This window comes from Podarcis pityusensis, assembly GCF_964106645.2.
Source record: "Podarcis pityusensis genome assembly, chromosome: 6".
Lineage (NCBI taxonomy): Eukaryota > Metazoa > Chordata > Lepidosauria > Squamata > Lacertidae > Podarcis > Podarcis pityusensis.
Genome location: NC_138030.1, coordinates 16448638 through 16509585, shown reverse-complemented (window position 1 = coordinate 16509585; position 60948 = coordinate 16448638). Strand labels below are relative to the sequence as shown.

At 44.4% G+C, this 60948-nt stretch overlaps 1 protein-coding gene and 1 long non-coding RNA gene across 3 annotated transcripts in view; one reads left to right on the top strand and one right to left on the bottom strand.

Moving 5' to 3' along the window:
- The first annotated feature begins 10702 nt into the window (after positions 1-10702).
- Positions 10703-15779, top strand: LOC308480298. The gene is made up of 2 exons (XR_013988008.1): positions 10703-11308; positions 13885-15779. It is a non-coding gene; the product is annotated as an uncharacterized lncRNA (long non-coding RNA).
- Positions 15780-48496: 32717 nt separating this feature from the next.
- Positions 48497-60948, bottom strand: part of CYP24A1 (cytochrome P450 family 24 subfamily A member 1) — a 17006-nt gene continuing 4554 nt past the window's right edge. For both annotated transcript variants that reach the window (XM_081011306.1, XM_081011305.1), the window contains exons 4-12: positions 60737-60833; positions 59275-59366; positions 57860-57971; positions 56210-56355; positions 54506-54672; positions 53689-53767; positions 52166-52357; positions 51128-51240; positions 48497-50268 (exon numbers count right to left, since the gene is read on the bottom strand). In XM_081011306.1, the coding sequence (XP_080867432.1) occupies positions 51130-51240; positions 52166-52357; positions 53689-53767; positions 54506-54672; positions 56210-56355; positions 57860-57971; positions 59275-59366; positions 60737-60833 (996 nt within the window). In that variant the 3' untranslated portion in view covers positions 48497-50268; positions 51128-51129. The remainder of the gene's footprint in view (positions 50269-51127; positions 51241-52165; positions 52358-53688; positions 53768-54505; positions 54673-56209; positions 56356-57859; positions 57972-59274; positions 59367-60736; positions 60834-60948) is intronic.

The window sequence follows — 60948 nt, the reverse complement described above, 5'->3', positions numbered from 1 at the left end:
TGGGGTGTGTGTGTGCATTTGGGGAGGGGTCACTTCTTCTGAACACAGCTGACTCACAGACACTCCATCACTCCCTCTGCACCATGGGCTGTCCACACCCACAGCGTCCCCTGCCCTGCCCCTCTCCCTGCTGAAATAAGGATTGAAAGGAGCCTTCCATTGGCTCCAATAAAAGGCTTTCCCAAGCCTAATAGTTATACAAGGTGGCCAGTGGGGAAAAGAGACCATCTTCCTGGAGATTACAGCTGGAGAGGAAAAGTCAAGTCCCCCCTCCCCAGCTGTACTCTCCCAGAAGCCTACTTCAAAATAGGCTTACAAAATTGAAAAGCCAGTGTGCACAGGTGTGTGCAGTTGTTTGCAGTATATGCACAATGCCCACAATTGTTGGTATCCCTTTTGGGGCCCATGGGAAGGTGGTGGGCTCCCCTTCATTGGAGTTTGTTTAAAACTGAAAACCCTGTGAGATTAGGCAGAGTGGCCCAAGGTGCTTCCTGACTGAATCTTTAAACCTGAGTCTCCCACATATTAACACAACACTTGAACCACTACACGACACTGCCTCTCTGTGCATTCAGGTTATTAAAGCCCTACGGGTTATAAAGGCTCCCCAGTATGAATGAGAGGATTGTAGCCTTTACAACAGGAGTGGAGACCAGATGAACTTATGAAGCTGCCTTGGAGAGAGTCAGATCATTGGTCTATCTAGTTCAGTATTGTTGGCACTGGCAGGCAGTGACTCCAGGGTTTCAGGTAGGAGACTTTATCAGTCCTTCCTGGAGATGTTGGGATTGAACCTGCAACCTTCTCTGTGGAAAGCAGATGCTTTCCTACTGAGCTATGAATCATCCAAACCTTATGTCCTCCAGATGTTGTGGATTCCAACTCCCATCAGCTCTAGCCAACATGGCAAATGGTGAGGGATAATGGGAGTTGCAGCCTATCAATGTCTGAAGGCTCCTCATCCCTGCTTGGCAATAAAGGCAGCTGGTAGTGCTGACCAGAACTTCTGCTGTCCTCTGAATATCAAAATCTGGAGGCACAACTGGGTGGCGCTGTGGTCTAAACCACAGAGCCTAGGGCTTGCTGATCAGAAGGTTGGCAGTTCGAATCCCCACGACGGGGTGAGCTCCCGTTGCTCGGTCCCTGCTCCTGCCAACCTAGCAGTTTGAAAGCATGTCAAAGTGCAAGTAGAAAAATAGGTACTGCTCCGGCGGGAAGGTAAACGGTGTTTCTGTGTGCTGCTCTGGCCACATGACCCAGAAACTGTCTGTGGACAAATGCCGGCTCCCTCGGCCAATAAAGCGAGATGAGCACCGCAACCCCAGAGTCATCTGTGGCTGGACCTAACAGTCAGGACTCCCTTTACCTTTATTTGCATGCCTTACTCGTGGTTGTCTCAGGATCACCTGGTTGGTCACTGCTGAAAACAAATTATTGGCATGAGATGGATCCTTTGTTCAGTTAGTTAATTTATTATGTCTTTATATTCATGCAATTTCCTTAGCTTCAGGTTGCCCCCCAAAGTGGGATAAATTACAACTGGCTTTGTTAATCCAACAATCAGATCGTGTTCCCATAAGCACCTGAAGGGTGTGTGCTTCTAAAAAGGAACAACGGGCTCAAGTGACAATTACTAATACTGTTTCAATGTTGTGGGACTTACTCAGTGTTTACTTAGCAAGCCTTCTGTTTGCTTCCCTGCTTATCTATCATCTGCTTGTTCCACTACTGGAGGAAACTTAAGATCTGGTTCATCAGGGCTGTAATCCTGTGCGGTGCCATTGTCTCACATGTGAACAAGTGAAACACCATTATCATTTCGTAATCTTGTGGCGCATTTACAGCATTACACTTCATTGTGGTGACAGTAAGAGGTGCTCTGTAATTGCTTCCAAACAGCTGACAGTGGCGTCAAAATGGCCCACATGATCTGAGCCAACTGCTGATTGAAACATCTGCATGTTATGTGGACAAGCAAAAGGGAAATTCTCCATGGTGGAAATAATAATATTCTGCTTATTCACTAAAATGTATTCTAATTGGCTTTGTGTAAGTAGAATGTGACTTCTGGGGATGCTTACACATTGTCAGTATTTTGCAGGAAGGATAGAAGCTCATGCTGGAACTTTAGGCTTGTGCATTAGCCCTAGTGCAACAAACTGACTTATAAAAAGGCAAAAAATAAAATAAAATGGTAGTTTGGAAAGTGATACATCGAAAAGTGTGGGATGAACAAACACCTAATAGGAAGCTGTGCAAACACCCTGCAAGCAAATCAGGATGAATGTTCATTGTCATGTAACTGCCCCATAAACAAATCAGAATGAATGCTCAATGAAGTCTAACCATTGTATAAAGCAAGGAAGGATAAATGGTTAATAAACAAATAATCTGAAGGAGGCCTGGGTCTACCATCAAGGTGTGTTTGTGGGGTGGAAAGTATGACAGAAGGAACAAGCTCTCCCAACCACCCCTTTCCAATGGTTAGTTTATTTTGTTGTTGTTGCTGCTGCTGCTGCTGTCCTGCCATTCTTCCAAGGACCTCAAGGTGGTGCAATTCAGCATCATCATCACCATCATCATCATCTCTGTGTGACAAATAGGTCTCTCCCTCCCCACGATCTTATTCTCCTACCTGTGAATTGAGGGACTCTTGGCTCTAAATGAGAAAGTGGCAATTTAATAGATTGGGAAATACTTTAGGTCCACATTCCTGGAATGGAACACATGGCATGGTTGTTGGAGTGTCAGTCCAGGACCTGGGAGATGAAGGTTAAAGTCCTCACTCAGCCATGATGCTCACAAATATCACCTTGGATCAATCCCTGTCTTCTAGCCTAGCCTGCCTCACAAAGAGGTGGAATACCTTGTCATGGCCCCTTGACACCCTTGGTGGAAAGGTGGGATATAAATGTAATAATACCTAAAAGTACACAAGCAGTTGGATAGTTAATCTAGACTTGAGAAGAGATATAAAAGATGTTATGGATGTGTCCTGCCCTGGTTTGCTTCCCCCACTTCTGCTCTTCCTACCAAGGGGCACCAGCTTGCGAGGGTGATTGGGGGCGGGGCTCAATGTTGCGTGCATGATGTCCCAACATCACCCGTGTGATGTCTGGAAGAGCTGGTTGTCGAGCGAAGCATGGTGTGCCTCCAGCGGCTGGTTCCTCCTCCATAACGCCACCTCCAGCAGGAGGTTGCTTCAACCCTCCTTCCCCTCTGTGCCAGCAGCAGCAGGAGGAGACAGCCACTGAAGGCACGCCATGCTCAACTCCACACTACCCCCAAAATATAGAGGCCTCCAAAAGGGTCTGCCCCCTAGGATCCGGCACCCGAGTTTCTACCCAATACATTCCCTTGCCTACTTGCTCCTGTCTCAGTGTCTGGGAGAGAAATTATTTTGAAGTCCTGGAGAAACACTGCCAGTCAGTGCAGACAATACTAAGCAGGATGGACTGTTGATCTGACTCGGTAAAAGGCAGTTCCCTATTCCCTGTCATCCTTCATGGCTGGGTGGGGATTTGCGTGATAATTTCCCTAAATAATAATAATAATAATAATAATAATAATAATAATAATTTATTTATACCCCGCCCATCTGGCTGAGTTTCCCCAGCCACTCTGGGTGGCTCCCAATCAGGTGTTAAAAACAATACAGCATTAAATATTAAAAACTTCCCTGAACAGGGCTGCCTTCAGATGTCTTTTAAAGCTAGGATAACTGCTTATTTCCTTCACATCTGAAGGGTGGTGTTCCACAGGGTGGGTGCCACTACCGAGAAGGCCCTCTGTCTGGTTCCCTGTAACCTCACTTCTCGCAATGAGGGAACCGCCAGAAGGCCCTCGGCGCTGGACCTCAGTGTCCGGGCTGGATGATGGGGGTGGAGAGGCTCCTTCAGGTATACAGGACCGAGGCCATTTAGGGCTTTAAAGGTCAGCACCAACACTTTGAATTGTGCTCGGAAACATACTGGGAGCCAATGCAGATCTCTCAGAACCGGTGTTATGTGGTCCCGGTGGCCACTCCCAGTCACTAGTCTAGCTGCCGCATTCTGGATTAATTGCAGTTTCTGGGTTACCTTCAAAGGTAGCCCCACATAGAGCGCATTGTAGTAGTCCAAGTGGGAGATAACTAGAGCATGCACCACTCTGGCAAGACAGTCTGCGGGCAGGTAGGGTCTTAGCCTGCGTACCAGGTGGAGCTGGTAGACAGCCGCCCTGGACACAGAATTAACCTGCGCCTCCATGGACAGCTGTGAGTCCAAAATGACTCCCAGGGTGCGCACCTGGTCCTTCAGGGGCACAGTTGCCCCATTAAGGACCAGGGAATCCCCCACACCCGCCTGCCCCCTGTCCCCCAAAAACAGTACTTCTGTCTTGTCAGGATTCAACCTCAATCTGTTAGCCACCATCCATCCTCCAACCGCCTCCAGGCACTCACTACCTTTAAGTGGTGCCCTGCAAATTTGCCTTGTGAGAAGGCCTCCTCTCTCTGGATCTTGGTAAGGTTTTTCCCTTGAGAGGCTCTTAATAAAGTGATAGGAAATAAATGCACCTCTAATATTTGTGTTTTTAACTAGGGAATAATGTTTAAGAAGAATGACAAAACTGAAAGCAGCTATTTCTTCACGTAGGAGCCTTCCAGAGAAGAGAGAAGGTTACTGTGTCAGAAAGCAAAACTAAAACAGAAAGCCATTGTGAGGATGCCCGGGAGGTGGGTGGGGCAGGCATTTGGGAAGCACAATCGCTCCCCTTGTGCGAGCTGCTTTGCGTTCCCACCAAATATGCCCCATTGATTGCAATACCATGCTAAATATTTTGCTCCATTAATGCAAGTTGCTGCAAAGTGGAGACAACCGTTCCCCTCCTCTCGTCAAAGCAGTTGTAGCGTTTTAAGCGAGGCTGTTATCTTCGACATCTTTCCCCCCTCTTCCTCTCTTTCAGAGTAAAGCATGAGGAGCTCAGCTGACTCAACAAATGGCTTATTCATGTCTAGACTGATCTCTTTCATGTCACTTTGCTGATGGTGGTGGTGTCTGTATTTTGCTGCAGTGCCAGCTCAGAAGCTGCTACTACCAGGCTAGTCCAGTAATCAAACAGAAAACATTTCTTGCAAGGATCAGCCTGGGGCTTTTTTAATACCACAGCAAGCACTGATACAGTACACCAGCAGGAGGATCTGCTTCTAGACTGCCACCAGTTTTGCTCTAGGGATTCGAGCACAAACCGGAAATCGAGGTTTGTGCAATTAAAGGGGATTAAAGTGCTCTGTCACACCACTGCAACAAATCCACTTTAAAAACAACCGCAGACTTTTTGTGCTTAAGAAAGTGACACATAAATCCATTGAAAAGTGTGGGACGCTCAAATGATTAACGGGAAGATGAATAAACATCTCATAAGCAAATCAGGATGAATGCCCATTGACATAGAATTTGCATGCAAACAGATCTTGCCTGCTCACAGACCTGTCACAGGGCGCTTCCAAACTGGTGGCATTTTTGAGTGGGATTCATTCACATACTGGTAAATTCAGGTTGCATCATTCTAGCTGGGAGGTTTTAAGTAGCCAACCTGCTTCCCAAATAAAGACCGGAATTTTTGCAATAAGGAAAGTGATGGGGAAATGCACTGGATGTTGGGATTCATTCTGCATAGAAACAGTAAACATGCTTGTACCTTTAAGAACAGTTTCTGTAAGCTCTGGGCTGATTGGATACAGCTGGCCATGACTACAAAAGGAGAAAAGCTGCAGTTTGAACTCTGCTTGCAGGAAAAACACCCACAAGCTTTGCTGTTTGTTGTTTTAAAATAAAGTCCTTTATTTAATTTGGTTTTACACTGGTCTCATGGTGTCACAGTCTCTGTCATCTACCACCAGTGGAAAATCCCCCTCTAACACTGGAAACTGGGGGATGACACTTGCTTTGACACAAGGTAATCTAACCTACCTGCAAAGAAATCAGGATGAATGCTCACAGATATCAATCAGTTTTCTGTGAATTGATATTTGTTCCGATTCAGTGGTAACCCACAAGTTTTCCTAGGGAAAGCAGCAGGACAAAAGGAAAACTTATCAGACCCACACCTAGGAATCTTCGGACAAATGAAAGAAATCACTGACAGAGCAGAAGTGTGGATGAGCCCTAGCTGCCCACCCTCCATTACTGTCTGCTTCAGACTTATGGTCCCTCGTTTTCCATTGTGCCTAGCTATTCAGGTTGCCAGCTGGCCAGAAAAAAATGGCTTGGCCTGCTTTGGGGGTAAGATACCAGCTAGAGATACCAGCCTGGAATTATCATCAGGCCCAGTGTCAGCACATGCCATAGGGGCTGTCATGGGCCAGGAGATGGTTTCACTTGCTGAACAGCAGCCTGAAGCGGGAGAAGGTAGAATGACTCCACCTGCAACTGATCAACCTTCAAGGGAGAAGGCCCTGATGGGAACCAGCTGGCACTGATGAGAACTAGCTGACTGCAGCCTTCTTAAACAGAGCTCTCAGCAGCAGTCACAATGCTCGCTGCTCTCAGCTCTCCATTTGGACTCTTGGCTGTGTGATCATTGGACTCCCTGACCTCTGGTTTGTCTGACTACATGGGTTGCTGTTTGTCCAACCCTTGGAATGGACCTGACTTCATATTCTGCCTCTGCCTCCAGGCAAGTATAGACTCTTCTATTTCCTTGGCCTCACACTCCACTGAGCTCTACACACTTGCTCAGCAATGGGACTACAAGAGTGGGGCATAGTGGGGCTTGACAGGGCCTATCTTGGCTGTCACCTGCCACTACAATGGACTAGAGAGGGCCTGTTGGTGGTACCACCAGTGGCTGCTGTGTGATTGATGTTGAACTGTGACAAAGCCTTCTAGGTGGTGGTTCCCGTTTGTGGGATGCCCTCTCTGGTGATGTGTATCTGTTTCCAGCATTATTAACTCTCAGGAGGAACTCAACACACATTGGTGGCTGAAATAACTTGTTTCCTTGAAAATATTTACAAAATATTTTTAGATGATAATGTTTTCAATTCCATTGGGAGGTAGGGCAGCATAGAACTTTTATAACAGCACTAACAATATTCCTGCAAGTGAGTTAGTGAGGGAGAGGGCATCCAATATGAGGAGAAAGTCAAGTGAATGTAGAGCTCTCTGGAAGGACATTAAGTTCAGAGGCTATTACCTTATTGCACCACTGCAGAGGTTGTATAAGGTCAAGGTAAAGGGACCCCTGACCATTAGGTCCAGTCGTGACCGACTCTGGGGTTGCGGCACTCATCTCGCTTTATTGGCCAAGGGAGCCGGCATACAGCTTCCGGGTCATGTGGCCAGCATGACTGAGACGCTTCTGGCGAACCAGAGCAGCTCATGGAAACACTGTTTTCCTTCCCGCTGGAGCGGTACCTATTTATCTACTTGCACTTTGATATGCTTTCAAACTGCTAAGTGGGCAGGAGCAGGGACCGAGCAACGGGAGCTCACTCCATCACGGGGATTCGTATACTAGTCTGCTAAAGTCCTAGGTCAGGAGCAATGAAAACACACTCTGGGTTAATTTTAGAAAATGCACTTCCAGGTTTGCTCTGTATAGTAAACCTGCAATGCTCACAGATTCAAACCTCCCTCCACGTATTTCAGTCAGACTCTGCTCCTTTCTCCCTCAAACAGCATACAAGGAATGCAAACTGGGGCTGGTCCTCTGCTTCCGTGGGGCCCCAATGAACCAGAAGACTCAAGGAGGATGCTGCCAATTTCATTCTGCAATGAACTTGGAGTCACCTTGCCAAAGATGTTCCAAATATTACACGGCTCCGTAACATTTAGGGCAAATAAAACAAGACCATCCACAATAAAATGGTTGCTGCCAGTGAGAGGTGCCATTTTTTGTGGTAGCTGCTATTTCTCTTTTCTTGCCCCACAATGCCAGGGATAGATGATTTTCCTGGGGAGCAGGTTTTCCTGGGGAAAGTGGGCAAATGAAAAACCTCTCCGACCCATGCCTAGAAATCACAGAACAAATGCATAGGTAGTGACAAAAAGAAGTATGGAAACGCCCTACGTACAGGCAACTCCCATTTTGCATACATTCAAAGCACGCATGACTGTTTCGGACCCAAAAGAGGGCAGAATGGGGGTGTGACAGGCTTGTGTACATTCAGTCAACATGCATGATGACCTGGAACTCAAGCCCTGTGAAAATAGTACTCGGCCCATCATGAAAAACATGGGCAAAATACTTTGCTAATCTTCCATCAATGCTTACCATACCTGTTCATTTGCGTGACTGACCCATTAGGCCAACAAAATCACATTTTATTTCACTTGCTTTCTATTTCCTATGTATTTGTTACCAGCCCATGCCCACAGCCTAGGTAACATGCTTGCTATCCCTGATACGGTCAACAGATGACAGCATTGAATTATTTTAAAGGCAGGCCGTTAAATATATTCCCAATCTGCCCGGAAAACTATCAGGCCATGAAGTGAAGTGGGAAAAGGTGCTTAGAAAACAGATTTTCTGACAGCCTCTCTGTTCCACCATAGGACTAATCTCTTTTGAGGAAATAATCCCTCATTCACACAAATACACACAATACATGTACACCTGACCCTGGGTTTTCTGTAAAACATTTTTGCAGTTTTTTGGCAACTCACATTTAACACCACCACTCCCCGCCCCGATTTAATTTTCTGGATCGGGTTTGTGGAGTTTGGGGCAATGTCTTATTAAAAAGTGTGTTTTTAAAGTTTAGAGGGGAAAGTGTGGGAGGACAAAATAGTGCTTGGTGTAGAAAAAGTAGATGAAATGTTATTTTTTTAATGCATCTCTCACAAGACTTGAACCCAGAATCGCCCAATGAAAATGGAACTGTGGAAGACTCAGGGCCATGTGGGAGGGCACAATATCTGTTCTTCCTCGTGACTGGTCTCTGGAGAGTGCAGGTGACTCCTCTACTACAAACATACTGTTATGAGTTTGGTGGTCAGACTGCTCCATGTTAAGAGTTTCAGACTCCCTTGTGTTATGAGTTTCTGGGTGCCAGACACTGAACCCCTGGATTCAGCAGATGTTAAAATATAAGGCAATCCAGTTTCCTGGTGAAATCACCTGGGTGATGGGCCACTACGAGAACAAAAGGAAGGTGATGAGCTATTAGGAAAGCCAAAGAAAAGGGCAAATGGCAGGCGTGCCTCTCTCAGCTCAGTGTGAGTTAGAAGACAAAGGCCAAGTTTCAACTGGAGTCTTTAGGGTTGGCTGGGATGTGACCTGGAGGAAAATGGTTGCAGCCTAGTAAAGGCGATGAGCTGGAGAAAGGGTCAGAGCACAGTGGCTGATTTTTGTTTTGGATCCAAGACTGTGCCTATGGGAGAGGCAAGACCCTCTTGGGGTGTTAATGCTGTGAACACCTCCATTGTAGGCCCAGGTTGTATATATGTGTAAATAAACCATATATCCTAGAGATTCCACAGTCTCTATCGAGCCTCATTTCCAAAAGGAAACACAAACCCTGGAATCTCACACCACACCGAGATTGGGGGTGGCATGCAACAATACCCTGCCACTCTGAGCCAAAAGGAAGGAGCTTAACCTTGAAAACTAATAATGCCAGTAAATGCTGAACTTCAGGCCACCATACCAACTCCATCACAGAAGTCACATGGACCCTCTGTGAACATGCCCAACTGTCCTCAAGCAATAGGAAGGGGGCTCTAGGTTGTGGGCATTGGTGATGTAGGTTGGAAAGGTTCCTAAGAGTAGGACATTTGGCCCATTTAAAACTGTGCCCTACTGCCTCAGAGCATTTGGAAATGGTCTTCTGCTTTCTGGACAGCCCACAAACCAATCAGGATGGGATGCTGGCTGAGAGAGAAGGACAAGATGGTACCACCACCACCTTCCCCTTCTGCACTTGAGAGGAGCAGCGGAATAGCTTAGTGGGCAAGCTGTGCATGCACATCTCTGCTCTCCATCACCTTGTCACCACCTCCCATCCCTCAGCATCTGCTGCCTGAGGTGGTCGTCTCACTCTGCCTAGTGGTTGGGACAGCTCTGAGGACAGCTGAATGTACTGACTATGAAAAATTGTGTGTCTGAAGAAGTGTGTACAAAGGATTATACCAAGAACAAACTTAGTTGGTCTCTAAGGTGCTACTGGACAATTTTTATTTTTATATATATTATGAAAAATACTGTTTTTGTGCAAGAAGACATCTCTCCAAACTCTGGGGGGGAGAGAACATGGAGATTCCTGGTGCACTGCCCTTTTGAGACATATGGAACAAGCCAGCTCTCCTCCAATAGTGGGGCCTCTCCTCACCTTTCTTTCCTGCTGTGGGGAGGAGAAACTTTCTATTTCAAACTAACCAGAGTTCCTGATGACAGCCAGACTTGAAGAATTGTGGTTTGAGAACCAGCCAGGATCTCAAACCACAGCTTGATTCTGACTTGTTCTAACACAGTTTAAACAAAACCACGGTTTTCTAAATTTGTACATCGCGGTGAACTGTGGTTAGCTTAAAACTGAAAACAGAAGGCATTGACTCATCCTTGTGGGCATGGAAGATGGAGAACCAGCATGTGAAATCCTGAGGCTCCTTCATGTAGCTGAAGGGAGAGGGAAGGATTGCTTTCTATATGCTTTCTATACCTTGTACCTTGTACCTAAGAAGGCTCTTCTATATTCTCTGTACTTTGGATCTAAGTAAATTTCTGAGCTAATTTGACTTCTGCAAAAGAGGCCCCTCGCTTTAGGAATGTAAGATAAGAAAGGCACATATGAAGGAGACTGTAAGCTAGAAATAACCAGAGGCCCCTCGCTTTCTTACTTTAGGAATGCAAGATAAGAAAGACACATACGAGACGAGGGAGACGGGAGGAGGGAGACGGGAGGAGGGAGAGAGCTTTCTCAAGGTATAAGAAAGTTTGCAGAGGCGTATTTCGGGGCAGCCAGTCTTCCAGAAATTATTCTGCTGGCTGTCTCTGTGCACAGAGAATAAACTGCTTTCCTCCAAAGAAAGATCTTTCCTGGTGCTTTCTTTTGCTCTCTCTCTGGATCTGAGGACGCGGGCCAACGATTCCCTGGCATGGACTAGGCTCAGCCTACATCTTGGTTCCCTGACCGGGAATCTGCCCCACCTCAGAGGGCTGGGGAGAGCCAGGCTCGACCTTGGTGGACAGCTCGGATCGGCAATTGCAGGCTCCACGCGCACCCTGCCAATTTGTGGGGGGAGCCAGCCACACCGCTCCAGAGCAAGGACCCAGGTCGAGGGAGGAAAGAGGACGGCGCCGAGGGGACAGGTCCGCAGCGGAAAAGGTAAGCCCGACGGAAAGGGCAGCCCGACGGAAAGGGCAGGAGGCTTGATCAACCTCCCCTGGTTGTGGCAGGGTGCCACAGGCAATAAGGTGCCACCAGGAATAAGGGGATTGGTTGTGCAGTAGAGTGCCAGCCACCAGGAATAAGGGGATTGGTTGCACAGTAGAGTGCAGCCAGGAAGGGAAAAAAAGGGGCGTGGCAGTGGTGTGCCACCGGTAAGGTTTGGTAAAAAAAAAAAAAAAAAAAAAGGGGGGGGGGGAACAGAGGAGAAAATTATTTTGGTGTGTTTTGTGTATTACATGTTGAAATTATTTTGGTGTGTTTTGTGTATTACATGTTGAAATTATTTTGGTGTGTTTTGTGTATTGCATGCTGAAATTATTTTGGTGTGTTTAGTGTGTTACATGTTGAAATTATATTGATGTGTTTTGTATGTTGTATGTTGCATGTCAGATACTCTAGTGACTGAATTGTCAAGTGTGGGCCAGGGCTTAGTGTCCCCCTTGGCCGAGCGATTGTAGGGCTGTAGTGTGTGTAGAGTGAGAGAATTTACAACCTGTTAGCAGCAGAGTATCTGAAAATGGGGTCTGGGGCAAGCCAATGTAGTCCTCTGGAATGCTTTTTAAACAACTGGAAAGCAGCCACAAAGCATGATGATTAGGGAATCAAATTGAGGCAACGGAGGATGAGAACATTATGTGAGGTTGACTGGCCCTCGCAACAAACTAACTGGCCCTCGGAGGGGAGTTTTGATTTGCAACTAATCAACCCACTGTATCAAAATATCTTGAACGTCCACCCAGACCAGATCCCCTACATTTCTACTTGGAAAACCAATGTAGAAAAGAACCCATCATGGTTGAAAGCCTGCCGAGGCGACGCCCCACAAAGTACAGTTTGTGCAGTTCGACCAACAGGGAAGTCAGAAAAGCCCCCAGTGATACCAGACCCAGAAGAAGAGGAGGGGGAAGTCATTAAACCACCTCCACCCTATGCTCCACCAACTGCCCCTCCCCTGGACCCAGGCCCCCAGGCACCGGGAGGAGTTGGCCCCCAGCCTGAACCCCCCAAGGCTGATGAATCAGAAGAGGAAGAAGAGGATGATGAGGAATTTGTAAAGGGATTGGTTGAGTTAGCAAGGAAGGTGAAGAGAAAGGTGTTGTTGATGATGATGATGATGAAGACTTCAGAAAAACTCTAGATAAAGAGATAAGATGGACTAGTAAGCAGTTTGACAGAGTGTTCCAGTATGTAGAACTGTTTAAAACAGAGCTGGATGTGGCTTCTTGGTTCTAGAAGCAGCACAATGCAAGGATGTGAACTGGCAGAAAGAAACAGAAGGGAAGGCTTTGAGAGCCGCATAGGACAGAACTGTTAAAAAAAGAGACAATTAAAACCCAAGGGATTTAAAACCCTAGAATTACAATTACTGACCATTGAGGAAATCCGCAAGAAAAATGCCCTCAGGGCAGCGGACAATACTGATGTTGCAATTGAGGCAGCTAATAGTTGCAATTGAGGCAGCTAAAACTCCACTTTGATGGCCCCACTCCACTGAGTGTACGACCCCCTGGAGTCATCCGATGCCCAGGACCACAGACCTCCAAGCACTTTAAATCAGAATCCTTCTTTCGAAGAGGACCTGGCCAAAATAATTAGGGGTTTGTCTTCAAACAGCCAGCAGCCAGAAAGCCAAAAACGCAATCCTGGAGCAAGCGAGGGTGTCCACGGGAGGGTCAGAAGACGCCTAGGGAAGAAGCCAGTGCGCCATCTGCAGGCAAGGGAGTCATTGGGAAATGGAATGCCCACAGGCCCCACTCCCCACAGGCTGGGAACAACAAGATTTCTCAAAAATTATTTCTTTTCATCTCTGTTCTTGCTCAAAAAGACTGTTGCAGCAAAAAAGCAATTGAACAGACTGTTTTTTTAAAAAAAAAAAAAAATCATGCAAGTCACAGGACATCAGCTCCCCCCCCCCTTTCTGCCAGGCGCTTGGAGGTAGCTTCAGAGCGTTATCTCTTGGCAGCTATTCCAAGGACACTGCTGCATTCAGCCAGTTACCCTGAACCTCACACTTTCTGGATTTACAGTTCAGCCACATAAACCCAGAAGGCCAAGAGTTACCCACCCCCCTGCCCCAAAGTATTAACCTGAAGAAGTGACTTTCTTAAAAGCAAGTGAATGCTTTCTGTGAACTTTGTCAAGTTTTTCTTTTTAAGGTGCAATTTTATTCTGAAAAAGGAGCCGCAGCATAACATAGGAATTGATATTTCGAGGAATTTGAAACTTTGCCAGAAGCAAGGAGCGCATTGTTCTTTCTACAGACACTGGCAAATGAACTGAAATTTGCAACATGGCTTAAAGCTCTGAAACCTAGAGCACACAAATGAGACTTTTAAAAATCTCAGCTGGCAAAATTTAACCCAAGGAACAGAACTGTTAACCCCTTGCGAAGTTTCCTGCCAAGCATACCCTTTTGAATTAATGTTTGCTAGGCCTATACCTTATGTGCAAATGTTACCTATCAATTTGTTCTGTGCAATCGCTGCCGTCTTTGTTATCTCTTCTCTTAACAGGTGAGCTTTTGCTGGAACGCCCTGTGCCTTGGTCGAGCCTCTGCATCCCTATGATGAGGACCCAGATTGGACCCAGACGCCCAGACATCGCTCCAGCCTTGTTGGAAGGGACCCAAGATGCCCAACGCCCACCAGACGACCCGACACCCACCAGACTACAGCCCTGCCTACGTCACTCCGGACGCTGACGTTTGGCACGGCTCCAGGATCCAGCATGGATTGAAAGAGAACATTTTCACATTTTCTTTTCTTTCCTTTCGCATAACTGAACTTTATTGAAGGTACCTGGGCCTGGTTTGCTTTACGCCACCCCTGCAGAGGAGGGTGTCTAGTGGGTCTTTTCTTTCAGCGTAATTACACCCCAGCCCACTCTCTAGCACTTACCTAAGCCCCTCCCCGTGCATACAATGGCTCAAATACGACTGTGGGTCCCCATGCTGGTATTTCTGCTGCCTTTGACCTTTGAAATGCCAATACCACTCACAGTGACCAGACAACTGCTGCAATCGTGGGGGGCCCACCACACATATAATAAGTGGATTCAGGTTGCTGAGATGGTTGCGTTCTCTGCAAATCGGACCAATTGTGCCGTCTGCACTCTGGCCCCTGTAGATGCTCTGGGAGGAATGCCACTCCTCCCTGTGCCTTGGAATGAATCCTTGGTTACAACTCCACTTGTTGCCTTCCAGCCTCTGGGCAACCATTCTTCTTTATGGAATCATTCCGTCCCTTTCCAGGTTCACAGGATCACTGGCTGCCTTTGTGTCAACAAATCAAATGACATAAGTGACGCTCAGACCTATGTGGGCACTTCCCACTGTGATCGTACCTTCCCAGCCCCGACTAACATGTTTGAGTCCGAGACAGGAACCTTTTCTGGTTCCAATTTGATTGCATGCCTGGCCCGCTTGCTGAGAGGCACCATATCTGCCCATGGTCAGGACGTTTACTGGGTGTGTGGCAGGAAGGCCTATCATGCCCTCCCAAGAGGATGGTATGGGGTCTGTTTTCCAGCCTACTTAATACCCCCCATGTGGATTCCTGACCAGATTGCCTCTGCACCCCGTAGAAGGAGGCGTTCGGCTGACCTGGCAACACTTGCAGGTGGCAGCTCCCAGAATTGGGGCAAAAATCAGTGGCCTCCGGAAAGGATACTGGCCCATTATGCTCCAGCCTCATGGAATCAGGGAGAGAAAATCTCTGGGGCAAGGGGGCCGATCTATAACTTGAACCGCGTAATCAGACTCCAGGCAGTGGTAGAGATTGTTGCTAACACGACAGCCACGGCCCTTAGGCTAATTGCTACGCAATTGGATGAGACATGCAATGCGTTTCTCTCAGTCCAATTAGCATTGGACTTTCTCCTGGCGCAACATGGAGGCTTTTGTGCAGCGTTAAATCTCACAGGTGGAGCATGTTGCTTCAACATTTCAGACTACGGCGAGGCTATCCGTGATCTGGCAGCAAGCATTGAAAAGGTAGCACATGTCCCTGTACAAACCTGGGAGGGCTGGGATATGTCTTGGTTGGACGGCATCTTCCCAGGTGGATGGATGGGGAGGATATTTATTATGGTGATAAGTCCAATAATGCTTCTATTGCTTTTCTGCTTCTGTATGCCCTGCTTGATGCAATGTATGCAAAATATGATGGAGAAGATGATGTCTCGCATGATGGGACCTCGTGTGCTTGCTTTCATGAGAGATTATAGACCCCTACCCCAGAACGAACCTAAGTATTAGGTTGTTCATAAGAAGAGGAGGGAGTGAAGGGAGAGGGAAGGATTGCTTTCTATATGCTTTCTATACCTTGTACCTTGTACCTAAGAAGGATCTTCTATATTCTCTGTACTTTGGATCTAAGTAAATTTCTGAGCTAATTTGACTTCTGCAAAAGAGGCCCCTCGCTTTAGGAATGTAAGATAAGAAAGGCACATATGAAGGAGACTGTAAGCTAGAAATAACCAGAGGCCCCTCGCTTTCTTACTTTAGGAATGCAAGATAAGAAAGACACATACGAGACGAGGGAGACGGGAGGAGGGAGACGGGAGGAGGGAGAGAGCTTTCTCAAGGTATAAGAAAGTTTGCAGAGGCGTATTTCGGGGCAGCCAGTCTTCCAGAAATTATTCTGCTGGCTGTCTCTGTGCACAGAGAATAAACTGCTTTCCTCCAAAGAAAGATCTTTCCTGGTGCTTTCTTTTGCTCTCTCTCTGGATCTGAGGACGCGGGCCAACGATTCCCTGGCATGGACTAGGCTCAGCCTACATAGCCAGTTCCCAGAGTGGTTGAACAACCAATCATTTTCCCCAGGAAACTCTGGGAAGGGGAACAGGGAGTCTAACAACTCTCAGCTCCCTTAACAAACCACAGTTCCCAGAATTCTTTGGGGAATACCATGATTGCTTTTAGTACTATAAGCTCTAAATGTGTGGTGCAGATGTGAATTGTTTTATTATATTTTATTACATTTGTTTGTAGTCTGTTCTACTGTTGTATATTTTTATTGATATAAACTGCTCTGGGGCCTACTGGTGAAGGGCTTATACAAAGCCCTTAAAACCTACTAGGAGTGTACTTTATGTCTATGAAAGTTCATGGTAAACAAACACGCCCAAAGCATCCATTTTAAGCAGTCAGGGAACCTGTAGCCCTCCCAATGTTGTGGGAGTCCAAGGCTGTGTACACATTACTGACTTAAAGCTCAGCTAGGTCATTCTTTCTCTCAGTTTGGATCAAAGCTAGTTTGGGAGGAAGATGCATCAAAACAAAGGATTTCAGAAGAAACTGAAGAATAGATATGGATTGTGACTAACTTCATGTGTGCCCCGCTTCTCAAACCAAGAGAGTGTACCGGATTCAGAACGAGAAGAAGAAGCAGCAGCTGCACATGCACCTTCCTTCTGCAAGCTTAGCTTTCCGAAGTCATGCCTGCATTTTGCTGGTTTGTCTAATGCCCAAAGCTTAATTGTGCAAGAAATAGTTTGGAAATGTAGAAACATTTACTCTCTCACTACAGGAAAATCCTGGGACCAGTTCCCACTCTTGCTTTCTGTAAACTCCTTCATTAGCAGCTTTATTTTCCCTTCCCAGCTTCTGTGCTGATCACAGTTCCTAGGAACTTGCAAATGTGAAGTGGAACAAGCCATGTCAAAGGGAGGAATTCCTTACAGATTTGTTACAGAAACATCAAAGTGTTTCAGATAAAGGTCAAATTCCTATGTATTGCTTTACTCAGCTAACTTAAGAGTAGAGAAAGTGAAACATCATTAAGGAGCTAATTGGGGGGGGGGAGCACTCCGTTGAGCAATATATGATCCTGATTTTCCTAATTAGTGGTTTTAGTTTAATAAGGAGATTGTTCACAAGAATCAGGGTTTACTGCTCCAATCCCCCAAGACATTTACCATCCCTGTTCTAATCAGGAACTCCACTTTTAGGCATACACCATTGGATCCAGAGTGTTAAAATAGAGTTTGGGAACCTGTGGCCCTCCTGGTGTTCCTAGACTTCAGCTCCCACCAGTCCCTTCCAGCATGGCCAGTGGTCAGGAACGATGAGGTAGAGTCCAGCAATATATGGAGACCCACAGATTCCCTGCCTCTGCCTGAAGAAACTGAACTGGCAGAAGAGATCCTAGGATGAATTTAGTCAAATGTTTGAGCAAACTTCTCTTGAAAAATGCCACAAAACCTGGGATATTTTACATGCATCATTGCAGACCCTCCAAGTGTCCCTATTTTCCAGGGACAGTCCTGGATTTACAGAAGTTGCCCCGGTTTCTGATTTGTTTCCGGAATGTCCCATTTTTTCTTCAGGCATCCCTATTTTCATTGGAGGGTATAGAATAGATCATCTCTATTTTCATCGGAGAAATGTTGTAGGGTATGCATCATATTCTTGTCTCATATTCCCCAAAAACTCTGCTTCCTCTGCCTTGCCACCCACCCTCTAACAAAGCAAATGCCGCTCCCTTGCAGCTGAAAACTAAAGATATATGACAACTTCTGCTTAAGTCTTCGGTCAGTACCATCGAGAGTGTCTTAACCTATAGTATATTATCGTGGTATGGGAGCAGCTCTGAAACGGATAAAAAAGCTTTACAGAGAATAATTAAAATTGCCCAGAATGTTATTGGGCTCCAACTACCAACCCTGGATGAGATCTTCACGTCTCGCACTTTGAAGAAGTCACACAATATCCTGAGAGATCCCACCCATCCTGCTCACAACTTCTTTGAACTGTTGCCTTCGGGCAGAAGATATAGGACAATGAAAACACGAACCACACGCCTTCTGAATAGTTTCTATCCAAGAGCTCTGATTGCACTAAATAATGATCTCAGGGCCAGTTGCAAGAAATAGCAAGCAGGGAGTAGGAAGGAATGAGACAGGTTTTTAGGTTATGTTATGCCTTTAATAGGTTATGTTACATTCTGGAGTATGATATGTTTTTATAGATTATGTCTGAATAGGATGAGAGTGTTGGAGATACGTGCAAATGTGTATGTGAACCCGGTCTTTGGGTGGGTGTTTGATTTTCGTTGTTGTGTATACTGTGTATATACGGACAATGACAATAAATTTATCTTAAATCTTAAATCTTAAATCTTAAATCTTAAATCTTAAATCCCACAAAATTAAGGGTGTGTTGAACATTAATGCATGAAACAAATCACCAACTTTTTCTATTCTTTTTTATTTGTAAGCATTAATTTGGAAAGGATCAGAAGACAATTTTCTATGGAAAATAAATGGCAAGAATCCCTCCTCTGCTCAGAACAGCAGCCCCCTAAGTCTATTGTTAATAGTTTTGGAGCTTTGTTACATGTCTAACACGTCAATTACACCTTAAGGAAAGGGCAGCATCGCTATTTGAAGCTCCTGCGGTTAAATATCCATCAAAGTCTCCTTCTATTAATAGAACACCAGCCACCGAGTACGCATTTTGTTTTCAGCTTACAGAATACATCCATTTATTTATTTTGTACATTTACCTTGAATGTATCCAACAATGGGCCTTTTAACCTTTCATCTCACTTCCTTCCCCCCACCAAAAGCATGTGGTCCCCCTTAATGAAATCTGAAATAGCTCCTATGGCAGGAAGGCGATGATGCCTCAACATAGTCTTTCCAAATGCATTTCTGTTGTAGCAATACCATTGACTTGTCACTGCGAGTTCATTTCTCTTAACTTCCATCAGCTAGTTAAACCACAAACAATGGAGCAAACTAATTTTATCCTGCCTGTATGAATTATCCATTTAAGCTTACTAGAGCATATGGTGTAGCCCTGAATAAAATGGTCCCCAATTGGTTTGGTTTGGTGGAGTTGGCTACCTATTTTATTTCTTGCTTTCCCACAGATTTATGAGGAAAGGGGGGAAAACCCCACATAAAACTCAGTACCCTTAATTGAAATTCAGCCAATGCCACAGGGGAGCTGTCTGGAATTAGTTCCAAACCACAAAATTTGCATACTTTCCTTCTTGGCATTATGATTCATCCTTACTCACCTATAAATTGGTTGCTAACACAGGATCCATACTTTGTGGCTAACAACATGTACTACTATAATGTGGAAAATCCTTCCCTCTGCCATATGTGAAGCAGGGAACATCAGTTGCTTTAGATGTTGCGTAAAGCTGTACCATGTTTTGCCTAGTCTTTCCTTGGTTCATAAGATTGGACCCTGTTTTATGTGTGCGGATCCTCTGACTCTCTGCTTTATTTTCTTGTATACTGTTGTTTTATTGGTTTTAGGTTGTATTTTTGTATTAAAGGATATTATTTTTATATTGTACGTAATGTACATCGTATCTTTGCTTACTATGACTGTGACCCCTTGTGTCCATGTTAACAGGGAGGCAACATTGTTCAATTTGGGTTGCATTATGTCTGCCCACTGACCAGGACCCATTTGAAACTTGGCTAACCCAAACCTTTGAGGTTTGTACTACAAGGAGAAACTTAGACCTTGAGGTTCTCAACATGATTCTATTTTTGATTTTCCCATCTTCTGGTCCACCCCACAGCCCTAAAATAGTGCTTTGGTGTCTTTTTTTAACTCTCTGGTTTCAGCTGCTTTGAGAAGACTTTTTTGGAGGTTTCCATTACTGGAAATGGATATACTGATTTTCTTCCCACTCATTCTACCTAACCACTAAGTAGACCCTTAAGCAATCTCCACTTTTGTATTCTTCTGAGCAATAATAACAGGATTCTACAGCTGTATACCAATGCGGTTTCAGCTGCAGGAAATCTGTGCTCTGAGCTCCATGACTTTCATCATTGAAGGAATGGGTGGTATAGTCACATACATGATCCTAGTGATGGACAGCAGGCCATGATATCCAAATCTTCCACTGTCAGCTCTGTGTCTCTTTAGTTGCGACAAAGAAAACAAATTCCTACTTTTAAAATTTAGACACATTTGTATGCATTAGGAATTTCCCCTCTTAAAGGTTGAGTTTCTTAGAACAGTTCCCTCCCCCCACAGGATAGTTGCCAACTATGGGATTAAACAACACAATACATTTAGCACCATCTCAATTTCCAGTGCAAATAAATGGTTTACTCTGGAATGGGAAGTTGATGATTTCAATGGAAAAGACTCTGAGTCAAAGCTTCCGCACTGTACCAGCTAAGTTTAGGTCACAAGGTAACTTCTAGCCTTTTTATAGGACTTGTGGGCATTTTGAAAGGGGCCTTGAGGTGCTGTGGAACTCCAGTTCCCATCAACCCCAGCCAGCATTGCCAGCAGAGTTGAGGGGAGTTGTAGTCCAACAACATCCAGAGAACTATAGGTTCCTCACTCCTGATTTAAAACATTTCATGACAAAGGTTCCCAATCACTCAACGGATAGAAATCCTCTTCAGGCCCACATTCATGGGGACATGAGGCAGGAACTGCACACCCCACCTCATTGCATTTTCTTTAACCTTCCTGGGTTTACAGCATTGGTGGCATAATATTTTTTTTCAGGCTGAAGACTCGTGGACAACCTTCCTACAGTGGCAGACCCTCCAAGTGTCCCTATATTCCAGGGACAGTTCCAGATTTACAGAAGCCATCCCAGTTTCTGATTTGATCCCAAAATAACCCGCTTTCCCTTAGGACATAATAAAACGTCAAATATTTAACAACTTCCCTATGACGGCAGCCCTGTATAGGGAAGCTTTAAAATGTTTAATGTTTTATTATGTTTTTATGTATGTTGGAAACTGTCCAGAGTGAGTGGCTGGTGCAACCCAGTCAGATGGGTGGGATATAAATTGTGTGTGTGTATTGATTAGATCGTCCCTGTTTTCATCAGAGAAATGTTAGAGAGTATGCAGCGGCATGCCTGTGGTGGGCAGGGCCTGATGCAAAGATGTGAGCAGGGCAATGGATGCAACTCTTCCCTTCATGCAGTAGGTTGCATTCCAGCCTTGCAAATGGGCACTATGCAGACACTCCACATATCTCCTCCTCCTTCTTCCAAGCAAGCAAGAGACATTATCGCAATTCAAGGAGGCAGAGGCATTCAAGGAGTGTGGGGTCTCAGCCGTGTTTCTCAAACTTCTATCCCCAGCTGTTGTCAGACTCCAACTCCCATCATCCCTAGCTAGCAGGACCAGTGGTCAAGGATCATGGGAGTTGTGGTCCAACAACAGCTGGGGGCACAATCAAGTTTGAGAAACACTAGCTCCTTCTCACATGCTCCTTCTTGAGTGGTTTGTCCACCTTTGGTCCCCACCCTGCACTCACCTGAGATTCCTAGAAGGTGTCAGGTGAGGGTAGCCAATGGGTCTCAAAACCTTGGTGAGTTATAATCTTCCTCTGCATACAAAGAGAGGTTCAGCGGATGAGACCAATAGTGGGTCTAACAGCCAAGAAGGTGGTTTCTGCACATGCTGTAGAAGGAAATGAATATAATAAAATGAATATAATATATTGTTATATAAATATAATTCTGAAGGCTCGACAAAATCACTCTTCCATGTCTGTAGATATGATGGAGACTCTTCCTACAATGGCATTTGGGGGACATTCTATAAATAGATGATACCACACCTTTATCTGAAGAAACAGCGGCTTCTTTGAAGAATTAAAAAAAAAGTGAATGGGTGTTTGATGGCCTGCTTGATGTGAGCTTGATGTGACGGCCTGTTTGGCTAAGAATGTGATGTTGTTACATGTATGGATGCAAAGGCAGTGTGATCAGTTTAGTTTTTTTCAAGACATCAGCCTAGGAGAGAGGTGCCCCTTTACTGAATAATTACTGATAAATCAAAGTGTAAAAGCTTTGGGGTGGGGGCAACTGCTGAGTGCAGCAACTGCTAGATAAGAAAGCAGATATAGACCAGAAAGCAGTTTTGTTATTGTCTTTTTGCCAGCATTCTCAAGTAAATACAGTGTCCCAAATCAAGAGCAATCCAATCTGTCTTGTTTTAAAAGTGGTTTACTTCATTCCCACTTACATGAGATACTTGACTTTTCAATCTGAAGTGACATAAGCATGCTTTGAACATGTCTCCAAACCCAATATTTACTTGAGAAGTTTGTGCTAAAACATCAGGGGTTGTGAAAATCTTTTTGCTTATGTGCAAATCCCCGAGATTTCAGAAAGGCATATTCTTCAATAGGGCATGGAGGTTTTGAGTAACAACAGCAAACTTTTTACCATCAGTTCCAACCAGAGCTGTGCTAAAACAGGTATTGTTACGCATGGCCATAGCCTTTGGCAGGCAGAAATGATGTCAGTGACTGATTGATGGTTCCATAATGGAGCTTAAGAGTTAGATGGAGTCCTCAGGGATGTTCTGAATGGAGAAAGCTTTCAGAGAGAGAGAGAGATTACTCATCTCTAGGGATGCAGAAAATTCAATTCAGTTCATACTTTGTGTGAAGGTATCTAATTCACAACACCTAAAGTAATACACAGACCAAAACACAGTTGTCCTTTTGAAATTCAGTTTTCAGAATTTCTTGATGCAGTTTTCCACAACCCCAAAATGTGTATATTAGGAGAATGTGTATTCAAAAAGGTATATCTTAATAAAGATAATGTACAAAATGCATTGTATTGGAGGAAAAATGTGTATATAAGGCAACATTGCATTGAAATGTATAGGTTAGAGGAGGAAATCACCCTAAATTCCTGATGAATTATTGTGAAGACATTTTCTTTAAAAAAAATTGGCACAAACTGTTGCAGTTAGGGCCAAAGGCATAAGCATCGCTTCACCCTCCCTAAGCCTGGCAGATGCTTTCCAGGCTTTGGAAAGGTGGTGCTGGGCTTTAATACTACAATTTACCAGGAAGATTTAGGGTAAGGTTACCAGATTTATTTCAGTGAATCTGGGGACTCAATCAATCAATCAATATTTTAAAAAAGAGGGGGAAAGTTATAAAAAATAAAGAAGTAATATCTTCTCTTCTGTGGTCTCCTTTGTTGCACGGCCTTCCTCTGGGTCCCAGTCTTTCTTGGAGCGCTAGCCGTGTTTCCCCCTCCCTCTCCCTCCTTGCACTGTGATCCCCTACAGGCTTACTCAGGAGTAAGCATTAGCAGAAACGCCCTCCTGCTGCTGCTGCCCTGCCTGCCTGTCTGGGTGTCTCCTGCGCAGGCATCGTCTGGTGGCCGCCCATCCGCACCATGGCACATGCAGTCAGCAGGTCCAGGGCAGAGCTGGCAGTGAGCAAGTGGGAGGAGGCGTGCTTGGACCAGATCACCTCGTCTCCTGCTTGCCTCTAGTCTGCGATGGCCAATGATGAGCTGGCCAATAAGCTGAGCCACCACTTGCAAGTTGAGGAGCACAATGGCAAAGCCAAGCAGCAGCCACAGTTGCCCAAGCACCACCCAGAGGCCGAGGCAATGGCCTTGGGCAGCAGTGCTGATGGCAAGCTGAGTGCCAAGTTGCAGCGGTGCACCGAGCTCAACGACCCCACGCAGCTCTCGCCCAGCACCACGTCTTCAGCCCCTACACCCAGTCCCCATATGATGTGTGCGCAACACATCTTGTGCACAACACATCATATGGGGACTTCCAGCGAGGCAAAATGATGGGTGCCACGGCAGCAGGAAGCTCCTGAAGCCCTCCAGAGCCAACTGCGCTACTAGGCTGGCTCTGGGCTGCTGAGACTGCCACTGCTGCTGCCATGTTTCCCGGGGACATTAGATGAAATCTGGGGTCATTCCGGGGAAGGAATTTGTCTGGGGACAAATGTGCAAATCTGGAGACTGTCTCCGGGAAAAGGGGACATCTGGTAACCCTAATTTAGGGGACTGGTCTAGTTCCCCTAGTCCACTGCCCACCAATCTGCTGCATTGACAGAATTTGCTGCTTCAAACCTAGAAGCGAGAAGTCTCCTCTGGGCAGCACATTCCTGCCAAATCAGTCTTCATCAGTGCCAGAGGGGACAAATCTCCCTGCCAATTGGCGGGTGTGGCAAGGGAGGATGGCACACTCTCCTCCTTACTGCTCCACATCCTCCTCCAATGCATCTTTGCTGAAATCCCTTTGTGTAAAGTGGTGGCCTTTAGTGGATCATGCCCTCATTTACTTAGCATTTCCCCTCGCCCACCTCTCCTTTAATAAGGTCGTGTGCTGCTACAACTTGTTTTCTAGAAGTTCTGGGGTTACGAAGTGCTTGGCAGAGTTCTCAGAGGGGAAGGGTGATTTAATGAGCCGCCCCTGTCATTCTTATCTCCACTCTCATTGCCATTGATGACTCTTAGTCACCCAGTGTTATTGATGACTTACTCACCCAGGTGTCTTGTTAAGCCCATTAGGGCAAAGTTGTACACAGGGTGCCGAAAGGTTCAAAGAGAGAGAAGAAAAAGAGAGTGTGCAGCATTTCAGCATAGTATCTGCCTTAATTGTCTCTCTGCTGTTTGTTTCCCTGCTGTAAACCTATCAGATTATGGCTTATCAGGGAAATAATATGTTGTATTCCCCTGACAATCCTGCTCTATGGCCCTTCTGGCCCTTCCCAGATAACAGCAAGTTGGGTTTACAGAAGACGAAAAGATGAATAATATGCTTGTTGTAGTTATTCTTCAAGCCTGAAGAATGAAGAAACAATATGATCAGACCATTTCTTTTTTATTTCTTTATCTTATACAGTTATAACCTGCTTTGCTTCCATCATGGAACCCAAGGCAGCATAAATGGGGTTCATCCATGTGCTGCCCAGACCTAGACCTGATTACCTTCAGCAAATGTGCCTTCAGATCATACCTGAACTCTTAGATGCTCTAAGTCTCTGAATGTCCCATCATCTGAATCATGGAGGATACTCCTAAGAGAAGGGGCTTTCTCAGTAGGCTCCCGTAGCCCCATTGTGGAATGCTAGCCCAAAAGAGGCCTTGCCTGCCACTGTACTTAATGACTTTTCATCTTTGTCTCAAAGCAAATACCTTCATATTTTCCCATACCTTTTCAAAGCACTGTTTAATCTCCAAATTATGCTGTGGTTTTAGCATGGTTCTTAATGCTTTTAGCCAGTTCTTAATGCTTCCCCCAACTTCTTTCCCTTACATATTTTTTAAAAAGTGAGTAAGGAAATGTAATTATCTGAAATGCCATTCAGTGATGATGGAAAGTTACTCTGCACATGCTCAAAGGCAGGGATGAAGGATGGAATGTAAAACCTGTCCATGCACCTTCCCGTATATTGAACCACTGCTAACATTTCCTTGACATTTCCTTTGTCATTTTTCCTGGCTGCATCTTGCAGAATTCTAAAGAATTAGTGTATCCTGACCCAAAGAAAACACAGCCTCTACTTGTTTGCACAACGTTCAGTATCAAATAACCATCTAATGGGTTCTTCAAGGAGTGCCAATTGCCTCACACTTCCCTTCTGCTTTTAGAGGAACTGACCTTTTGCTGAGCCCTTGAACTTTATGTTAGTCACTGGAAGCTTGGGAAACAAAATGATTCTTGGAAGTGATGCTTAGCCTTTGAACCATACATGGAAGACAAGTGGCAAAGAAAGGGAAAGGATTAAAAAAAAACAACCCAGAGGAAAAGTGTCAATTTTATCCATAACAGCTCATTCTCTGAAGACAGGGTGAATTCCCAGAACCGGTTTGAACTGAGCAAATTTAAGCAAAGGGTTTGGGTTTTTCGGTCCTGAACTCTGTATTAGACTACTGCAACCTATCGTACATGGGTTTTCCTTTGAGAATAGCTAGGAAACTCCATTTTGGTCCAAAATGCTGCTGGGCAGGCTCCGCCCTCCATTCCTAGGAGCCCCCCTCAAAAGAGGACAATAGAGGGTACAGATTTGCATGGCATTTTCACACGGTTATTGTTAGATCTAGCTGTAGAACTAGGAATAATTATTTAAATAGAAATACAGCTCCCCAGAATGGAGAAAACTGTGGTCAGATGACCTGTGTGACTGTTCAACCTGGTGCCCAAGTGGTGCCAGTCATAAATGGGCAACACCAGACCATTGCTGCCCTTCTTCTGGTTCTTTATGAAACAGGCTTTCCAGCAGGCAGTGGCTGAGAGTCTCAAAACAGGTGCTGCATTAGCTAAGACACCTGAGTCGTTCCTGCACCCAACCAGACACTGTGTCTATCCTCGGATAAAGAACAAAAGTTTTAAAATACTTCTAGCCTTGCTAAAATAGAAACAGTGCTGCAACCCAGGAAGTTATTGCTTCTGCCATGATTCTTGCTGGACAGATAAGCAAACTCATTAGCCAGAACCCAAGGTCTTTTAAAGCAAGAGAAATTTAAGATCCTACTTTATTCCAAAGACATTTATCAGAAAGTACTAGTTTGCAGATCAGTTTTTTGTAATATCTATCCAGATATGTTTTCTAAAATAGTAGTAGTTTGTATTTGATCTATTTCCATTCAACATTCCTAAAGTGGTTTAAGTTAGGATCTTCTTCTATATATTTTGGAAAGTTGCTATGCATTTTGACAACTTTTAAGATATCATAATCAGATTTCTCACAGATCTCTTTTGACTATGTTTGGATACATTTGGACAACATTTTGAATCAAGGTGGTAGAACAAACCTTTCAAAACTGCAATGACTTTAACCAAATTTTGCATGATGGTTCCTGAGACCAAGAGTTTGGAACAGGTATAAGTCTTCCCTTGCCCCAGCCTGCCATGGCCACACTTCCAGAATGCCTCCCTTTTTTGCCACTTATACCAGCATAAATTACACTGATGCTGGCTGAGACCTGCGAAAGCCTAATATCCGACAAATCCTGACACTCTCATCCCGGCACAACTTGGATTTGGATTGTGCTATGACTCACCTAATTCAATGCTCCTTCATTCAAAATTTCCACCTACACGGAAAACTAAACATCAGAGGGAACATTAGTTATTACATTAGTTTTCTGTGTAGAAGAATTGTATGTTTGATGGGTGGCTTCCCTCCCCGCACCGTGTGTGTGTGTGTGTGTGTGTGTGTGAAAATTTTGCTTTGTTCTTGCATTCACCGCTGTGAACCACTGCTACAGCCTGCAATGGTACAAACCAAAGACATATTTTGCCACCTCAGTGAAAACAAGGCCAAAGTCCCTTTCTATTAATAGCACACTAGGTTCAAGGGGTCAGTCGTGAAGGTTTGTCCTGGTCAGTTTTCTATGAAAGAAAGTTAAAAATAGACAAAAGTCCAACTTGGGTAAAACTTTAATTTGCTGAGGTAAAAATAAGTACCACAACAAGCCTGGCAGGCCAACAAAAACATTTCTAGGGGTCATTGTGCCTTCAAGAGCTGCTTAAACTGTGGAATAAGCATAATAACTAACAATTCAGTTTTCAAGATGCTTCAGTAGGCCAAATACCAGAGGAATAAAATTTGGATTCTGCCAGCAGGGACACTTGAGGATCAGAGTCTGCAATTTTGATAGCTGCTTCCTTTGCAATGCATTGCTTCCCAGTTAAAAATATTCAAAGAGAGAAGCATAGATCTGCATCAATACTGGCCGGTAGTGACTCTCCAGAGTTTAAGGCAGGATACCTTCCCAGCCTGGCGATGTTGAGGATTGAACCTCATTTTTTTGAATTCAAAAAAGCTGCTATATCACAGAGTTTTAAACCTGCCACTCAAATACCTTCCATTGCTTCCTTTTACCTTATTTTGATTTTGTGCACTTCATAATAAATTCAGATATGTTGGAAACTGCCCAGAGTGACTGGGGCAATATGGTCAGATGGGCAGAGCATCATCATCATCATCGTTGTCGTTGTCGTCTTCATCTCTCAAGCCACTCTGCCATTAGTTTGTTTAGACCCATATTGTCTACTCTGACTGACAGCAACTCTCCAGGGCAGCCTTCTCCAACCTGATACTACAGATCCAGATACTACAACTTCCATCTGTCTCCTCAGCTGGTATAGCCAGTGGCCTGACTATTGATTATTCTGGCTGGGGCTGATGGGAGATGTAGTCCAAAACACCTGGAGGGCACCAGGGTTTTCTTCAACTGCATGAGATCAAGCTGTTGAATAAACCTGTGACCAAAGAGTCCAAAAAAGAAGAGCAGCAGTGACGAACAACAGTGTGCACTTTATCCATGGATCTTGTCACAGCATGAAAGGGCTGCTCGAACAAGGTGGTGTGAGGACATGAAAGGCATGACTCAAGTTCTACATGAATGGGAAGATCTTGATGGTACGTGAATTTGGACAGATAGGGCAACCCTACGGCATGTGATTTATTAGATTTCCTTCTGCTGCTCTTCTATAGAGAGCACTTTGTGTTCTACATTTAGTTTCCAGTTGGTCCCCCATGCAGGCATTCTCTGGACTCAAATCTGCTTAGCTTGCACATTGTTTCAGGAAATGCAAATTGGGTATATTGGCATAAAAATGCAAATAGGTTAATTCAGAGAGGGAAGCAGGAAACAGAGGAAGGCAGATCCCCAACAGAGTCTATGCAGTCATTTGCGGCCAACTCCTGCCAGGCTGCAGCTTGAAAGCTGCATGCATAGCCCTCTTAACAAACAAAACAAAAATTAATGCACTTACATCCACCTGGATATTCAAGTACGGCCTGCTGCCACCTGGAGGGGGCCAAGCAAACCTGGAGACTTCAGGGCAGCCCTGGGGGTCTGGCAACCCTAGTTACTGGTTTGTCTGTTGCCAGTTTGCATGGTAGCAGTTTGCATGGTAGCCTACCATGGAAGTTTCTTATGCAGAGGTAAAGGTAAAGGACCCCTGGATGCTTAAGTTCAGTCAAAGGTGACTATGGGGTTGTGGCGCTCATCTTGCTTGCAGGCCAAGGGAGCTGGCGTTTGTCCACAAACAGCTTTCTGGGTCATGTGGCCAGCAGGACTAAACCGCTTCTGGTTCGGACTTCCGGGTCAGCGCCATCGGTGAATGGCGGAGTTCCTCCGATCGGAGGAATGGGCTCCGGGGAAACTGGGTCTTCCCGCCGTGGCGAAGGTGGGGACCCGCTAGAAATCCCAGGCGGTGGAAGCCTGGGAACGTGGGGTTTGGCAGGGCACCAGGAGCGCCTCACCGGGAACCCCATTTCGGGGCGCCGGAGCGAAGTGGGGTGAGTGGCGCGGTGCTGCGAACTGATTGCTACTTTCATGGAGTGAAGCCGCACAGCCATTGCCAGAGAGCGCTGACTTTTTCCTGTGGACAATTGGATTTAAAACAAGTACCCGTGAGTAGAAACGGAAAATTGGATCAAGAAATATCTTAATTTGGCATCGAAGCGGGAAGGTTCAAAACAGGAAGTCCGCCTTCCGCTTTTTGTATAGAGACTAAAACAAAAACCTTGTAAGCTAAAGCCTGGAAAGCCGTTAAAAAAGCCTAAATTTCCTTCATTTATAATTACTGAAACCCCCTTGGAAGCAGAAGAAAAGGGGGGGGGGGCTTTGTTTAACCCCTGCAGGAGAGGGAGTGAAGAAGGATAAGTTTCCACCGTCTCTAACCTGGGAACGGGGTGTCAGAGACAGAAATAGTTGGAGAGGTTCATTGACTGTGAATGGAACATTTTGACAGATAGCTAAAGAAGAGAAATAAACTGATTCCAATGTTGCCTTTTGCATTCTAAAGAAACAAAATATCTGAAAAACATCTGAAAAATGAAAGTAATTTTTCCTTTGCTGGACTTGCCTTAAAAAAATGGATACAAATAGATACAAATAGGAATTGTCTCCTCTAGAGGGAGCTTGTTAAATTGTTGCTGCAGTCTACTTGAGGTCTCAACAGCTGTGAGATTAAGATCGTGGGAACAGTCTCTTCTGACCTTGACTAAAGATGAGTTGGGAGGAAGATTGGGTGCTTGCTTTATGTAAGACAAGTGCCTTGCTGGAACAGATGCATGAGAAGATGGACTTGATGAATGAGAAAATGGAGTTGATGACTGTTGTGGTTAATAACTGTGGACAAACAGGGAATATTGATATAGAAACCATTCAGGGACCAACCCAAGAACCTGTACTGACCGGGCAAGTCCAGAAGATAATGGAGGAGGATGCGGCTGCACCTCAAATAATACAAATGGAGAGACCCGAGGCCCTACAGGAGCATAAGCCGCTGTCATTGAAGATTGAAATTGGAGCGGGCCAGGGGGAGTCTGGAGTAGAGGAGGTTCCTAACTTTGGAGAGACCTTGAAATATGTTTTTAAATACTTTTTGGATTACATTGATGACTGTGGGGAGTGGGACTGTGGGGAATGGGTGGGTTTGATGAAGGGAGATGGAGACAATTTTGGGTCAGAATCCCCCAGAGACCTACTCCTCAATGAGAAGGGAAAGAAATTAAGAAAGAGACCAACAAAAGACAAGGAAAAGGGCAAGTATAAACAAGAAGAAGAAGATCTGCAGAAGGGACATGGAAGAGACTTAAGGGCCTCGGACATAAGACTTCCAGGTTGATGGACTAGATGGATTGGACAGTAAGGACTGACACGACCCAAGACCAGGAAGAAGAGACGTTGGATGAAGATTAGAAGAAAATTTATAAAGAAAATTTTTATTTAGGGAATTAGCCTAAAATTAATGATATTAGGGAAAATGTTGGAATGAAACTATATGACTCTAGCAGAAATGATATCAGGAGTTATGTATATCTGAGTATTAAGATTCAAGCTGTAAGGTATTTTATGGTAAGATAAGGTTAAATAAATTAAAGTAATTTGAATAACAGAATATGGGGAAAGATGGAAAGGATCTGTTGAGCTAACTATTAGGTTAAATTGTTAAGATAAACTATTTAGCAAAAATTGAGAAAGATGGAAAGAATTTGCTAAAATAACTAATTAAACTAGAATACAAAAAGGGAAGTGTGAGGAGGTCAATGAAACAAGCAAATGGAAGTCAAAGATATGTAATTTGGGATTTATGTCTTTTTTTTCTTTTTTCTTTTTTTCTGCTGTATTGTTGTATTGGTTTTTATGTTTTGCGTTTTTTCTTCTTTTTTATGTATTGTAGTGTTGTTTTTTATTTTTTATTTTTTTTCCCTATAACTCTGAAACTATCAATAAATATTATTTAAAAAATAAAATAAAAAATAAACCGCTTCTGGTTCAATGGAACACCATGACGGAAACCAGAGCGCATGGAAACGCCGTTTACCTTCCTACGATAGCAGTACCTATTTATCTACTTGCACTGGTGTGCTTTTGAACTGCTAGGTTGGAGCTGCAGGAGCTGGGACAGAGCAATGGGAGCTCACTCCATGGCAGGGATTCGAACCGCCGACCTTCTGATTGGCAAGCCCAAGAAGCTCAGTGGTTTAGACCACAGTGCCACACTGTGCCAGGCCCATAGCAACAGGCCCTTGCTTTCTGGCTTGGAACTTGACAGACTTGCTAGGAACTTGCATGGCATTGCCTTCCCTAAAACAACTGGCAGCAAGTTAGTGTGGCACTGTACAACTCTTCAGTTTCTGTACATTTGTGTATGCAAGCATGAAGGGTCTTGTACCTCGTACAAAGGGTCTTTGTTCTCCTCCTCTCCCTCTCCCCTCTCCCACAATCTCAGATTTCCTGATGTCCTGAACAGGGGAGCTAGCTGTTGCTGCCTCTGTGGAGAGGACATGGCCATGGTAAAGGAAAAAGGTGTTCCATGAGGCTGGCACAGAGAGCATTTGGCTTGATTGACAGGGCCAGCCCTACCGTCAGGCAAATAAAAGTGGCTGCCTCAGTTGTGGATGCTGGAGAAAGGTGTTAGAGCACAGAACTAGGTGTGTCCCATACAGCTTGCCCTGCATCCCCTAAGCTAGCCCACTGAATTCAGGTGCGGTGGAAGATAGTGCCCCATTGCCAGTGTGGAAGTACGAATCAGCTGCCAGTCTGGTTGGCTTCTGCACATGGAACGGGGTGGGCACCATCTTGTCCTTTGCTTCAGACACAAACTGCTTTGAGCCAGCCCTGGTTGTTGAGTTACATAAACACACACTTACAGAAAGTGAATTAGGTCATTTGGAAGCCTTTTATGGGGTATATCAAACAGAACTAGAATTTTCTAGTGTTGCTTGTATAATAAGCCTCTGGGATGCTCCAAGAATCCCAAAATGTTATTTGTTGTTGAGTAACCAAGCATCTGCAAGATATCTCTCCTGCCTCCAGCAGTCATGAATCATGAAGCAGTTGGAAACAAGTACTTTGTCCTCTAATAAGTAGGTTAAACTTGACTATGATTGGGGTGAAGGCAGGAATGTTATGTTGGATGATTACTGTTTTCTTGGATAGTTCATGTTTTCAGAGTTGTTTTTCGATGTGCTGGGTTTTTTTAAGCACAAGCTGTTGCAGGACCCAGCCTGGAGATTGCATACATGCCATAAAAGATGTGAGGGCTATATAGTAAAGATGGAAGTTGAAATGATCGTTTTATTATTTTGCTGTCGTTTGGTAACAGGGTAAACGGATCTTCCGATCCTGAAAACGAGCCAAGCCATGTAAAATTGCAGCACCCTTGTTAACATTTCAGCACTCCATATTCATGTTTATGATGCTTCCAGCCATATTTCATGTCATCAGAGCACTTTGTGCATCATAATGAAGAGCTTGTTGCCAAATATCCTTATTTTGGTTTTGGCACAATGCAGAAGGCATCTCGCCAAATCTGCTGAGGGTGCCACTCGTGTTGATATGACTCCACTGCTGAGAGTTGCACAAATCCCAGCAGACTGTGTGGAGTAAAAATAAATAAACAAGTTCAGCTCTAAGGGAAAAATCCTACACTCCTGGGAACTGTGGCAGAGAGGCTGTTGGATTCTTCTGACCTCCCTCCATGAACAGAGAAAGAGGTCCACCTCCAGAGGATTTCTCGTTGTAATGGCGGAGACCTCTTTCCCTGTTGCTGCTCCGCTGGCTAAAAGGGACATCTCAGGGTTCTCAGAGATGCCAAGGACCATGGCTCCATAGTAGATCATCTGCTTTGCATGCAGAAGTTCTCAGGTTCAATCCCCAGCATCTCTAGGTAGGGCTGGGAGAGACTCTCTCCCTGAAACCCATTGTGGACAATGATGAGCTGGATGGTCCAATGGTCTGATTCAGTATGGCAGCTTCCTATGTCCCTATGTACCTTGGATCTGCACTCTTCATTAAGCCCTCCTGTCCCCCTGATATAAGGATAGGGGAGAAATTCTGTTCAGTTTGCATTTGAAGGCAAAGTGACCGGATTCACTTTCTGAAATAATACACAGCTATTGATCAAAATTCACACTGCTCCCAACTTTGCAGTTGCACCAGCCAGGCGATGCACATAAAAATATGTGAGTTTTGCAGTTTTGCACTAAAATGCTGGTGACGTTTAATGGGGACTTTTAAAGGGGGAAATAAATAGCAATGTGGAAATGCAGAGAGCTGAATTTAAGACTAGAAAAATGTGAAACTGAAATGGACAGACTTGTACATCCCAACTGGCAAGCCCCTGACAAAGGAAATCAGCTACACCTGCCTCAGACTCGGAGCTGTTATTTTATCTCCTATGCTACAAGTGAGAGGGATTGATTGATTTAGTTGTGAAAGGGTGGACAGAGCAGAAAAGCCACCGACACCCTCTTGTACTATGGCTGGCACAAATCCAGCTTGATTTAAGAAGTTACTGTTCTCTTCTACTGCCCGTAACCTCCATAGGATTGCTTTCCTTTTCTGGATAACTTGACAGCTCTTTTGACATCGCCTGGGATATCCAGCAGTAAACAAGACTGGGAATGCTTCTGTTCAATAAGATGAGAGTGTTAGGAAGCCTGAACTCGACCCTGAGCATCACTATTAAACAGTCGTAATTTCTTTGTTAATGTTACGAGCTGTCTGGAGCCTGGGAAACAGAATGGGGAGTATATTTAAATGCTTATTTAATGGTGCAAACTAAGAACGCATCTGATTCAGAGGTAACTTGCTCCGTAGCCATGACCAAATCTTAGGCAATTGTTTGTTCTAGCGTATTGATTATGTAAATGGCGTCTAAGGGCAGCTTTACCCGTTCATGCTAATCTCTACCAGATTATTGGAACAGGTTACACTATAACCAGAGTATCCAGGGTTCAAATCCCTGATGAGCCGTGGAGCTTGCCGGTGACCTTGAGCCACTCATGCTGTGCACATCCACACCAGCACATTTAAAGCACATGGGGAGGGAATCAAAGTAGCACTGCCTCAGTTGTTCTGTAAAGCAAGCATCTGGGCTTGCCAGAGCCAGACAGAATCACCACTCGCTCCTTGCCCACTGTGCACTGTTCTGGGGAGTTCTCCTGATTCTTTTCCAGAGCCAATTTTGTGGGGTGCGGGGGCAAGCAGGAAGAGGAAAATGGGGAAAACCCCACGGTGCATGGAGAAGTTCCTGGGAACGTTGGTTGTTAAGGGTGCTGGGAATTGTAGCTCTGTGAAGGGTAAACTGCAGTTCCCAGGATCCTCTGGGGGGAAGCCATGTGTTTTAAATGTGCTTTAAATGGTGTGGATGTAACGTCCTCTCTGTTTGGGTTTGCTGTAGATTATTGTTTGCTCCAATTCAGTTTTAAAGAGCGAGCTTCTTTTCAGGGAAGCTCTGGAACAACAACAAAAAAGGGTGCTCAAACACAGAGCTTTAAAGTGCGCACCATGCCTGGAAACCACGGAGGAAAGGTATGCCCACAGCCTAACCTGCATCGCAGCACATGAAAAGAAAAAATAAAGGGTTGTACACAACTTTGCATCTGCCCCTGCATTTCATTTTGCTAGTTTCCCATTCTATCAAGTTCATTTTGATTTAGATTCATATCTTCTGAAGTGTTAGCTACCCGGTTATGTGCCACATGCAGATTTGATAAGGATTCCCTCCACTCTTTCATCTGCATAATTGTTTAAAATGTCAAAGAATGCTGCCACTGATTCCAAACGTGATATAGAGCCATCCATACACCTCGGAATAAATTCATTTGAATTCAGTGGGAGGAAGAGTGAAATAAATAATCATTTACACAATCCTTTACATTAATAAAAATAAGGAATATGTGGTGCTGCTATCACAGTCCCGGGCCAGTCACATTTTATACTGTGAATGTTGGGGAAATGTGATATACAATTGACATAGAACAGACAAAGTCATTCAGATACTGTAAAACTACTCAGTAATGTTTGTATATTTATAAAAATCAAATAAATGAAACATATTTTTCCCCTGGGAAGGTCATAATTATCACCCTTTCTCAGAAATACTTTGAAAGATCAGCACTGAAGGTTGCCTTGCACGTTGAAAGGTCCATTCCTTCAGGACAAATGGTAACTGGGTGCCAGGTATGGTTTTGTATTATCTCATAACAAACAGCATTTGAATTCCCCTGTTATTGTTATAGGTAAAATTATCTTAGCTTCCTGTTTAATTGAAACTGGGAACTGTAATTTCCCCTTAGCTACAATTCTCAGAACCCTTAGCAAAAGACAAAACATCCGTTCCTTTCTCCTCAAATTATATACTGTTTTTATCCAGTTTTACAGAGTAATGTGTTATCACTTTACTTTCTGTCTGGGCTACATATGTGTTATTTATATGACTTTGCTAATGAAGCATAAATCTGTGTGCTAATGGAATGAGTTGCATAGTGCTACATTGGATAAAAACCGTTATTATTGCCATTCTTTTTTAAACAAACAAACAAACAAGCACCTTTTTGTGATGCCCAAAGTTATGATTGTCCCCCAAATTCATCCATTATCAAAACAGTATTATTATTATTTTACACTGTGCAGGGTTTCAGTCTTCAGCAGAACTAACTTTAGCTGGATTGCAGCCTGCCTGTAGGTTAAAGCTACAATCCTAATCATCTTTACTAGGGAATAAGCCCCAGTGGAATTTACTTCCGAGTAATGAATAGAAATTTGCTGTGAATGTGCTTAGCTGTATTGCTGCCTTATATAAAACACAGGATTTTCTCTCTTATTTGTCCTGCGTTGTTGTTTTTTCTCCAAATGTCACACATTCCTATGCTTCGTACTCAGCAGAAAAATCAAATATTTGTTTAACACAAAGTATGTCATTCTGACATGATCTGGGATTTAATCACAATAGTGGAAGCAAGTGAAAGAATTCATTTTGCCATTGTGTGTGTTTTCCCCCAGAATGAACCCAATGACTGCGAAACTTAATCCTCCTGTCGACTGTTTTGATAGAGTTTCTCATTCTGTGTCATCGGGTGCAACCAGGCCGTGTTAATGTGGAGAGGTTCTCCCGTGAAATAAACGAACAGTGGGAATTTCTTGAAATTAAATGGGAGGTTGACACACATATTTACAAAGTGTGTGTGGCCTCCAAACATTAACCAGCTATGACATGGAGATTTGGGTCAATCTCAAGGCCAGCCACATCTCTTTTAGATAGTGGAAGGTCCTACGGGAAGGACAGCGTTGTTCAGTTCCTCTCATTCCAGAAAGACTGTGCATAAAACTCAGAGTTTGGAACTTCAAAGAAGCTGTGCATGGTTGGGAATGGGAAGTCCTGCCCCTCCTTTGAGCAGACCTCAGGTACAAACACTAGACAGGGCCAAATCCTGACCATGCACCAAAAAAAGTTTTTTCTTCTTCCCCACCTTCAACCCTGCACCTCCAAGAAATGCATTTCCTAAGAAGTTAAGCACCACTTCATAAGAATAAGAGAGGCCCTACTTGGATCAGCACCCTATTCTCCCAGTGGCCAACCAGGTACCTGAGTTCAGGAGTACTTTCCCCTCCTGCATTTTCCAGGAACTGGTCTTCTTCTTCTTCTTCTTCTTCTTCTTCTTCGGCGATCACTCGTAGCCAAGTAAGATTGTCTTCCATAAACACAGTTTTTAAAGTGAGTCCATAAGTGACTGTGGAGGCCAATTCTGGATCCACACATCCTTCCACAGTGGGGACATAGGTTTCCGGGTGGGAGTTGATCATGGTGAGGATTTGCCAAGCATGCCTTCCTCTTAGCGCATTTCTCCCTTTCACCCTGAAAGGGTGTCTTCAGAACCCATGACACCTTTGGTAAAGGCTGTTCTCCAACTGGAGCGCTTGCAGGCCAGTGTTTCCCAGTTGTTGGTGTTTATACTACATTTTTTTAGATTTGCCTCGAGAGAGTCTTTGAACCTCTTTTGTTGACCACCAGCATTACACTTTCCATTTTTAAGTTCGGAATAGAGAGTCACACTGCCTCTGACCATGGAGCCAGAGGATTAGGGGTTCTGTTGAAACCTATGCTGAGATTTAGATCATATGCGTATTTAGTAAAACTTAATTGAAAGCTGTTGATAGATCACTTAGAAAGTTTCTCAATCGCTTGACGCCCATAAACAAAAGAGAATCACATAATACCAGGCAGTCGTTTTAAAATGCTCTCCTACATTATTTGCTGCAGAGCAATGTTAAGTTGAGAACATAAGGTGGGTACTGCTGAATCAGACCAGTGGCCCATCTTGTCCAACACCCTGTTCTCAATGGCCAACCAGATGCCTCAATGGCCAACCAGCTGGAAAGAAAACCTGAGTGCGACTGAGCTCTCTCTGCTCGTGATTCCCAGTAACTGGCTTTCCAGGGTATACTGATAGGGATCACCAGTGCTTTTTCCCCTTAAAAAATGTTTTGGGGTACTCTCATTTTGATTCAAGAATATCACCATTTTATGGTTCAAATCAGGGGAAATAAATACAGTAAATGGACAAAAGTACAAAGATTCACAAAATGTTTAGGTACATGCGTACCCCTGAGTCCCCCCAGAAAAAGCACTAGGGATCACTGTGTGTCAGAGGATGCACATGAAGGATCACCTCTTGGTAACATCCCACCCTTAGTTGTCCATCTGAACCTTAGGCTGCTTCACACCAGGATTGGCTGAATGTCACATCAAGCAGCCACTTGCTTGTATGGATATGGCCAGGTATATCTGACTCCCATTACAGAACTCTGCATTTACACTATGTCACCCAAACACATTTTTCAATTCTTGCCCGGAATTCTGAGCTACACGAACCCTTATCTGATCCTGCAAGTCACTTCTCGTGTTCTTAAGCAAAAGGGCATGCTCAGGATAATCGATTGCAGCTTTAAAAAAGTTAATCTATTATTTATACCTGAGCTGTTAAAAGAGATCCTGAGTGTGTGTTCCTTCTTAGAAAATTTAGCATACATCAGTGCACAAGGATTCCAATTTTGTTTTTGTTTTTAAAAGAGTAGACCCAGCTTGGACAATCACCCCTGGATTCATAAACTATTGTGTACAAAACAAGAAATGAACATCGGAACCAAACACTCCTCTCTCCCTTGTTCCCACACCAGCTTTTGTGTGAAGTTGCTGATTTATGTTAAGATAGAATTATGCCCATATTTGGGGAACTCTGACTTAATGTTGGGCAACAAACAAGGAAAATAAGCCAAGAACACACCTCTATGGCTTCTTACAAGACAGAATCTTTGCACCTAAGCCATAATGTGTTGTTAGGTGGGGGGGAAGCAGGAAAGAATGTCTAGTCCTAACTCTCCCTTCATGGCTTCATAAACTATGGATTAAGAAGTAGAGAATGACTGTAGAATTTAGGCCACACAAGACTGAAGTCATCTCACCACTGACATGCATTTTTGTGTGAATCAGGTCTTAGTAACATAAAAACAGTCAGAAGCATGTTTATTTTGATAAAAGGAGAGTGTTCAGGAAAATCTTGGAAATCACTTTGCCCAGTGAATGTCTGGGATGTGGTTACTTCCTGACATAAGTGGTATGAACAAGTATTCGGGGAAACCAGCTAAGACCTGTGCATACTGTACTTTACTGTTGTTTGTAGCAATAACTTTCAGTGTATCAAAATCCGCTGCTTTGTCTTGGAAGTGGAGACGGTTGATGCATTAAATTTGGTAAGATGATGCACTTGGTCTATCCCTTTAGAAACTGCAGGTTCACCCTGTTTTTGCACAAATATACTTTGTTGTTTTTAATCCTTCAAAGTTGTTCAGAGATTTCACAATGCTTCTAGTTGTGCAATGTTTCTTAATGGGCTGGAAAATCCAACGTGCTCCTGGGTTTAGCCCTTAATGATTAAAAGTGCCCCTTTCTGGTGTGCCAACGGTTTGCAAACACATTATGGGTAAGGCTGTGCTTGCATCTGCCAATAATGGTTTGATAATAGGCTTAAGAAAATGTCCAATTAGTGGAGAGAAATAAAGCTGCAGGTTTTTCTTTGTGACTGCATGCAAGATCGCTCATGCTGAGACCTTGGCTTTCTGGAATGTCCTTTTGAAGCTTCATTGCATTTCTTGAAATAGATATAGTGGATTCATAGTGTAGCCATATGTCCTGCTTGAGTGAAGACAGGTTTCTATTTGAAAGACTGTCCAGCCCAAGTCGCACTTAAGGATAAAAAACAGCAAGAAGGGAGGACAGAGCCCTTAAAATTTCCTATCAATAATTAGTACCTGGCTGGGCAGGACAAGAGTCTGTGAGCAGACCATCAGGTCACAGTATTTTCCACAGTGACACAATTTATTGCATTTATACTCTGGTAATTATTTATAGCAAATTTGCAAGTATACATATAGATGAGCATGTGCAATTGCAAGGCACATATGTGACAACTTTTGGGGTGGTTCATTTCTGTTTGGGCGGCATTTTGTAAGAAACTACCATAAATACACAGTGTCTTGCATGATTATAAGGGCAGCAAAAACAAAATAAACACAAGACGGGAAAGTGCCCTGAGATAATCAGAGAACAATGCAAGCTAACCAAATGTTTACCACATAGCTTCTTTTATAATGTGGGAACATAATATGCAAAAGCCAAGTATTGTCATCCATTCTCAGTCTTTTAAACAAGCATTTTGAGTCAGGCCATTGGTCGGTGCTGGATTCAGGTTTGGGGAAACTCAGATTCTCACTGCCTCTTTGCAGTTGCCACACACACACACACACACACACACACACACACACACACACCCTCTGCCTCTGGGCTCAATCTTTACCAATACCCAGAGAGAAAGGACCAGTGGCACCAGCTTGCACCCGCCACCAGGGGTGCCCGGGGCACATGCCCTGCCCCCTCATTTAAATTATTGTGGGAGCCAGGGCACTCACGGCCCTGGGGAGCTGGTGTGCCTGGAAAGGACAATCAATTTTACAGGTGACAGTAGTTCCTGCTCCTTCTGTTCACTCTCATTGCTTGCCATGCCTTCTGTTTACTTTTATTGCTCTTTCTCTGAGTCAGAACAGGCAAGGAGGCTACAGCAGCAACAAGAGCAGTCATCAGGTTCAGGAGACTCTAGTAGTCAGTACAGTCACACCTCATGTTGCATCCGCTTCATGTTACATTCTTTCAGGTTATGTCCCGCAGTGACCCAGAAGTACCGGAAAGGGTTACTTCCAAGTTTTGCCGCTCGCACATGCTCAGAAGCGCAAAATGACATCACGCGCATGCGCAGAAGTGGCGAATCGCAACCCGTGCGTGCGCAGACGCCCCACCGCTGGTTGCGTTCTTTTCATGTTGCGAACGGGCCTCCGGAATGGATCCTGTTCGCAACCAGAGGTACCACTGTAGTGGGGCCACAGCTGGTCACAAATACCCAATGATGCCATCCTAAGACACCAAGCCAGACATTGGACTGCCTCTGTCTGAACCATGTCTAATTAAGTGTTGTCTTCTCCAGGGTCAAAGCCAAGAGTACTTCCCAGATATGCTGTCTTAAATCATTTTAGCAGAAAACTCCAAGGATTGAACCTGGAATCTTTTGCCCTTCTACTTAGCATGGTGTCTGAACCCTTGCCAGGCAGCAGACGGACAAACCCCTATGGCAGGTTGCCAGGAATGGACAAGAGAAGGGAAAGTCCTTACCATCTGCTTTTAATCAATATTCACACAGAGAGGTTTGGGAATGTGGCCTCTCAGAATAATATTGTTGCACCTAGTAAATCTCCCCTCCCCTTCTCTCCCACTTTCTCATTCATCATCCCTTCTACGGTTGGTGCTGAGGGCCTTTGCTTCTGGGCCCTTTGCTCTTCTATTTTTAAGGCTCAACAGGTTCTGGGAGATGGTGGGTCTGGAATACTTTCTAGTGATAACATGTCAGCCAGCTGCTCTGGCTCTGCCTGCTCCTCCTCTTCCATTATTTCCCAACTTTCCCCCTCATCTGCCTCTGAGTTGTGATCTCCCTCAAACTCCTGTTGTGATTCTGAACTGTCTTATTTTTCTCTGGAAGGGTCAGGCTGGGGAGACGGTCTCCACCATTCCTCCTCTGCCCAGTCCCTGACAACCCTCCAAACAAACAAAAAACAAACCTTGACTACAGCTTGCGATTGTCTGGAATGAGACAAACCATGAGCCTTGGTCATGCTAAGTCAAACCATGGCTTAGCCCAGGCATAGGCAAACTCCAGGCCTCCAGATGTTTGGGACTACAATTCCCACCATCCCTGGCCACAGGTCCTGTTAGCGCAGGATGATAGGAATTGTAGTCCCAAACATCTGGAAGGCTGGAATTTGCCTATGCCTGGCTTAGCCCCACGTGGTGTGGGAACAGGATGGCTGAGAGAAGCAGCAGCCATGATCTGCCCATTGCGAAGCCACACGTGTTTGCATTCATTCCAAGGCATATGGCCTGGTATGAACCATGGGCTGTGTGTGTTTTAAACTGGCATATGCATTCAACTGGAAGTCCTGTTTCAGTTGGGACTCCATGATGTATGCACATGGATGCTTAAGTGTTCATGTCTTGCTGCATGTGTTTGCTGTGTGGGAAGCACGGATGTAATAGCAGCATACATGCAGAAGACTCGATTGCTGTGTGGTGCAACTCTTTCACACTCACAGCTCTGACAAAAACAAAATCCATATCATTGGCACGTACGAGCCTCCTTGGCTCTGCATTCAGACCTGCAGGTTCTCACATTTACAGAAAAGGTGTGTGGGGGGGTGGACATGCCATCTCCAGCCCAAATGGCACGGCTGTACCTCTGCCAGCTGGAAACCAGATACCAAGCAATCATATGCTGCTAATTTTCTGCCCTCGGCATGTGACTTGCCGCCTCCTCTACTTCATTTCCATCCATATGAACCACTTTGAGTTCAGTGGACACGTTTAACAATTAAGTGCCAAACTGTTCTAACTTGCCAGCAGGAACATGCCCAAGAAAGCAAAGGGTAATTTTCTCAGGTAATCAACTGCATTCCTCTCTGCTGTTGTTTTGAGAATATCTCTAGAAGCTAAATGTATTTTGGATTACACAAGGAGATTTGCTTGCCTTCCGTAGGGGATTGCTGGCTGGGTCTGTTCATATGAACCATGTTTCCAAAGCAGATCGCTTGTAAATTTCAACCCTTGTCAACCTTGGCTCAAGTGAATTTAGGTGGAAGAGAAGCCTGAAAATCTTGCAGAAGCCCATGGACATATGCCAAGCATTCCCATGGGATTCTGATTCTCACTTCTGATGACAATGCTGTCCTATCTTTCAGATGCAGCCCTCTGGCCCTGGCCCTTGAGACTCTGTCCAGGTAATGTCCCCTACTCCAAGCCATATGCCGTATCAGACCTCCTGCAAACACTTCTAAAGTGCTTTTGCCTGACTGGAATGAACCATTGAGCTCTGATAATGCCTCTTGCTTGCCTGGATAGAGAGATGCAAGTTCAATATGTTGTGTGCGTCTGTATGTAGATATGGCTTTTACATGGCTAGTCTGTCCAGAGGTACTGTGCAAAATATAAAAGTATATTAGAAACAAGACATGCACCATCTATTCCATACCTTTAGCATATGCTGGAGAACTTTTTGCTCTCCGAAGAATTTCCTGGCTATGGATACAGGTGTGTGTCTTGCTGGTTGCTGTGGAAATTGCATTTTACTGTAATGTGTATTATTTATTTATTTATTTATTTACATAAAATAGATGCATAAAATTGGAAGGGATTCCACGGATCATATAGTCCAACCAACAGCAATGCAGGAATATCAACTAAATGCTGGAATCTCAATTGCACTCTTTTGAAATTCCTAGATGTTATGTGGTATATAAGTCTTTTAAAATAAGGAAATAATACTGCATAGGAGAAAGAATATTTTGCTTTTGGACCCACCTACCAGTAGCATGCAACCACAAAGAGAAGACTATAAACCTTCCTCCACCTCTGTTGTGAATGCAAGCAATGTGGGGGGGGGGGGTGAGGGGAGGGGAATCCATCCTTCTACCATTCTGAGTGAACAAAATGGTGGATTGATGTCCACCAGCTACTAATAAACAAACTAATGACCTTTGGATAAAGTTAATTTCTGGGAAGAAGACCATTCTACTACCTGTCAGAACAGGCGAATGAAGTAATTCAAAGGCATAGTCCAAGGTCCCTTGAAACCATCAGTTTTTCCACCCCCATTGTTCTACCCAGACACCGAGGGCCAGCACCGAGGGCCTTCTGGTGGTTCCCTCACGGCGAGAAGCCAAGTTACAGGGAACCAGGCAGAGGGCCTTCTCAGTAGTGGCACTCGCCCTGTGGAACACCCTCCCACCAGATATCAAAGAGAAAAACAACCACCAACTTTTAGAAGACATCTGAAGGCTGCCCTGTTTAGGGAAGCTTTTAATGTTTGATGGATTACTGTATTTTAATATTCTGTTGGAAGCCGCCCAGAGTGGCTGGGGAAGCCCAGCCAGATGGGCGGGGAATAAATAAATAAATAAATAATAATAATAATAATTATTATTATTATTATTATTATTATTATTATTATTATTACCTGCTCATGTCGTTTCAATTCACCCTGATCAAATTATGTTTGCAATTAAGGTTGCCAGAACATCCTATAGAGTTGTCCCGCAACAACCTATTCACAGGATATTTATCAGTAAAATGGAGGTTCAAATCAAGGCTTTTTACTGAATAAAAGTGCTAGTCTTATTAACAAGGAGCAAGAGAATCTGAGTTTGCATAAACACTTTAGCACTAATAAAAACCCTAGTTGATTTCAGTGAAAAAGACCCAGTTCTTGTTAGGGGATGGCCCGGGCAAAGCACAGGGACCAAGAAACCCCAGCCACTGCCACTTTAATTTGCCTTAAGGTACCTGCAGGTATAAATTGAGTGCATATGCCATGGCACTGTTGTAGAACAATGGCCCTTTAGCAGTGTCCTGTAAAGTCCATAAACCTTTTTCATGTGTCCCCAACGCCCCCCTTTTAGCGCTTCTTCCTCTTCTTGTCACACACATGGCCCGAGAACAGTTAATTCCCACTCCGTGCTTCTGACGGCTTCATACTCTTCGAAACAATGCAAAATTAGGCAAAGAGGACATGAGTTCGGTTTCGTAACACTTGTTGAAAAGTCTGGAATTCATTTGTCCGCAAAGTCGTGCTTAGCACCACCCACGCTCTGGCACACGTTTCTGTTGTAGGCTAATCTTTTTTAGATCGGTTTCTCACTGATTTGTCATGAATGCAGCAGCATCTGACAGAGTCTATTGGGGGAGAGAAGAGAAGCGGAGGAGGATGCCTGTGGCACGCATCGCGGGGGGGGGGGGGGAAATGCATGAATTAGCCTTCTGTCTTGTAATCAGATTCCAGTAATCAGAACCACCTGCAAGGGAAACCCTTTCAAGTACCTATTTTGTAGAACCAGAAGGTACCACCATTTATTTCAGGAGAACTTAAGAAAAAACGGATGTATCGTGCCATATTAGAAGCAAAAAAAACTTATTTTGATGAACTGGAAGAGCCGCAAAAAGATTCCATTGAGCACAGGGATTGATAATACGGACAGACCAGCTACATACGAACGAACTGCATGTCGACGCAAATTAAGAATGGATAAATATGAAGAAATCTGGAAGGAATATTTAAGTGATAAGGCAGACACTGGGGGGAAGTAGGGGGAGAAGAGGTGGGGAAATATTGTTAAAAAGGTGTAGGTATATCAGTATTCTAATCTGAATTGTCTATTTGTGTTATCAGTGTTGTAATGGTTTTTGTTGTATGTGTCTTTTGCGGTTGTTGTTTGTATTGAAAAAATGATTAAATTAAAGTATAAAAAAGAAAAAAGAGCAGCCTAGCTGGGCCAGGCGAAAGGCATATCTAGTCCAGAATCCTGTTTTCACCATGGCCACCCAGATCCCTATGAGAAGCCCACCAGCAGAACATTAACACAACAGCTCTTGCCATTCCCAGTAACTGGTATTCAGAGGCATACTGCCTCTGGCAGTGCTCAGAAGTTGGGAAGGCAACTGAAAAATGATCCTTGAGAGGCAGGTAGGGAAAGAAGGAAAGGAGGAGAGAGTAGACTGCCCATGAGTGCAGCTCCGGGGAAAGCATGACGAGTACCATTTACAGACCCTCCAAGTATCCTTATTTTCCAAGCACAGTCCCAGATTTACAGAAGCTGTTTTGGTTTCTGCTTTGATCCTGGAATTTTCTGTTTTTCCTTAGGACATCCCTATTTCCATTTTTATCCCTAATTTGTTTTGAGCCCCATCAGAGAAAAAGGCAGGTGTCAATCAATCAATCATTCTGGAAAAATGTGTTGTATTGCAAAAATAATTTTAATTTATATAGTTTGAAAAGCAAAACACAAGACAAATATGACTATTGGTTTAAAACCACTTTTTTTACAAACTAGCTTACATATTGACTGATGCAGAAAAGTATATCAAAATGATTCAAAAACATGCAAATATTTTTAAAGGGAGTTGCATTTCAATGTAGACCACCAAAGTTCATGCTATATATTGTTGTCCGTGAAGCAAAAACAAAGGCAAGCTTAACAGGTTTGTTCTGAATTGCCTGAGAACTATTTCAGTTTGGATGCTGATTTTACAAATGTAAAAGCCAAGTTGGTGACGTGTAAGATCTACAATATAGTTGTTTATCTGTCTTATTGTGTCAGCAACTTGGCTTTTGTGCCAAACATCTTGCAGTATTGCAGTTGAGTAGGCGATAGACCCAGAAAGTGAGGCGTGTATATGCCTATAACTCAAGAGTGTGTGTTTCGGCAATTCAGACACTAGGATTTATGCACCTGAGATAAAGGTCTTATGTAAAACAGACTGTAATTTCAGCTGCCACAAGTTGTCATAATGCATTGATATATAGGCTTTGTGGAAGGATGAATGCCGCACTGTGCAGATAAAATATTGCTCCAATGCCTCATACTTGGAACAGCCTGCAAAATCTGCAATATGGGAAGTCTGCCACCTACCTTGGTTAACGTAAGAAGAGCTGGCTGGAACAGGGTGGCATCCTGATCTCGCAGTGGACACCCAGATGCCTGTGGGAAACTTGTAAGCAGAACCTGAGCACAAGAGCCCTCTGCCCTCCTGGGTTTTCCCAGCAGCTGCCATTCAGAAGCATTAATGCCTCGGTCTCTGGAGGCAGAGAATACCCTACCCCATGACTTGGTCCCATCCTCTTTTAAAGCCATTCAAATTGCTGGCCATCCCTGGATCCAGTGGGAGAGAGTTCTATAGCTGAACTACATCTTGCGTGAAGAAGCCCTTTCTTTTATCTGTCCCGAATATTCCAACATTCAGCTCCATTGAATGTCCTTGAGTTCTACGGTTATAAGACAGGGAGAAAAACCTTTCTCTATGAACTTCCTCCATTTTCTTCATAGAGGAGTCGTTGATCATTTTGGTAGCCCTTTTTCTGAGCCTTTTCCAGCTCTGCAGTATCCTTTTTGAGGCAAGGTGACTAGTGCACAGTTTTACTTTCAATTCCTTTCCTGGTGATCCCTTAGCATGGAATTTGCCTTTTAGAGCTGTCACACATGAGGCTGACCTCTTCATCAACTGTGCACAACATCCCCAAATCACCACCTGTTCAGAGCCCAGGAGCCTATATGTGAAATTAGGTGGGTGGTTTGTTTCTTTGTTTGTTTGCAAAGACATGTATCACTTTGCACTTGCTTACATTGAATTGCATTTGTCATTTTACTGCCCCTTCACTCCATTGGAGAGGTCTTTTTCGGAGCTCTTCGCCATCTCTTTTTAATGACCCTTACTGGTGGAAATACTCCAAAAACAACCCTAGAAGAGTGAGCATGCTCAGTAGTGAAATAATACTTGTATAGCTGGAAATGAAAAATGTTATTTTGTGTTTGTGTGTCCCTTCTTGAGTTCCTTACATCTTGTACTATTTTGGAGGCGAGCAGGGTTGACTGAATAGGAGCACACCTGCTAGATGAAGAGGCTACACAGCAACATTTGATTGCAGATCCTACTAGTTCTTCCTAATGTGGAATTTAGCTTTCTTTGTAGTTAAAAAATATATTGCTTGTGGTGCTTCAGGTATCACACACAGAGATTTTGTCTCTTCCTTACATTTTAAATATCTGAAAACTGTTGACAAACCCTACTGTAAACTCTCAAGATCAGCAATCCTTGCACTAATCAGCTACCAGTGGGTTCAACAGGTTGATAGTTCCTCATGGACTTGCAGGTGATCTCTTAAGCCATGGTGCAAGTAAAGTTCTGAGTAAAGTTCTTTTGAGCTCTCAGACACTAGAGTGTGATGGCCTGGGACTCGGGCTCAGAACCAGAGGAGTCTCAGGCAGCACCGGATCCTTTGCCTCAGGCATCATCTGAACCAAGTCTGGGGCCTGATCCTGAAGAGTCCCAGTCTGCACAGGTTCCCCTGCAACAAACACCAGCTGGGCCAAGTCAGGGGCCTGAGCCTGCCCTGGCTCCAGATGCTGGGATTACCTCGTTGCCTCCAGCTGGTCCATCACTTACAGCTGCTCTACTACCGGAAGAGTCAGGGGAGGCTGAGGTGGCCCCTGGGTCTAGTAACCCACGACGTCTCCCGAACTGCAGAGACTGAGGTCTGAGAGAAGGAGAGACCTGAGTACTCGCAGGAGGAGTGCTTGCCTCCGGGCGAAACAGGGAGGTGAGTCGCTGGGGGATCAGGACCGGCTGCTACCACGACAAAGATAAAAGGCTGTCAGACCCTGCACCAGGTTGCGGAAGCAACATTGCTGTATGCTAGATCCTGCCTGAGATCCTGTACCTGTCCTTGCCTCGTTCCCTGTCTTGGCCCTGTCGGACTGACTCCTAGCGGAACCTTCGGATTCTGGGCCGGTCCTGGACCGTGTTTCACGGGTTACCCCCAGGCCCAGCACATAGAGCTTGGATTTTTTTTCCTTCTGAGCTGGTGGCAAAATATGATGAGCAACTCACAAAGAATGTAGGTGACTTTCTAAAACGATACTGGAGGACGTGTTCGATACAAGCAGAGGCATCATATCTGGAAATTCTTTTTTATTACAAAAAAGCGTGTGTTTAGGTATCAACAAGAGAAATTCCAAACACTGGGAAAAAAATAGCAATTCTGTACAATAAATCAGCATCTGCTGACAGTTCTCCAAAGTGTACAAGGATCTTTGTTATATAAAAAATGTTTATTTAAAATATAAAAAACACAAAAATTCATGTAAAAAAACCCCCCCAACGCCACCACAAGGAAGCTGTGCGTATATTATTCAGGAATGGGTGAAAACATGAACAATAATGCTCATATGCTATTGCAGATCATGATGCTGAAGTGTGTCTCTGAGTCTCTCCAAGCTGAATACAAAAGCACCACATCACCTGCACTGGATCAGAGCAATGGTCCATGTAGAGCAGCAACTTGTTCCCAACACTTCCTCACCTATCGTTGCTCCTGGCAGCTGGAATTGAGAAGCAATTGTGCCTCTGAACCCGGTAGGCTACATACAACCATACCGATGACAATGTCCAATCCCATTTCAGAGCAAATTTTTGTGAGTTCATTCATTCATGCACTGCGTGAAAAAAGCGAAACACCCACCAGCCACTTATTTCAGCAGCCAAGGTGCTTCACACATTACCCACATTATGCAAACATCCCCCCCCCCCAAAGCATTCTAGGCAGCTACTGGTAGGTTCCAGTACATTACTGGGGTGCTGTGTGTGGCTTGGTAAGTCATGCCTTATGCAGGCCTGACTGTGCTGAATTAGTCTCTTCAACCCATAGGTACAAGCCCTGAAGTGGACAAGTGCATTTTTAAAAACTAGAGCAGTTCCATAGGCCTGTGCACACCCCACCAGTCCTGTCAAGTTGTTATCCAGAGCATCAGAGCACTGGATTCCCTGTAATGGTCTGTTCATGAGCATGAAGAACTATGTAGAGCTTATGGGGATTTTCCAGGCAGAGCTAGCCTGAATCAGCCCACATTTTCTGCAGTGTGAACCATCAGCAGAGGTATGGTACTTTGTTTTTTTCCAAATACAGCACTTGTGTGTTTTTATCAAAATCATATAATGGCAAAAGTTTCACGGCTACTGCAGCAAGGCTCTGAGTTTCAACAGATATATAAAGGGAAATGGATTTAGTGCAGTTTTTCTCCCCTTTTAAAAAAAAGTATTTTAAAAAATATAAACACCAGGACCCTCTTGGAGTGATTCTTTCTCCTTATCACAACATTCCTTTGTAAAAGGAGGTAGGCTGAACGAGACCTGCAGCAGACAGAAACCTTCACTTTAAAAAACCTACACAATTCCTGCAGGATGTGAGAAACAGCAAAATTTTCCTCCCCCTACACCTCAGCACTGAACTCACTGTATCATTTCATCCACACTTGGCCAGTTGATCTTAAAAACATCTAACAGGAAGGATGTACTGAGCCACGACTAGCAGATTTCACATGGGCAGGTGAACAGAAATGGATTTTCGTCAGGGCTGCATGAAAAGATCCATTGTCTTGCACCAGTCTTTTTGCTGTTTTCTCAGTTTGCACCTTTTAAAATAAAGGCTGGTCCTTGTTGGTTTTCATTGCAGTATTCAAAATATTACTTAGGTGCATGGTTTGACAGATCTGCCCCCAAAGCAAGGTCAAAGCTAACTTCAGATGCTCCTTGATCTCTCTTCCATCAACAGCACATAGGTCAAAACAGGCTTGGCCCCTGGTTGCTGAAGGAGATTGGGTGCCAAGCATTCAAGGGGGTTGTCTTCAGAAAAGGCAGCACTCAAGCAACTGTCTTCCTTCAAAACGTATCTGAGGAAGAGGGGAAGAGAGGAAAGAACATTTACACATTTTCTGGTCAAAGTAATCAATTATCTTAGTAGTCCACCGATGGTATTTAGAGGTAGATCTTGCACAAGCCATATTAGAAAATTTATCATGGCTCAGATCCATGTAGTTAACATGGTTTGTGCACACTTTTGAAATGTAGGCTGGATGGTAGCTGTCTCCTGTCTTCCTTCTGTTCTTCCCCTGATTGCTCTGCAAAAATGAGGGCTAGAAATTTGCTCTGAAAATATATAGAAGCTAGAATCAGCCAGGAGCCCTTGCTGCTTTGAGTACTGTCAGTTGGCCAAGTGTTTCCCCTTCCTGGCTCTAGGATGATAGTTAAATGAAAAGCCAGTTCTGCTCATTTCATAGTTTCACTGTTTAACCTTGCAGCAAATTATGGCATGGTGGTGCTTTCAATGTTCAGGAACAGATGGAGCGGACAAGAAAAAAGCTCTTATTGGGCCAATGTCTCCTGAAAAGCAGAAACACATTTCTGAATCTACCGTAACTCTTCAGGAAGCTCTGTAAAACTCAGGCACTGTCTAACTTTCAGAAACATGAATTACGTAGGGTTGCCATACACCCGGAATTTCCCAGGCATAGCCGGAATAATGCAGTCACAAGCAGTGTCCGGGCAGAAATTGGCAAAATGTCCAGTAAAATTGGGATGTATGGCAAAACTTTAAAAAGCTCAACACCCCCCCCCCCCAAATGTGCTCAACAACTTGTCCAGATTTTCACTTTCAATATGGCAACCCTATATGAAGTGGGCCAAGAAGAGAGTCCATTAAGACGCCATTTTCTGGGAAAAGCCTGGCCACAGAGCTCCAGCTTCATTTACCTTTATCGCCTTCTGAATGCAATGGGAACTTCTCGATGGGGGATGAGGATTCCCAAGTGCAGCGTTTCCACCGGCTTGTCATCGGTCGCTACAATCTGATACTTCCGTATAAGCTGCAACACAGAGACAGAAGGAATCAAACCCAGGCTGCTCAAACTCACCCTAGTGAGCACCTGTGAGAACGAACTCATCCCAACTTGTAACGAAGGGTTAGTCTGAGCCAGGGACAACCCTCGGAACCTGCCAGCTCACCCTCAAAAATGAGCTTCAAAGTCAAGGCACAGCCTTGCTACTCACAATGACAAGGCTATGATCCATCCCAAGTTTAGCATGGGTGGCTAACCCCTCGCTGTGATGACTGACAGGTGAGCAGCCCCTCCCACCTGTTCACATGGCCCAGGGGAGTGGGGGCACCTAACAGTTCTACCCACTTCTTTTATATGGGTGTATTCAATGCTAGGGCCGCAGGTGGCGCTGTGGTCTAAACCACAGAGCCTAGGGCTTGCTGATCAGAAGGTCAGTGGTTCAAATCCGTGCGACAGGGTGAGCTCCCGTTGCTCGGTCCCAGCTCCTGCCCACCTAGCAGTTTGAAAGCATGTCAAAGTGCAAGTAGATAAATAAGTACCACTCTGGCAGGAAGGTAAACGGCGTTTCCATGCACTGCTCTGGTTCGCCAGAAGCGGCTTAGTCATGCTGGCCACATGACCTGGAAGCTGTACGCCGGCTCCCTCGGCTTATAGAGTGAGATGTGCGCCACAACCCCAGAGTCGTCCGCAACTGGACCTAAGGGTCAGGGGTACCTTTACCTTTATTCAACGCTAATTGCATACGACTTACTTAGGTCCGATAATTTCAATGGGTTTATTCCATGTGAAACTTAGCAGGATACAACCAATAGGATTTGATGTATGGAACACACCTTAGGGTCTTGTGATGAAGGTTGGGGCATAAGTAAATTTTTACCTACTCAGCCCTACACACACACAATGTGACTGCTATTTGAAGGAGGGTGGGAAGATGTAATTGCAAACATCTTACCCAACAGAGAGCTAATTGAAGCTGTAGCTCTGCCAGGCGGCGTCCGATGCACATCCTTTTTCCAATCCCGAACGGAACATGAGCAAAAGGATTTATGTTCTTCTGGAGCCAACGCTCTGGCTTAAACTGAGTCCAGTCGTTGAAGTATTCTTCGTTGCATCCCAGAGAATGGCTGTTGATCATCAACACCGTCTGTAAACATAGAAAACAGCATGGGGCAAGTGAGAGAGGGGAGTGAAGGTCAGCCGGGTGCAGTTTTTCTAAAGACGGAACATCAAGCCTTGTGTTGCTAATGGAAAAAAGAGCTGCAGGAAAAAGGAAAATATGTTTTCTCTGACAGAACCATGATGTCGCATCAAAGGCTGTTGCGCTTCCAAGGCAAGCAAGAAAAGCATGGAGCAACAGCCAGGAGATGTTAAAAAAAAAATTCTAAGAAGCCCCAAACAAATTTCAAGTTGGGATTTATTTCCAGGCAGGGGTTTCAAAACGGAAGAAAGCAGATGAAGCCTTAATCTTTCCAGTGAAATAGCCTTCAGAGCCAATTCAGAGTAGAAAATAGATAATATTCTCTTGCCTGTGAGTGTTTTAAAGGCTAAGCATGTTTTTAAAAAACCAAGCAAACAAGGTGCAATGTGAGTAAAGCTTAGTTTGATCCAGAATTCATCAGGCTTCTGTCTGCACCCAAATTTTCAAGCCCATACCTTTAATAGTGGAACACTCAGAAATTCAACAGGTGCTGTTTCTGCTGCAGATTTTCATATGGGGGGGGGGGAGCTGCACTGAAGGCTCATCCAGACTTGAGCTTGCCCTGTGCTTAGAAAGCATGGATCCAAGCAGTTGCCCCATAGCTTTCCCCCAGAAAACCTGCTCTTTAAGTGATAAATTGAGCAAACGTCAATCCAGAGAAAACTCGATTGCCATTGGCTCTGATTCAGTGGAAAAGATTGGGTTTCTTTGGGGGAAAGCAGTGAGGCAGGTCTGGATGAGCATTTTTGCCTGTCAGTATTAAAGGCATAAGAGCTATGTCAGAAGAATATGTGCGAAGCCTGGAGAGGGTGTGTTTTCCAGGCAAGCTTGATCTCAGGAACTTCTTTCATAAATTAAGTCAAACTGACCTGCACTGCAAAGCAACATGTCAAGCCAGCTAGACACACTCTGTTTCCCCCTATACATCTCATGTTGTCGCAATAATTGATTACACCTTAGAGTGCTCAAATTCCATTGGAGTGACTTAACTGTAGACTCCGAAAAGTAGCTCCTTCAAGAGTACGATGTGTTAGAAAAGTGACTTTGCAGCTGCAATTCTACACTCACACCATGTATAAAGCACAGTACATGACAGCTTAGACAGGGGAAGTCCTTTGCTGAATTGATCCATTTCCCCCACACTCACATAGAAGAAACCATCACCAATGTAGCAAGGTGCCCAGTGCTTTTACGATTAGTAATAAAAATAATAAACTTTTATTATAGGGTTGTGAATGCATCTGAAGTTAATTTTGCTGCTGGAAAATGTGACTCACCCCTTTAGGAAGAGCGTAGTCTCCAAGGACCATTTCTTGGTCCAGGGTCCGAGTGGTAAACGGCACAGACGGAGTTAACCTACAGCAAAAAAACGAAGCACATTTTTTACTACGATTGAAAGACAGATCTACCAGGAGCCGGATGATGACACCATGGGAAGTTTTTAATGTGTGACATTTTAGTGTATTTTTGGTCTCTGTGGAAGCCGCCCAGAGTGGCTGGGGAAACCCAGCCAGATGGGCGGGGTACAAATAATAAATTATTATTATTATTATTATTATTATTATTATAAGAATCCTGAGAACTCTAGTTTGTTAAGGGTGCTCCTAACAACTTTCAGCGCCCTTCACAAACTACAGTTCCCAAGATTCTTTAGGGGAAGTCATACCTGTTCAAAATGCTTAACTTTTTAAATTACTTTTTAATTGGTTTTACACAATTTTATACATTTAAACATTAACCATTTCAAACATTAAAATAACAGGTTCTTTTGAACCTTCGGACCTCTTTCCCTCCCTCCATGGATTCCATATTTAAGATTAAATTTTTGCATCTTATACCATTATCCATCTGTTATATATCCATGGTTACTATAGTTAATTCCACATTACAAGTGTCATTACATCCCTGCCAACGGTTTTAACTGTTTACAGTGGTATTTTAAATAAATTAAAAATCTACCCCCGTCTTTAAAAAATACTTGATCTTCCTGGTTTCTGATCATCCCTGTCAGTTTCGCCTGTTCGAAATGCTTTAAATGGGTGTAGCCAAAGAAAAGAGAGACCATTTATTTTCATACTAGGGCGGGAAATTTACCTCATAGATTCTTTCAGGCACGCCTTTAAATAGGGCATCTTCTTCAGATGTTCAGCATTTGGGTTCTCTTCAGCCGAGACCACAGCCTGTATTTCCTCAAGTAACTTTGCCTGGACGGGAGGGTTGCAGGAGATGTTGTAGAGAGCCCAGAGCAGACTGTTGGCTGTCTGCAAAACGGTAAAAGAGACTGACTGAGCTCACTCAGGACTTCTATGTTAACATGAGCAAGGAGATGCTACAACAACAACAACAACAACAACAACAACAACAACAACAACAACATGAAGCCTTTCACAATGGGAGAATATTTATATGTATTATCTGCAGCTGGCTTCTTTAAGTTTCAAAACTGAGCTCTGCCCTAGCCTAGGAGATCTGCGGGCATAGGGCAGTATATAAATATTATTATTGTTGTTATTATTCAGACCACCTGGAATCTTACTATCGTGGAACCTTGGTTCTTGAACTTAATCTGTTCTGGAAGTCCGTTAGACTCCTGAAATGGTTCAAAAACCAAGGCACAGCTTCCAATTGGCTACAGGAGCTTTCTGCACTCAATCGGAAGCCGCGTTGGATGTTCGGCTTCCGAAAAATGTCTGCAAACTGGAACACTTCTTGGTTTGCGGCGTTCGGGAGCCAATTTGTTCAGCAACTAAGCTGTTTGAGAACCAAGGTACCACTGTAGTACAAAAGGCATTTAGAAACATCAGGAGAGGAATGAGGTATCAGTGACACACTACAGTGGTACCTCGGATTACAGACACTTCAGGTTACAGATGCTGCTAACCGAGAAATAGTACCTCGGATTAAGAACTTTGCTTCAGGATGAGAACAGAAATCGTGCTCCGGCAGTGTGGCGGCAGTGGGAGGCCCCATTAGCTAAAGTGGTGCTTCAGGTTAAGAACAGTTTCAGGTTAAGAACGGACCTCCATAACGAATTAAGTTCTTAACCCGAGGTATCACGGTATTGGTGCTGGAGGAGACTCTTGAGAGTCCCATGGACTGCAAGAAGATCAAACCTATCCATTCTGAAGGAAATCAGCCCTGAGTGCTCACTGGAAGGACAGATCCTGAAGCTGAGACTCCAATACTTTGGCCACCTCATGAGAAGAAAAACTCCCTGGAAAAGACCCTGATGTTGGGAAAGATGGAGGGCACAAGGAGAAGGGGACGACAGAGGACGAGATGGTTGGATAGTGTTCTCGAAGCTACTAGCATGAGTTTGACCAAACTGCGGGAGGCAGTGAAAGACAGGAGTGTCTGGCGTGCTCTGGTCCGTGGGGTCACGAAGAGTTGGACACGACTAAACAACAACAACCACTGTATATTTTACCTAACCAACTCTCGTCTCCCATGACCATTGGCAATGCCAGCTGAGGCTGATGGAAGCTGCAGTACCAGAAACTGAAGGGCCACAGGTTCTCCATCCCTGCATTAGGCCTTCTGTATTTAGATTTTTGAAAATCAAAAACAACTTGGCACAATCCAGGGGAGACTTAGCAGATGTTAAGGCATTGTTCAGGGGAGGAGCAGGATTGCAACCTATTAAATGGCAATGATGGTGATAATAATCAGTAAGAACAAGAAGGGAGGAAATCAAATGAGGAAAATGGGTCACAGGAAAGAGGAGGCTATCAGCTTTTTAGCTGGGTGACTGTTAAGAGGATCCTTGCCATAAATGCAGAGAAGCAAGCTAGGATTTACCGTTTCAACTCCAGCAATCTGGAGTTCCGTGATGGCAGCATATAGCTCCTTCTTTGAAAGCTGACTCCCAAAGTAAATGTCACAGAGGAAATCCTCGCTGGGGTTGGCAGAGTGTTTCTGCAGCCTGCTGTCAATAGAGCATTTCACTGTGGGAGGGAAGAGAGGAAGTACTGAGCAAACAAAAGCAATGCTTATAGGCCTTGAAAGTTGCAATGTTCCTCCGTTTCAGAAATTCCTTGCTCACCGAAAACTAGGTGTCGAGGACAATCGTTGAATAGTTTTCTATGTGCAGGCTTTTATTGTATTGTATTATAGAGAATGTTATTTACTGAAGTTATCACCCTGGGCCAGCAGGGGGATACTGTAGATAGTTAGGCAAATAAGGGGTCAAAAGTGACGTTCAGTGATTGGATAGTTTTAGAAAGTTGTTACAGTAACGTTGTACTGGAGCTCTATATAAGCAGGCTGACTGAACCCTTCAGTTCAGTTCTGTCCTGGCCTGTGAATAAACAAGAGCTGTTTGAAGAATCGCTGTGTCGTCTGATATGTTCACCCACAACTTAACAGAGAGGATCATTCAAACATGCTAGCCACTGCCTAAAGTTTTAAATACTGCACCTCCCACTCTGTTTGCAAAAGGGAGCAAGGGGAAGAATTTTAGATATGGGAAAACCAGATTCAAATCTCTGGTTTGATCTTAGGCAGGCTACTCTCTCATAGCTTAACCAACCTCACAGGGTCGTTGTGAGGCTACAGAAATGCTACCCTGAGCTCCTTCAGAGGAAGCTTGCGGCATACACTTATGAAATGCCTGAAGAACAGAGAGCCAGCTGTTTGAGAGAAGAGAGCCAAGCAATCTGAAGTTGCTTCAGGCACTGGTCTATTCTACCAGAGCTTTGAGTCTTCCGTGGTGAACTCGAGCGACCCAATTAGCTAGGGGTGGGCAGAAGATAGGGCTGTTGTAGATCACCAAGGATCTCAGGCTCCCAACTATGGGAGCAACAAAAGGATGCCCTTCTCCCCATCCTAAGTGATACCACCAAAATAAGGAATGCTTCACACCCAGGAGTGATTTTGTGTGTGGAAGGACTGTGAGGTCTACTCAGTTCTAGTACTGAAAAAACACAAATTCCTGGGCTCAGCATTCATTACTTTGAGTATATTTCTTTTGCACCTGGCTCCAATTGGTAGATCGCATGGTTCTTGCAAAGAAGAAATTAGATCCCTCAAGCCTGATATCTCCCCATAACCAATTTCAGTTTCATATTTTATAGTGGCATAAATAACAAGAAGCTAAACAGCCACTCTGGCAAGCCAGGTTTTTTTTTTGGGGGGGGGGGGTAGGAGGGAATGCACTAAAGTCAGACCAGGGACACCTGGCTTTAATTATTGGTTCAGCGATGGAGCTTAATGGGGAAGCTTGGGCAAATGACTATATTTTAGTCTGACCAACCTCACAGGGTTGTTGTGAAAAATAACATGCGCTAACTCCAGGTATGCTGCCATGTGCTCCACAGAGGAGAATTCAAATGTATATCGAGAGTAATTGATAAATTAACTTTCAGGTCAAGTGCAGTACAGTTGCTAAATTGTAAGATGCAAAGCTTATTTCACAAGATACTGCCACTGCCACAAGGTGTGTTCAGCTACCTGTCTTAAAGATATTGTCCCACGCCTTTGTGTGAGCCTGCCAAACTTTAGTATTCAGGCTTTTGTGGAGCTCAACGGGGGTCACCATCATCTTCCCAAATGTACTCATCATCTGCAAAATGGCAATGAAGAGATGAACTGCATTATTAAAATGAAATAAAATGTGCACTAAAACAAAGAAGAGCAGGAATCGAACCGGTGATTGCAGCAGAGAAGTCAACGGCTTTGAAAGAGGATGTGACCAGTTCATGGACAAGGCTAGCAATGCCTACTAGTCATGGTACTGGATGGTCTGCCTTCACTGTTGGAGATAGTATGCCTCGGAATACCAATCACTTGGAATTGCAAGTGAGGAGAGCACACCCAGGTCCTGCTTTAAGCATTTCCTAGGCATCTGGTTAAGAGCCCTGCTGAAATAGCCTGGAAGACCATCTGGTCCAGCTTCCTGTTCTTGGTGGCCAGCCAGATGTCCACAGGAAGCCTAAAAGCTGGACCCCTGGGTGCAACAGCACTCTCCCACTTGCAATTCCCAGCAGCCAGCATTCAGAGACATTTACAGTGGTACCTCGGGTTAAGTACTTAATTCGTTCTGGAGGTCCGTTCTTAACCTGAAACTGTTCTTAACCTGAAGCACCACTTTAGCTAATGGGGCCTCCTGCTGCTGCTGTGCCGCCGGAGCACGATTTCTGTTCTCATCCTGAAGCAAAGTTCTTAACCCGAGGTACTATTACTGGGTTAGCAGAGTCTATAACCTGAAGCGTATGTAACCCGAGGTACCACTGTACTGCCTCCAACAGAGGAGGCAGAACACAGCCATCCTACTGAGCACCAAGTACTATTTCTGTGCAATGCATAAAAGGGCTGGGTCAATAGAATTCCTGCAGCTCCTGCGCACCTTTGCTCACGCTCCTTCTAGATATAAAAGACCCTTTACTCAATCGTGCATTCCCAAAAATTACTTAAGAAAACCACTATTTTCTAGAGACTGTCACATCTACGATGTCAGTGGTAGAGCACGTTTTGCATGCACAGTTCCCATAAAAGACTTCCATCCAAAACCCTGGAGATCTGCTTTCAGTCGGTCTATACCAGCATCCCCCAACCTGGTGCCCTCCAGATGTTGATGGAGCAAGACTGAGCTCCTTATCTGACCTCCACTTGGCTGAGTTTCCGCAGCATACCAGAAAGGGGAAGAGCATGGTGACATGCAAATGCGCTGACAGGAGTGCTGGATTGGCTCCACCAGCGCATTTGCATCCCACCGACCTGGTGAGAGTTGAAGTACAAAGGACACTAGATTGGGAGAGGGCTAGCACAGAATATTCAGAGTTATGTGTACCACCGCTACATCAGGCAACTTCCTACATTGCTGTCCATCAAATGGCTAAAATGTTCAGCGTGTCATTTTTTCATACCGTTTTTACAGCCTTGATAAAGTTCAGGCCTTCATCTCCAGTGTCCTGCTGCAGGAGCCCAAATCTCTTCCCGTACAGTACCAGACAAATACCTATCATAGACAAGAAAGCCGTAAGGATCAATGCACTGCCATCAGGGCATCTTATAGCAGAAGCAAAAGAAAAAAGAGTCTCACAAATCCTTGTCTGAAGATAACTTATATCCTTATATATAACTGAAGAAGGGGTGCGAAGGGAAAGCCCATAGCAACAAGAGGTATAGACAAGCAAATTGCACATACAAAGTTCATTTTGTTTGGGGATGAGGAACAAAGAGTTAAGCCACACTCTGCACTATGGTTTGTTTCAGATGCAATGCCAAATCATCATTTGACATTACACACCCAGCCAGAACTCAAGCTCATGTGCTCTTCCTTCCTCCAATATAGAGTGATTCTTTCCCTAGTCTGCCGTGAACACTAGGGGGGAAATCAAATGAACCTGCTCATGTGTTCAACATGACTAGGGTAGCAGTGTGGGAATGTTCAGGAAGGCAAGAGAGGATATATTGTTTATTAATATCCTTCCTAACTTGCATTAGCAAGTTCCTTTACTTAGCTGAGTACATTCCCCTTTACACAGCTCAGCAGATAGCTGGTTGCAGGCTTGTGTAGGCTTCTCACTATCATACAATTCAGTATTGAATTGTATGTTCCTGGCAAGTTCCCTTCTTATCCCTCTTAAAAGAATAAAGATGCCACACTCTTATTTAAAGTTACTTATGTGAGGCAGAGCACAGTGTGATCCCTGAAGGCAGGCTTTAGGTTTAAAGCAGGCATAGGCAAACTTGGCCCTCCAGATGTTTTGAGACTACAATTCCCATCATCCCAGACCACTGGTCCTGTTAGCTAGGGATGATGGGAGTTGTAGTCCCAAAACATCTGGAGGGCCAAGTTTGCCTATGCCTGGGCTTAAAGGGCTTAAAGTTACAAATATGCACATTTGGATCTACCCCATATGGGGAGGGGGGGATAACTGCAGTTCACACGACGAAAGAAAGATGGAAAAGAGGAAGAGTGGCAGCATGCCTTGTCCTTTTGTTACCCGGACAGGTAAGGTCATGTCCACCTCTAGTCACATGCAAAAGGAAGTATGTCCCAGTCAGGAGGAAACAGGAAGTTTTCGGCTGACTGGACCAAACATTCCCCCACATGTCCACTCTAGGAAAACAATGAATATTGTACTTGACTGCTACTTATGCATCACATCCCATAAGCAGGAATGCACCTACCAGCCATGCCCCCTGCCCTGCCCATCCCAGCAGCCGCCTGTTTTACAGCAGTAGCGTGATTGCCTGGGGGGGGGGTCCTATTTGCATGGAAGAAGACTGCATGCATACACCTGAGTTGGATGTGGATTGGCGTGGAGGGTGGGGTGGAGAGAAAACAACAACCCCAGGCTGAGAAGTAGAAGGGAAACTTACTTTCAAATGACCATTTGTTCAGTTCTGAATACAAATCTTCTATTTCTCCATTCTTGTTACAAAGTGTGTCTATCCGATGCATAAAATCATCTAGAACCTAAAAAGGGAATTAAATGTGGAATATTGGTGAAAAGCAAAATATGCACAGGTCATTATTTTTACAAACACTCTTTTGCAATACACATATGTGCACGCGCGCGCACACACACACA